This window comes from Podarcis muralis, chromosome 2 (assembly GCF_964188315.1).
Source record: "Podarcis muralis chromosome 2, rPodMur119.hap1.1, whole genome shotgun sequence".
Taxonomy (NCBI): domain Eukaryota; kingdom Metazoa; phylum Chordata; class Lepidosauria; order Squamata; family Lacertidae; genus Podarcis; species Podarcis muralis.
The window spans coordinates 111,255,896-111,325,991 of NC_135656.1; the positions used below are offsets into that span (position 1 = coordinate 111,255,896).

At 46.5% G+C, this 70,096-nt stretch overlaps 4 protein-coding genes across 7 annotated transcripts in view; all 4 read left to right on the forward strand.

Moving 5' to 3' along the window:
- Positions 1 to 4,277: 4,277 nt before the first annotated feature.
- On the forward strand, positions 4,278 to 16,312 carry LOC114592014 (zinc finger protein RFP-like). Its single transcript, XM_028719819.2, has 8 exons — positions 4,278 to 4,422; positions 6,324 to 6,749; positions 9,204 to 9,455; positions 9,635 to 9,657; positions 11,469 to 11,584; positions 13,483 to 13,509; positions 14,228 to 14,254; positions 14,595 to 16,312. The coding sequence occupies exons 2-8, from the start codon at positions 6,336 to 6,338 to the stop codon at positions 15,320 to 15,322; spliced, it is 1,587 nt and encodes a 528-aa protein (XP_028575652.2). The 5' UTR covers positions 4,278 to 4,422; positions 6,324 to 6,335; the 3' UTR covers positions 15,323 to 16,312.
- A 7,694-nt stretch (positions 16,313 to 24,006) lies between these two features.
- Positions 24,007 to 53,825, forward strand: LOC114590972 (E3 ubiquitin-protein ligase TRIM7-like). Its single transcript, XM_077923548.1, has 10 exons — positions 24,007 to 24,503; positions 27,123 to 27,218; positions 28,876 to 29,106; positions 41,958 to 42,410; positions 45,279 to 45,374; positions 47,723 to 47,953; positions 49,828 to 49,850; positions 49,977 to 50,095; positions 51,153 to 51,179; positions 52,242 to 53,825. Exons 1-10 carry the CDS (start codon positions 24,090 to 24,092, stop codon positions 52,787 to 52,789), a joined length of 2,238 nt encoding a protein of 745 aa, XP_077779674.1. The 5' UTR covers positions 24,007 to 24,089; the 3' UTR covers positions 52,790 to 53,825.
- LOC114592047 (butyrophilin subfamily 1 member A1-like) lies at positions 30,569 to 37,230 on the forward strand. Its single transcript, XM_077922811.1, has 3 exons — positions 30,569 to 30,684; positions 33,629 to 33,682; positions 35,218 to 37,230. Exons 1-3 carry the CDS (start codon positions 30,669 to 30,671, stop codon positions 35,769 to 35,771), a joined length of 624 nt encoding a protein of 207 aa, XP_077778937.1. The 5' UTR covers positions 30,569 to 30,668; the 3' UTR covers positions 35,772 to 37,230.
- A 10,116-nt stretch (positions 53,826 to 63,941) lies between the features above and the next one.
- Positions 63,942 to 70,096, forward strand: part of LOC114590973 (uncharacterized) — an 8,407-nt gene continuing 2,252 nt past the window's right edge. Inside the window, exons 1-4 of one of the 4 annotated variants that reach the window (XM_077922516.1) lie at positions 63,942 to 64,202; positions 66,418 to 66,910; positions 68,314 to 68,418; positions 68,682 to 68,756. In XM_077922516.1, coding sequence (XP_077778642.1) covers positions 66,418 to 66,910; positions 68,314 to 68,418; positions 68,682 to 68,756 — 673 coding nt within the window. In that variant the 5' untranslated portion in view covers positions 63,942 to 64,202. The other 3 variants (XM_077922525.1, XM_077922536.1, XM_077922520.1) reach the window with 3 other exon arrangements.

Consider the following 70,096-nt stretch of genomic DNA (forward strand, 5'->3'; position numbering starts at 1 on the left):
ATGCTTTTACAAGAGCAGCTGACGTACATTATTATTATTAATAATAAAATGTGTACACTGCCCTTCACCCAAAGATCTCAGGGCCGTAAATAGAAAAACACAAAATGGATAATAAAAACCAGAACGAGAGAAGCCAGTAACACCCCCCTCCCAACTGTTAACGGAGAAATCTGAGGGCTCCCTTGGACAAAAAAACCAAGGACACCAGCCAGGAATACCAGAACAAAACAGCAGCCAGTAGGCTTGGTCATTATTGAAGACTGTCGCGACAGGACTCCCACCTGCCACCAGGTGGAACAAGATGGAAGCCCTGAACAAAAGGAGACCCCAAATTTTATTAGCTACTAATCCCTCATGCTACACCCCTAAAACTACATCACAACTACATCATTGACACATCACAAAAAAGGAGGGGTTGAAAGAGGAGTTGTGGTGGTAACCTGAGTGTCTTGTCACCTAGCTGGTTCCTCCTTCCCCCCTCCCCATGAGTACTTTCCAGGTGACAAAGGGGAGTTTGCAGTTTCCTGCCCCCAGAGGGAAGAGCTGATCACTGTCCTTTGTTTCAGTCCCTGCTGAATCCACTCCCATATGCATAGGACCATCAAGGTTGTCATGTGTCATAAGAGAATCAGGGTCAGAGAGAGGAATAAAGGAAAAAATGATCCTAATGATAACATCCTACCCCAAAGTCCCACAACAATAATAAACTGTGCCTTAAAGAACGCATTGTTGGGAATATGCCATCTTACTGTGTCTTTTCACGTATCATTGAATGTAATATAATGTGTGCCTTTTAATGCATCATCTTAACGTAAAGTACCTGTTGCCATTCCTTTTTTTTTTTTTTTATAATAAATTTTTATTAGTTTTCCATAAATAAAGAAAAAACAAAGCAATAACATAAACATGATCAAACACAAAATCGACTTCCCCATACCACCCCTTTTCTGCATTCTTGTTTCTAGATTTTTCAGCAACCCTCTGATAATAAACTTGATTATATTTCATAAATTTAGGTTCTGTTAGTTGTTAATACAACTGTAGTTCTTTATCTCTTATAACTCTGAGCCCCTAATTTTCCAAATTACAACAGTTTTTAAGATAAGCTTTAAATTTGTTCCAATCTTCATCCACCGCCTCTTTCCCCCGGTCTCGAATTCTGCCAGTCATCTCTGCCAATCCCATATAATCGATCACCTTCGTCTGCCATTCTTCCAACGTGGGTAGATCTTGCGTCTTCCAATACTTTGCTAGAAGAATTCTTGCTGCTGTAGTGGCATACATAAAAAATGTCCTATCCTTCTTTGGCACCATTTGGCCCACCATGCCCAAGAGAAAGGCCTCTGGTTTTTTAACAAAGGTTCTCTTCAGAACTTTTTTTATTTCATTATAGATCATTTCCCAGAAAGCCTTAATCTTCGGGCAGGTCCACCAAAGGTGATAGAAAGTTCCCTCCGTTTCATTACACTTCCAACACTTGTTATTGGGCAAATGATAGATCTTTGCTAACTTAGCAGGAGTCATGTACCACCTGTAGATCATTTTCATAATGTTTTCTCTTAAGGCATTACATGCCGTAAATTTAACACCAGTGGTCCATAACTGCTCCCAGTCAGCAAGCTCAATGTCATGCCCAATATCCTGTGCCCATTTGATCATACTGGATTTCACCATTTCATCTTGAGTATTCCATTTCAACAGCAAGTTGTACATTCTTGACAAGTTTTTAGTATTGGGTTCTAACAGTTCTGTTTCTAGTTTTGACTTCTCCACTTGGAAGCCTTTCTTTCTGTCCTGTTTGAATACAGTACCTGTTGCCATTCCTGTGTACCTCTTTCTCCATGAAGCTATCCTTTAAAAATGTATTCGTGGATGTATGTACTTTTCTGAATGTATCCAAAATGTAGTTTTTAAAGAATGTAACAATCTAAAGATTTCAAAATGTATATACTTGACTCAATATTGTATCCAAAAGGCTGCCAAAACTCAATCCACCACACTGCCTCCTACTGGGTCTGCAAACCATACCATGAATACACACAGATATGAGCTCAAAATAAAGCAGTCCTATTTTCCAAAAAGTATGCAAACATCAGGCTATCACACCCGAATTGATAGCAATGCAGAATAGGATTTCACATTAACATTTCCTGAACAAACATCCAGCCTCACATCTGCATGCTGATTATCAGCAGTTGCGGAGGTTTTCCTGTAGATAAAGGAAAAGCCATTTTAAGCAGATCCAAAATTAAATAACACGAAGATCGACACATACCACCTGAGCCCTTCAGCAAATTGACACATCCAGAAAGTCTTTCAACATCCTGCTTACTTTATGTTAATCCACTCTTCACACCCCTCATATCGCTTCCCCCCCACCTCCTTGCTATTGATCTCAATGAAAATCAAAAGGTATAAGAATCAAGGCAGTCCTTTTGTTCAGGGTCTCTGACTCCGTGTCATTGCGTGAGCGGGGACCCTGTTGCAACAGTTTTTTGTGTTGTTGGTTTTTTTTCTGTTCTTTCAATAAAGATCAGGCTTTGCTTTTTCAAAATTTTGGTGTGGTCTCTGTCTTTTCCCGACCGGTACAGAGCCTTCATTTGCGCTCCTTCCAAGGTCCTGGTCCTCCTTCTGAGGCAGGGGCCCCTTGGGGAGGCAATTAAAATTTTTATTTCACATGCCAACTGGGTAGGGCTTGGCTGCCTTGTGTCAAGTCTCCCCCCTTTAATAGTCCTTCCTTCATGGTGTAAAATAAAAGTGGAAAGGTGCAGATCCAATGTATGGGTGATTTTCTATGAATTTATAACAGAAGCGTCGCGTATGTCGTGTGAGAGTGTCGTGTTTGTACGAACTGAATGATGTTTCTTGCAACACCCCCCCCCACAAACACATGCTCAGTTGGTTTGAGTGTGGTGCTGATAACACCAAAGTTGCAGGTTCGATTCCTGTATGAGACGGCTGCATATTCCTGCATTGCAGAGGGGGGGGGTTGACTAGATGATCCTTGGGGTCCCTTCCGACTCTGAAAAGAACATAAAATGTTACTCAGCTAAAGGCCTGGCAGAAAAGGAATGTACATGATATAGTGCAGTCAGTAGTGTATGACACTCAATCTTAGGGTTGTGGGTTCGAGTCCAACCTGAGCAAAAAAAAAATATCCTGCAGGGGGTTGGACTAGATGACCCTAGTGGACCCTTCCAGCTCTACAGTTAAATGACGGAAGGAAGATGGGATTTAAGGAAATAAATGATAGCCTGGGGGCTTGCTGGGCGCCCCTCCCCTCCCAAAAAACCCCCCAAACATCACGGAAAGTACCGCACGCAGAAGAGTTAACATTTGCTCTGCCCCGCCGTCCCTGATTGGGCGACGGAGTTCGAACTCCCCAGGCTGAGCCCTTTCCGACCAATGGGAAGAGGCAGGCAGCCTCGAATTTCTAGCGCGGCCGTTTGCTCGCCATCCGAACGAACATCGAGCGCAAAGGTTTGGCTTTGCTCTTCTGTATAAAAAAGCGGGGCGGGAAAAGTGTATCTTTTAAAAATCACCATTCTTCGTGCGCTCTTTTCTCATATGCAAAGAAGGCAGCGTGCGAGGTGCTGAAAAATCACTTATTATCAAAGGCACTCCCCCTTTATTTTTATTTATTAAATATTATTTATTAAATATTTATTTTTATTTTCTCCCTGACTCATTATGGGATGGAGAAGCAGTAAATTAGGCAAGGAGGTTTGGGTGCAAAGCTCCTCATCGTTTTAATTTCCCCACCCCCCACATTAGCAGCGAATGTGCTAATTAATCGAGTTAGCAGCGAAAAAGGGGGCAAAAAACACAGCCAGGCGGATCCGCCTTACAGCCAGGGGAGCGGCTCAGTTAAAAACGTGTTTGCTGCAACCCCCCCCCCCCAAACCCTGCTATTTTATTGAGGTTCCATGTGCCAGTAAGCCTCGCCCGACTCTCTCCAAATCTGCATTCGGTATTAGACTTGATCCCCCTATGTGGAACCCTAGGGGAAAGCACTAGCGCCCTTGAGCATGTGCAAAGCGCCCCCGCCCTCTGGGAATCGGCTTATCTCCTTAAGCGAAGTACAGTGCGCTGAATCGCTGCAGCTCGTAAAGCGGGGGCTTCCATTTCTCGTTCGTATACAGCCCTGCCCCACACCAGCCAGCCCCCTGGGTTACGAGCGCCGGGGGTAGACGCTGAAAGCTCTGCTGCTACTGCTGCTGCCGCCCACGTGCTTCCGCCTTGGACCACCCAGCGCGCTGCGCCTCCCACTCTCTCACCTGATTGGGCGAGGGGTCGCTTGGAACGTCGGGAGAGCTCGGCTGCCCTGGCCAATCGCAGGCGGAGGGAACGTCCGAACTTTCCGAGCGGATCCCGGATCCTTTGTGCGGTCCCACGAGACTCCAGCTGCAGCGCGCAGGACAGGTGAGAGGCGGCGTTGCGTGCTCACGGAAGAGATTTTTTATTAATACTTATTTCATTTATATCCTTCATTCCTGCCTGGGCGGTTTGCAACTTTAAAATACTGGAACAGAAAGGTTGTCTAAAATGCAAAGGGGGAGGTGGGTTTGTTCTTTGGCCTTGAGTTTTTTCTCCTCTCCCCCCCCCCCACGTCAGAAGATTTGTGGGATTGACTTTGTTTATATATATTTCTAATATTAAAAAAAACAAAGATATGAAGAATAAAGAAATACCGTTGCAGCAGGTAGAAAGCAGATCTGGAGTTCCAGTGCTGAATAGACCACACGGTCCTTCCATCTAAAGAAGATCTGTTCCTGATTATTCCAGCTCCTGGCAGCTCCCCCCCCCCCCCTGTTCATTAGTTTAATTTGGGGTGGGTCGTCATTAAACAGTTTGGATCTTGAAATATTTGCCCATCTACTTCAAATCAACTAGTAGGTCCTGCTCTGCGCATGTCCTAATTTGAGAAATGGCTTTTTCGCTCTTTAATTCAGAGACAGGCAAAGGCTAAGAGCATGGGTAGGCAAACTAAGGCCCGGGAGCCAGATCCGGCCTATCACCTTCTAAATCAGGCCTGCGGACAGTCTGGGAATCAGCGTGTTTTTACATGAGTAGAATGCGTCCTTTTATTTAAAATGCATCTCTGGGTTATTTGTGGGGCATAGGAATTGGTTCATTTCCCCCCCCCCCCAAAAAAAAATATAGTCCGGCCTCTCACAAGGCCTTATGGACAGTGGACTGGCTCCCTGCTGAAAAAGTTTGCTGACCCCTGGCTAAGAGGAACCTGCGAGTTAGGATCAGGGAAATCTCCAGGCGTCTCACAAAATGGGGCGGTGGGGTTGGAGGTGTCAGCTGCCCACATTATTTTGGAGGATCCTGGTTTAACTAGCAACAGGTTTCCTTGCCATTCCCAAATACTTTGGGACTGGAATGAGCTAACAAATAAATCCTGTGTTTTGCCAGCTGTTGTACTGAAACAGGCCCCACAGGCAGTTACTAATCCTATTCTTAAAAACAAACAAACCATGGATTGATTAAGGGGATCCTCTAGCCTAGCTCCATCCAGCTAACACAACTCCCCTGGCTGTTCTATATCTGCATTGGAGATCTCAAAAGAAACTGATAATTTTGTCCTTATGCTTTAGGGTGTAATAAACAAAAATCTGCCCTTATTCCCTTATGGGGGGACACAAGAGCCCTTATAGAGTCCTTTGTAGGTTCTCCATCGGTCGGAGAAAAGAACAGAGGCCAACCAGAGAATATTGAGAAGCAAAGCAGCTAGTAAGCCTGATCTTTATTTAACTTGCAAAAGGGTGCCCCCTTCACACGCAGGAGAAGGAGGACCCAGAACCAAGGTGTGCCTGCCCTTATATAGACATTTTAAATTGCCCACCCTGGAGTCCAAGACCACCCCCAGAAACATCATACCTACATCACAGAAAGGGGTGGTCTACAACAGAAATCTGAGTGGGTTGTTTACCAGAAATCTGTTGTTTACCTCCTGTCTGGCAGGTTGCCAGTTAATGCTTACTTGATTGGATACCCTGGGGAACCTGGCCAGTCTTTTGTAATAATAAATACTTAGTTCCTGAGCCAGGTCACAGGCTCACCCTAGTCATACACAGACATACTCTTAAGACAGGATTTGTGAAGGAAAAGACAATGGGGAGGCTTTTCTATTTTCCTTGACCTCGCAGAGAAATCATTTGGTCAGTTTGGGAGTCAAAATGGTTTCCAGGCTGTTTTCCTGTGCTGCTTCAGACATGTGGTTTATATATTTATGTACGTGTTTGCTTGGTACATTTATGAACATTTGTGTGTGTGTGTGTGTGTGTGTCTCACACCTTGATTTTTTTTATTTCAAGGAGGAAGTAGCCATGGAAGCCGAGGGTGCTATTGAGGGGCTCCTTGAGGAGGCGACATGTTCCATCTGCCTGGAGTACTTCATAGACCCAGTTACAATCGCTTGCGGGCACAACTTCTGCCAAGCCTGCTTTGACCAACTTTGGGAGGACCCAAACGTAGACTCCTGCTGCCCTCAGTGTCGAGAGAGGATCAAGCAAAGGAACTTCAGGCCAAACCGTCAGCTGGCAAATATGGTCGAGATCGTCAGGAACTTCCAGGAAAGGAAAGGATTGAAGAGAAAGTGGGAAGAGCCCCAGAGGCAGCAGGAGCCCCCGAAATTATTCTGGAGGGATGATCAGGCACCAGGGGGTGTGGTTTGGGACCGGTTGCACGCTGACCAGGGCCACGCCGCGTCTTCTATAAGCAAGATCTCCGTAAAATACAAGGTAAGAAATCGATATGGCAGGTGGGCCTAGGAAATGGCCCTGGCTCATTTTTTGGAGGGTTCTGTGTAGCCCTATGAGTTTTCCCTGGAGTAAAAGGTCATGCAAAGATTACGCAGGAGGTGGTTTGAGGGTTAAATTTGTAGATTAAAACACAAACCTCTTATCCCACACGTGTGGGAGAAATACAAAAAGTAAACACGCTGTGGTGATTTTTTTAGCATAGTAAAACACCTTTTTGCTGGTTATTTTTATTGACTTTCCATAATTTATAACAAATTGTCTCCAGATTTTTTTAAAAATTAAAAACTGACTCTCCCCGCCATGTCCCGTCTATTTTTCTCCCTTCTTTGCTGCTCCCAATACAATAACCTTTTCAACTATCATTTCAAAATACATTCATCACATTGCCCTACACATCACCTGCTCAATTACCTATTTTGCTATGGCTTTTATACCTTGGTATAACCTGTCCTCAAAATAATAATTGAGTAAGATCCTCTTTTATCTATCTATAATAATCATTAATCAATTTTGAAACACAGTGAGATTTACAGCACAGTGAGAGCTGCAAGACTTCTGTAGTCACCTTAACCCAGGCATAGGCAAACTCGGCCCTCCAGATGTTTTGGGGCTACAGTTCCCATCATCCCTGATCACTGGTCCTGTTAGCTAGGGATGATGGGAGTTGTAGTCCCAAAACATCTGGAGGGCCGAGTTTGCCTAGGCCTGCCTTAACCAAATGCTCAAGTCAATTGCTACAAGATGCCTAAAACCCATCAGGGTTGGCATCAGCTGGATCTGTGAAGTCATTCCAGATTTGGGGAGGTTCTGCATAGAACCCACTCACGTATTTTATCCTTTGCAAATGCCGCCACTGGTAAGACAGAGACTCCACTTGGTCTCAGACACTAGGGGGAGCAGACAGTCCAGCAAATAGTCAGGTCCTAAACTGTAGGATTTTATATGTCACTGCAACCATGATATGTAAGAAATTTCAGAGAACTAGAAAATGCACTAGCTTAAGTTTTAGGCAAGGAAATCTAAGAAAACATGACCTGCGCAGGTGGCATAATTTGGTGATTGAATGAAAAGTACAGTCGTACCTTGGGTTACAGATGCTTCAGGTTGCGTTTTTTTTGGGTTACGGACCAATGAAACCTGGAAGTACCAGAACGGCTTACTTCCGGGTTTCAGTGGTTGCGCATGCACAGAAGCGCTAAATCACGCTTTGCGCAGAAGCACTGAATTGCAACCCGCGCATGCGCAGACGCGCTGCTGCGGGTTGCGAACGTGCCTCCTGCATGGATCACGTTTGCAACTTGAGCGTCCACTGTAATGTGGAATAAGCCATGATTGCAGGAAAAGTTAAAAATGTGTTGTGTTGTGTTAAAACAATGTGACACAGCCATTGCATGCAAAGATTGCAGCGTTCAGGATTAAAATTCAGCTGCAATTTAAGTCTTGCCGCCTCTTCTTTCTGAGATGCCTTCAAAAGAACTGGCAACGGATGCTCAACCCCACCTGAACACAAGGCCAACTAATTATATGCAGCGTGTATCAAGTTTCCCAGCTGTAAGGCAGTTCAGATTAAAGTTAAGGCTGGGGAAAACCAACCCCAAAATCAAATCAGTCCAAGAGATAAAGTCCCAAGATGTAGGGTCCAGGTAAACAGTAAGAAAAAATAAGTTTTTAAGTAAAACTCTGAAGTCTGGAGCTCAACAGAGGCAAAGGAATTGGAAAAATAAAATGGGAAACTCCTATCTTGCCCAAGCAGGCTAGCTCAAGAACAACTATGAGCAGCATTAATCATGAAGAAGGGGGAAAATTCAGATACATATTTACTAAAGGTAAAGGGACCCCTGACCATTAGGTCCAGTCGTGGCCGACTCTGGGGTTGCGGCGCTCATCTCGTTTTATTGGCCGAGGGAGCCGGTGTTTGTCCGCAAACAGTTTCCAGGTCATGTGGCCAGCATGACTAAGCCGCTTCTGGCGAACCAGAGCAGCGCATGGAAATGCCGTTTACCTTCCCGCCGGAGCGGTACCTATTTATCTACTTGCACTTGACGTGCTTTTGAACTGCTGGGTGGGCAGGAGCAGGGACCGAGCAACGGGAGCTCACCCCGTCGTGAGGATTTGAACCGCTGACCTGATCAGCAAGTCCTAGGCTCTGTGGTTTAATCCAGAGCGCCACCCACGTCCCCACGTATTTACTAGTACACCAGTAAAATATGTATTGCTGTCCAGTCTGAGGCCAGAAACCAACCAGGACATTTTCCCATTAAGTGTCTAATATAACCCATATCAGCATTTTCAGAATACAGGGCCACAAAGGGAGCGTGGATGAGCCTCCAGTTGTTGATGAGATGCATAGTTAAAGTCACTGGTCTCAAAGTAACCCTCGGCTGACATCTCATTTTCCACCTTTGCACTTCCTTTGAAATCTTTCCTCCGCAGGCGCAGTTAGAAACAGAGAAGCAGAAAATCAGATCCGCCTTCCAGAGAATGCAGGTATTTCTCCGGACAAAACAGCGTCTCTGGCTAGGTGAGCTGGGAGATCTGGAAAAAAAGATTTGGAGGAGGGGTGAAGGAAACTTTGCCGAACTCTCTGGGGAGCTTTCCCGACTCAGAAACCTGATCGTGGCGACGGAGGCGAGAAACGTGCAGCCATCATACCACGTCTTCCAGCCCCCGAGGGAATCCCTCCAGGTGAGGCTTAATGCAAAGGCGACTTCCAGGTCTCTTGAACGAAAAAGAAAATGAACCTGGGTCCATCCATTTGTTTTCCACAGGTCGGTGGGGGTGGGGAATCCTCACTTGAGCGAAAAACAGCCCAGTGTTTTTTCCTGCCTGTGTGATTGACACCCGTTTATCTTTTTATTTTTCAGGACATCAGAAGAGCCTTAACGAGGTATGTGGCTCTTTTTTTCCTCACACACCCCTTTCATGGGGAAGAAATTTGCTCCCTTTGGTGTGTTTCTGGAAAGCAAACGATAATGTTTCCTTCCGTGTTGTGTGAGGTTCATTTCTTTGCTCTTTTAATTTGGTCTTTCTCCCCCCAATCCCCTTTCTATCTAGACTAGTTCACATTCCTCCTTTTTCACCCCCTGTGAAACAACCTTGGTTTCGTTTGGGGGGCAGGGAACAGATTTCTGTAAAACAGGCCCACATAAAGGCATTCTGGAGTACAGTCAGTCGTTAGAAACCATTTCCTTCCAATGGCAGTAGATGAAGGTTCTGGAGTTTTATGTTCTCTGAAAAGGGTGACTTCTCTACAACCTCACAATCAGATGCCCTTCAGATACCTAGGAGGGAATAGTGGCCTTTTTACCTTTAGACTTAAAGGTAAAGGGACCCCTGACCATTAGGTCCAGTCGTGACCGACTCTGGGGTTGCGGCACTCATCTCACTTTATTGGCCGAGGGAGCCGGCGTACAGTTTCCAGGTCATGTGGCCAGCATGACTAAGCCGCTTCTGGCGAACCAGAGCAGCGCACAGAAACACCGTTTACCTTCCCACCGGAGCGGTACCTATTTATCTACTTGCACTTTGAGGTGCTTTCAAACTGCTAGGTTGGCAGGAGCAGGGACCAAGCAACAGGAGCTTACCCCGTCACGGGGATTCGAACCACCAACCTTCTGATCGGCAAGTCCTAGGCTCTGTGGTTTAACCCACAGCGCCACCCACGTCCCTTCACCTTTAGACTTAGTCCGCTGCTATACAGTCATACCTTGGAAATCGAACAGAAACCAAAGTGCGGCTTCTGATTGGCTGCAGGAACAAAATCGTTCAAAAACCTGGAACGCTCACTTCTGGATTTCGATTGTTCGGGAGCCGAGGCATTTGAGATCCAAGGCACTTGGGATCCTTTTTATTGAAGCTGCCATGGAAAGAACATGCAGACATGTTCATGTGAAGTACCTGCCCTGCCGCTGGGCAATCAGCCCCTGCTTTCTTCTGCGCTGGTGCTTTCATTTTGGCCAGGCCAGGCCCACCTGCTCTTACACCTGTTGCCACCTGCGGAGTAAAGACTCAGGTCGGCAAAAAAGGGGCGCCTGCAATGTCCGGCGACTCAGCACTTTGAAGCCCTGCAAATGCACCAACGATCAGCCAATTGCCTTCTTTGGTGAACATCAGATTGCCTGAGGCAAGTGTGGGAGACTGGGTCTAGGCCAGTGGGCCAGGTCTTTACCTCTCCCCGGCCCCTGTGACCCCATTCTGGCAGGGGGTGGTCCTGGCCACCTGCCAGTCACCTGAGATCAATGATTTCATGGGACTCATTTTCACCTGCACAGTGTGAAATTAAACCACGTGTGTGCCATCAGCTGGTTATTGGGGCTTCAAAGTGCTTTGTGTGGCCTGCTTGCACTTGAGTATCTTAACTGCGCACAACCTCTGTTGATGTTTGCTTCATCTTTTGACACACGTACCAGCATTTTGTTCTCAGCGCTGGGCCTTTGCTTCTCCCTTCTCTGCAAGCTTCCTAGGCAATTTTTATAAGGTTCTCCAGCGTGGACGGGTGATAGGAAATATAGGAGGCTGTCCCTGTCCCTGTTCAGAATGAATTTGACCGGATTAGAAGCAGTTGGCTCAAATGATCTCAGGTAGCTTAGGGCACCTTCCCGATGAGTACATCTTGAGTAAGAGCTCAGCCCTCTCATTTAATGTTTTGAGAGCTGCAGTCTGCAGCTGTTATTTAAACTTGACTGTGTTCCCTTCCAGGTGTGAGAAGAAAGCATCTGAGCACGAATCGGACCTTTCTCACTGGTGGGACGAGACGCTCAAAATCGCTGTGGAGAAAAGTTCTGCGCTGGAAAAGGCTACGGAGAAATATAAAGGTACCACCAAAAGCATAGCAGGGTTTGCTTTACTTGGTAAACACAAAACACAGTTGCTTCAAGAAGGCCTCTCTCTGAGCCCAGAGAGGGCTTTCAGCTTTCATAGTCCTTGCTTAAAGTGCAAGTTCAAAGCCCTGCAAGTTTAGTCTTCTATTTCTTCTTCACATGTCTTTCCATTTCTGTCTTCCAACAATCCTCCACAATTCTGCGCCACACAGTACCACAGAATGCTGTAATTGGAGCTTATGGTATAGGCCAGAACTATGTACCTGACCACACAGGAACAGAGATAAGACAGCCATGAGTATTCTGCAACTGTATCCTGGAAAGAAAAGCATTTTGTACCAACTTACAGAAAATTAATTCACTCCTTAACCTGTCCTACCCTATGAGATTCCGCAGAATGTCTGAGGAGACATCTCAAAAATCTTTTCTCCCTTTGGTTCTGCATCAGCAGGGAAGCAAGGTTCTGCTTATAATATCATGGAAGCCATTTTGAGGAGGAAAAACTGGTGTATAAGTGACCTTACCTTTAAACCTCCCCCTCACCATTCCATTCCGAAAGCTGTCCATTTCTTGTTTAAGAAGAGAAACTTTCAGAGCCAGGCCCACCTTTTTCTGCAAGGCGGCATATCGGAACACCGGGACACGGGTGGCGCTGTGGGTTAAACCAGAGAGCCTAGGACTTGCTGATCAGGAGGTTGGCGGTTTGAATCCCCGCGACGGGGTGAGCTCCCGTTGCTCGGTCCCTGCTCCTGCCAACCTAGCAGTTCGAAAGCACGTCAAAGTGCAAGTAGATAAATAGGTACCGCTCTGGCGGGAAGGTAAACGGCGTTTCCATGCGCTGCTCTGGTTCACCAGAAGCGGCTTAGTCATGCTGGCACATGACCTGGAAGCTGTCTATGGACAAACGCCGGCTCGCTCGGCCTATAGAGCGAGATGAGCGCGAAACCCCAGAGTCGGTCACAACTGGACCTAATGTTCAAGGGTTCCTTTACCTTTTACTATATCAGAACACAGTGTTTCTCCTAGTCAACAAGAGATCAAAGCAACATCATTTGTTTTTGGGAACCTTAAGTGAAAATGCACCCGATTCGCATGGAAAGTGTGGCCTCTTGCTGCTTCCAAGTCCTCCTTGTGACTTGGCTTCCCTTTTATCTCCTTGCCATTAAGCTGGCCTTCAGATTTAAGCAGCAAAACATTATTGCAAGCAGCATAATCTTAATTTTAAATTGGGTGGGGCTGGCCAGGGGCCAAGGCCCTTTACGGCCATCTTTCCAGAGGCAAAAGCAGGCAGAGCAACGAACGTTAATTTTGTCGTTGGTACAGAAGGCTAGTTTCCACACACCTTCGTGAATCCTTTTCTAACCATCCTCCAGACAAGCAGGCAGGCATGGTCAGAGTTCAATGGCACGTTCCAGCCAGGCAAAAAAACTAGATGACTAGTAGAGGACGTGGCCCGCGGTAATAGAGGCCTGGAGGTGGCTGCTGTTTTTAACCTTTGGACACAATGAAAACGTTCCTGTGTTTCCAAGCTTACACAGGCAATTAAGAAAAGGTGTTTCTGAAATATTTTATCTCTGGTTTTAAGTACTAACCTGGTCTTCATTGTATGTGTGTGTTGTTTGTGGTTGGAAACTGCTTTGGCATTTACCGTATGGTATAGCAATCTACAAATATTTTTATAAGTAAACACAAAAAAGTGCTGATGTAATAGCACAGTCCTATATGTGTCTACTCAGAAGTAAACCCCACTGTATTTAATGGCATTTAATCTCGTTTAAGGGAGTGTGGGTCTACAACCTGAATGTGAAAGTGCTGAGATACTTTGTTTGCAAAACAACTTGTTGTATATATTACCTGATTTATTTATTCCCCTGTCTTTTCTTCTGCGTCAGCGTCTCTGGAGCAAGTTCAAGACACAGGTAATTCTCTCAGACATTTTTGATGGAAGATGGGTGTTTGGAGTAGCCACTCAGCTGCATCTAGGAAACCTTTTGTGTGGCCCATGGGGGGGGGGGGGGACTTCCCACAGCAATGAATCCCTTCAACAGAAAATCAATTAAAATGCTAAATTTAGTTGCACTTTAACGTGAAATGTTTTTATTGCACCAACACACGTTAGGATAGTCCAGCTTTATCAAAAGATCCTAGGGTGTTGTACTACATTAAAAACATTTTACGAAACCTGATACAAAGCATAATAATAATAATAATAATAATAATAATAATAATAATAATAATACAAAGCAGAAAAGTATAATAATAATAATATTAACAGGTCCCTGTCCCCCCTGAGCTTTAACAGATCATAGAGTATTTAATGGTCAAAAGCCTGGGTAAAGAGGAATGTTTTTGCCTGGTGCCTGTAATGATGGCACTAGGTGAGGCTCCCTTAGTGAAGGAAATTATCTTGGAACATGGAGATCACAAGGGAAAATAAAGTAATCCATTTCATATCTCAGAAGGTGGTGGGCTTTCCTTCCTTAGAGTTATTTAAGCAGAGGTTGGGTGGGCACCTGTCATGGATGCTTTAGTCGACATTCCTTGAGGGAGGGTCCCTTCCAACTTCTTTGAGAGGGTTTGTTTTTGTTTTAGTGCTAATCTGTCTCCAAACTTGTCACTCTTTCCTCCCTGCCACAGCTCCTCTGATGCAAGACCTGAACAAAGGTAACTCGGGGAATGATTTGGATAACGTGGGGGTGGGAGAGACTGGATGGTTCTTAGGACCAGAAGAGGGCTGAAATGGGTGGAGCCGCAGCAGGCTTCACGAAGGCTTAGTCTCAGATTGCTTGGGGGGGAAACGCTGGAGAGGGGAGAACGTGGAAGGCTGTGGGGAAGTGGGGCTTTTAGTATTGGCAACAGATCCATGGAGTGAGACCCTAGCAGGCATGAGCTTCTGTGTTCAGTAGGCCGGACGCCCTGCCAAGCCTGTGTAGGTAGTGTGATTTACTTCCGTCTCGCTCCTGACACCGCCATCCGGCATCCTCTCTCCTTTTTTTTCCTGCAGTGGATGTCACCCTCGATGCAAATACCGCACACCCTTGCCTTATCGTCTCTGAGGATTTGAAGAGTGTGTGGTGGGAGGTGGAGAAGAAGAAGAAGGGTGGGAAGAAGAAGAAGAGCAACAACAGAGGGGCGACGGGGAACCTCCCTGACAACCCAGAGAGATTTAACGGGGAGCTCTGTGTGCTGGGCCAGGAGGGGTTCACGGCAGGGAAACATTGGTGGGTGGTGGAGGTGGAAACCTGGGGGAGGGCAATGTGGGCCGTGGGGGTCGCCCGAGACACCATGAGGAGGAAAGGCGTTATCTGCACCCATACGAACGAAGGGGTGTGGGCGGTGGGGAGGTTTTCCCGCAGCCCATCTAGGCCTTGCCAGTTCTTTGCTTTCACCTTTCCCGCACCGACCCCTTTGGCCTTGGCGAAAGATCCCCAGAAGATCCGTGTGTCCCTGGATTACGAAAAGGGTCAGGTGCAGTTTTCTGACGCCGACACTGACGGTTTGATTTTCACCTACCACACGGGGTCGTTCTCTGAGGAGAAGCTCCGGCCCTTTTTCCAAGTGAGGAGCTGCGGGACGGCTTTGAAGTGCTGGCCTCGGAGCCCCGCTGCCGTGAACGGAAATGATAACGCCAGAAGAGCGACGGGGAACTTCTGGTTCTCGGATGAAGTTAGACTCCAACGCCCACCAGCCGCAGAAGCATTCCACATTGATGAGGGATGGTGGGAATTCTGATCCTGCAACATCAGAGAGGACCTTAGGTTTCCCCGTTCCATTAACAAGTTTATGGTTTCAGATAATTTTTCTTGTCAGTTTCTTAACCTTATTTAAGCCAAGGAGAGGGCCATAGTCTAAATGGCAGGATTTCCAGTTCCTCATCGCAGATCTTGGAATATTCCACCTGCAAATGTCTTCCTTGTGTGGCTGTACCTTTGAAATGACCATTTATTGAGCTAAAATAAAATAAAAAGAGGAACAGGCTCTTTGTGTTCCACAGAATGATTCAGTGGGTTGCTGTGTTGAGTCCCCACTCCAACCCCACTTTTGTGTGATTTATAGGCACAGAAACCCTGCCAGGGGAAAAATGAACCCAGCCAGGCAAAAATGTATAAAAAAGAGAATTCCTGTATGCCAAGAATCATGTTTGGGGCAAGGACTCTTGGTGTCAGAACCCCAGCAGAGATTTAAAGTAACAAATTGTGCAGCAAAGTGAAATGTGAAAATATATGTGGTTAGACCTTTAAAATAACACCATTCCAAAATTTCCCTCTTCCTCCAGCCTAAGAAAAGGCCAGACGTTTGGCAAGTTAAAGATTAGTTTACTTACAAACTCTTCAAAGGTCCAGTTCATGTGCTTTTCCAACACCAGACAGGAAAGTTGCACAGGCAGTAAAACAAGTTATAAAGTGGTGAGACTTCCTAGGTTATTGGTACAGGAGTGGCTGGTGAGAGCCATGTTGTGGAACAGCCAGCTCAACCCTCTTCACAGCTTCAGCGGAGGTAGGCTGGAACACAACAAAAAGCTTGATTACCTATTTCCTCCCAATATGAGGGGACATGACTGGCGATCACACAGGCTCCCCAGACGTTTGACGGTCTATTGATCCCTGTGCCACCACTGTGCCCGCTTTCCCGCTGCCACCAAACCACTACTTTTGGGTACACACTGAGTCCAGACAGTTGTTAACATTAAACCAAATAAACAAGTTTATTTTATAAGCATTAGCAAGTTTATGGTTTCAGATAATTTTTCTTGTCAGTTTCCTAACCTTAGTTTCTTTACCGGCCTATACCTTCCTAATACCGTCTGACTGATTATCCCAACTGTTTAACTGACTCCTCATAACAGATTCTCTCACTCTCACATCAAACTTGCCCAACCCACCGACTTCCTCCCTCTCCCTTCTCTAACTCCAGACTTCAGACTGACAGTTGTTAAGAAAACTCTAATTCCTTCCCTTGGGTTCCTATTGGTTATTCATTTTACAATTAGTTAACCCTTTCCTTATGACCCAGTATGATGTCACACACCTAGGAGGGCACATGCCACAGGGACATAGCTAAGTTTGGCAGATCAGGCTATGCTATGGTAGTTTTTGGTGGGTGTAAAACTGGGTGCCAGACTCCTACTTCCCAGCTTCAGGAAGTGTTCAAATCAAGCCAGACTATCCTGGTTAGGTGTAAGGAGGGCAGAGGAAGGGGCTCTGTGGCAGATGAATGGGGGGGGGCTCTACTAAAGGAGAAATAAAGCCAGTTTAGGGGAGATAGCTATGTGAACTAGCAGGCTGGAATGGTGGAGAGAATGCCAAGCCTGAATTCAGAGTCCAAGGCTGTGGCTATGGGAGAAGACCAACCCTTTAGGCGTGTTATTACTATGAACCTCTTCATCATAGGCTCAGGTTGTATATACAATGGTACCTTGGGTTGGGGACGCGGGTGGCGCTGTGGGTAAAAAGCCTCAGCGCCTAGGGCTTGCTGATCGAAAGGTCGTGGTTCGAATCCCCGCGGCGGGGTGCGCTCCCGCTGCTCGGTCCCAGCGCCTGCCAACCTAGCAGTTCGAAAGCACCCTCGGGTGCAAGTAGATAAATAGGGACCGCTTACCAGCGGGAAGGTAAACGGCGTTCCGTGTGCTGCGCTGGCTTGCCAGATGCAGCTTTGTCACGCTGGCCACGTGACCCGGAAGTGTCTCCGGACAGCGCTGGCCCCCGGCCTCTTGAGTGAGATGGGCGCACAACCCTAGAGTCTGTCAAGACTGGCCCGTACGGGCAGGGGTACCTTTACCTTTTACCTTGGGTTAAGTACTTAATTCGTTCTGGAGGTCCGTTCTTAACCTGAAACTGCTCTTAACCTGAAGCACCACTTCAGCTAATGGGGCAGCTGCACGATTTCTGTTCTCATCCTGAAGCAAAGTTGTTTTTTTCCTTTTCTTTTTTTTTGGAAACGTTTTTATTATTAAAATAATTCAGCATTAATACACACATATTGCAAATATACAAACATAACATTTCATACAATCCTTAAAAATGTTCAAACATACCTACACTCAAATCCCACAGATAATTCCTTCTGGAGGTCTGTTCTTAACCTGAAACTGCTCTTAACCTGAGGTACCACTTTAGCTAATGGGGCCTCCTGCTGCCGCCGCACAATTTCTGTTCTCATCCTGAAGCAAAGTTCTTAACCCGAGGTACTATTTCTGGGTTAGCGGAGTCTGTAACCTGAAGCTTATGTAACCTGAGGTACCACTGTATGTGTCAATAAACCATATATCCTGGAGACGCCACAGTCTCTGCTGTGCCTCAATTCCAAAAGGAAACACGAACCCCGCAGCCTGGAACCCCTGAAATGTCACCTTTCAGAGTTTGGGGTGGTGGTGAGCAACACTATTAAACCCTGCATGCGTTAATAAGACTAGCATCTTGGTCACGTGAGGCTGCTTATCCCACTAAAAAGCCCCCCTTTATGTTGCTTCCTTTCAACTTGTGTGCACAGAGAACTGGATTATCCAAAACATTGCAACGGAGAGAAGCTGCTAATCTTGTTTTGTGGTCTTGGCAGTGATCCCTCTTTTTAACGCCAAGGACACACAGCTGTTCCACCTTTCTTCATCTTTTCACGGTTAGCAAGACCTAGTAGCAAAGGTGTATTTGCATGCAACCCTATTTGAGTCCTCGGCCAATAAAGCAAGATGAGTGCCTCAGCCCATATTCCCCTCTTTTCCCCTTTCTCCTCCTGTGATGAGGCTGTATTTTAATGTTTTAATGTTGTATTTTAATCTTGTTTTTAAGTTGTATTCATTCAACTTGTTTTTATTATTGCTTGTTAGCTGCCCTGAGCCCAGCCTTGGCTGGGGAGGGCGGGGTATAAATAAAAATTATTATTATCATTATTATTATTATTATTAAAATCCAGAGTCATTCACGACTGGACTTAGCTGTCAGAGGTCCTTTACATTTATCTTTTTTATTGAGTTCTGTGAGGTTTCTTTCAAGGAAACACCAGATTGCAGCCATGTTACCTTCCCAAGGAATCTAGTTTTGGCTCAACCAGCCAGGCAGGACCTGGGGGGGGGCACCTCAGGTTTCCCACTCCCCACCCCCTGTTTTGCATATGGCAGGTGAGAGTTCGCACCAGAAGCTTCCATGGGCATAACGAGGATTAGGAGGGGCAGGCTTTGTGTTGGGGGGGGGGGGCAGAACTGAGTTATCTGTGACACAATTGGCCAGTTAAGTATTTTATTTATTTACTTACTTACTTACTTACTTGATGGGATGCGGGTGGCGCTGTGGGTTAAACCACAGAGCCTAGGACTTGCCGATCAGAAGGTTGGCGGTTCAAATCCCCGTGACAGGGTGAGTTCCCGTTGCTCAGTCCCTGCTCCTGCCAACCTAGCAGTTTGAAAGCACGTCAAAAGTGCAAGTAGATAAATAGGTACCCCTCCGGCGGGAAGGTAAACAGCATTTCCGTGCGCTGCTCTGGTTCACCAGAAGTGGCTTAGTCATGCTGGCCACATGACCCAGAAGCTGTACGCCGGCTCCCTTGGCCAATAAAGCAACATGAGCGCCACAACCCCAGAGTCGACCACGACTGGACCTAATGGTCAGGGGTCCCTTTACTTACTTGATGGGGGGCAGCTGTCTCCCCCCCCCCCAGGCTATGCCCATGGCAGTTCTCCTGCTTCACCCTCAGACCCTAGAGAGTGAAATATTTTGATTTCCTTTTGAACAACACATAAAACACTACGGTCATACCTCATGTTACGTCCCCTTCATGTTACGTTCTTTTAGGTTACATCCTGCAGGGACCCGGAAGTACTGGAAAGGGTTACTTCCGGGTTTCGCCGCATGCGCAAAATGATGTCACGCGCGTGCGCAGAAGTAGCGAATCGCAACCCACACGTGCGCAGACGCGTTGCTGCGGGTTGTGTTTTTTTCATGTTGCAAACGGGCCTCCAGAATGGATCCCATTCGCAACCAGAGGTACCCACTGTATATGCATATATGGTGTACATTTTTAAAGCAATAATCTTAATTGCATTATCCTTTTTTTGTAAACCGCTTTTGGAGGTTTTTCCCTATGACTGAGCCATATATAAAATTTTATGAAATAAAAAATTTATAAATACAGGAAGATTTCCTTCTCTCTCCCCCCCCCCCCCCAATAAAAGCTCATAAAGATCCCATACAAAAATAAATTTTTTAAATCTTATTTCATATCCTGGTGGGCTCTCCTTCCTTGGAGGTTTTTAAGCAGAGGTGGGATGGCCATCTGTGACGGATGCTTTAGCTGAGATTCCTGCATTGCAGGGGGTTGGACTAGATGACCCCTGGGGTTCCCTCCCAACTCTAAAATTCTAACAATTCCTTACACGGAGGTTTCAGAGATGGGACTCATCCTGCCACTTTGCACAGGGAGGGTCCCAGGTTCAAATCCCCGTGGGAGGCAGCTAACTCTTCTTCCCAATTCCCACCCCAGACAGCATCGCAGGAAGGGCTGGCAAGAAACGAGATTTCGGGGCGGGGTGCGTTTGTGCGTTTGTGCGTTGTAAATGCCCTTGGTCCGCCCCTCCCCTCTCCCCGATTGGACAGAGGAGCGCAGCCTGAGCCGTCCTGACCAATCCCAGACGAGGCGCTTTCGAATTTTCACAGGGACTAGCGCCTTTTATTCCCCTGTTTTGATTTGTCTCCCATTCGCAGCCTGGGAAAGCGGCGCTCGATCTGCAAGCGGATAAGTTAAGGTGATGGTTTTGTGCAGAAGGGCTGTGAGAAGCGAGAGAGCCTGCGGGGGGGCGGGGGGGGGGTTGCAAGGTTTGTGTAGTCCCTTGTCCTGAGCAAACAAAACAAGCCACCGTGCAAGAAATTCAATCCTCCTCCTCCTCTTTCGTAGAAATATTGGAAAGGATGTATTGTATTTGGTTGCGTTTTCTATCCCGTTTTCCATCCAAGGAGCGCAAGGTGGCGCACGTGCTTCTCTTCCCGTTTATGTGCAATTTGTTAGTTTGCTTCTGAATTATTATTATTTTAACTCTGTGTTTTAAATGGCTGTGACTTACCCTGAGGCCTGGGTAGGCAGTAAATCAAATACAGTCAGTAAAAAAAATAGTATATCTGGGTTGCTGTTCTTTTAATTTTAATTTACCTTAATTGCCTTCTGGATTTCAGCTGCTTCTCATCTACCGTTTTACTAGAGCCTGCTTTGATTAAGCGGTTTATAAATGCTAGTAGAATGAAAAGTGACACACATAGGTTTAGCAAAGGGGTGTGTAAGAGAAAGTGAGAGTGAGGGCTAAGCGTTTCAAAGTGCCATTTTTTTTTAAATGAGTTTGCAACAGGGTGTGGTTAGCAGCCAAGAAAGCTTCAGCTTTCAGCTTGGAGGCAAAACGAGGTAAGTCAGGAAGGCAGGGCCTTGCTGTTTCAATGTGTTAGCCCCACTCCGATTCAATATTTAATAATAATAATAATTTTTATTTATACCCCGCCCTCCCCAGCCAAGGCTGGACTCAGGGCGGCTAACAAGCAATAATAAAAACAAGTTGAATGATTACAACTTAAAAACAAAATTAAAATACAACAATTCAAATATTGAAACATTAAAGTATTAAAATGTAGCCTCATCGCAGGAGGAGAAAGGAAAAGAAAAGAAAAGAAAAAAGAAAGAGAGGGAGGGAGGGAATCAGATTGGCTCCAAGCCAAAGGCCAGGAGGAACAACTCTGTCTTACACGCCCTGCGGAATGAAATCAGATCCTGAATATTAAACATTTCAGCTATCAGCTCCCCTTTCCCATCTATGGTCCATTTGTGCCACAGCCCCATGTAAAGTTTTATTCTACAGTGGTACCTCGGGTTAAGGACTTAATTCGTTCCGGAGGTCCATTCTTAACCTGAAACTGTTCTTAACCTGAAGCACCACTTTAGCTAATGGGGCCTCCTGCTGCCGCCGCGCGATTTCTGTTCTCATCCTGAAGCAAAGTTCTCAACCCGAGGTACTATTTCTGGGTTAGTGGAGGCTGTAACCTGAAGCGTTTGTAACCCGAGGTACCACTGTACTTGAACTGTGCCCAGTAGTATGTGAAATGGTATTCATACGTCTTGTGAAGGCGTTATCTTCTTCCTCAGGAGTCCTTTATTTTATTATTGTATTGTGTTTATATCACATTTTCTTGGAAGAGCTCAAGGTGGCGTTCAGCGTTTTCACCCACCCTGCTTTTTTCAGGGTTTTTTCAACAACCTTGTTAAACTGAGATTTGGAGACTGGCCCAAGGTCACCCAGCCAGCTTCTGGTTGTTGGGGATTTTAACACTGGTCTCCTGAATTTCTGTTTTTATAATGTGTGCATTTTGTGTGTGTGAGAGAGAGGGGGGGGTGTAGTTTTTTAGTCTTTATTTGTTATTTTGTTACATCCCCTGGGAATTTTAAAGTGGATTAGGCATGGATTTTGAATGAGATAAAATCTCAAAAGAATATAGTTCTTGAGCAAGTTCAGAGTAATAATGACTCTGAGGCTCCTCTTCCAGAATTGCAAGTGCTGTTCTTCTTCCTCATAGGAAGAAAAGCACATTAAAAAGAAAAGGTGGAAACAGGAGTCCTTTTTTGCCTTCAGCTTTGTCTAGCACAGGGGTCTGCAACCTTTAAGACAAAAAGAGCCACTTGGACCCGTTTCCGAAGGGAAAAAAACTGGGAGCCGCAAAACCGGGAAGGTGACATCGGGACGGTGCGTGACTAACGCACGCACCGCCCCCATGTGACGTCACAGCCAGTACAGCGCCCGCCACAGTGGGGAGTGTCAGGGCGCACAATGTGCCTCCTCCCCTCGGTAGTATCCGCCCCAGAGCCGCAGCAAAGGTGTAAAAGAGCCACATGCGGCTCCGGAGCCGCGAGTTGCAGACCCCTGCTCTAGCACAACAAAAGGACAAAAAGCTGAATGTGGGAGTGTAAACATTTTTAAAGAAACAGTTTGATTGGTAGAATTAAGTAGCAATGGAAAATTTAGTTTTTTCTCAGTGTACAAAAGCCGAGCTCTACAGATTCCTCTTTCCAGTCCATCTTAAGGAGCAAGAGTTGTGTCTGTACTTCCATAGGTGGTGGTTTGGCTGATGGTAAAGGAAGGGACGGATTATCCCATATAAAAGAATCAGAGCAGCAGAGGAGTGAATGGAAAAGAACTGGAAAAATACATTAAAAAGAGGTGTGCGAAAGCAGTCATATGGACCCAGGGGATCTCAGTGAGTCTCCCTGCCCCCATCTCCCACAGTTCTAGGCAGGGAAAGGCAGTGCGGTGTAGTGGTTAAGGCTAGGACCTGGGAGACCTGGCTTCAAATCCCTCCTCAGCCATTTTGTTCACAGGGTGACTGTGAGCCAGTCCTGCTCTCTGGTGGCCTTCCTCACAGGGTTGTTGTGAGGAAAGACCATGCATGCTGCCTTCAGCTCTGTGGGGGAAAGGTGCGATAAAGACAGGGCTTGTTTTTAGCCGGAACTGAGTTTCCGGCACCTCTCAGGTGGGCGCCATTGCCATCCTAAGAGAACAAGGAGGTGTTCGTGGTGAGTTCTGGCACCTCTTTTTTTCCTAGAAAAACAGCACCGGATAAAGATGTACAGTGGTACCTTGGGTTACATACGCTTCAGGTTATTCAAGTTACAGACTCCGCTAACCCAGAAATAGTGCTTCAGGTTAAGAACTTTGCGTCAGGATGAGATCAGAAATCGTGCACCGGCGGCGCAGCGGGAGGCCCCATTCGCTAAAGTGGTGCTTCAGGTTAAGAACGGACCTCTGGAACAAATTAAGTACTTAATCCGAGGTACCACTGTACAGTGGAACCTCGTGTTATGGACAAAATCCGTTCTGGAGGCCCGTCCGTAACACAGAACTGACACAAGCCGAAGTGCCACATTTCTGCATGCATGCAGCACAATTTAGCGCTTCTGCGCATACGTGAGTGGCGAAACCCAGAAGTAACCCGTTCTGGTACTTCCAGGTTGCGCAGGACACAACACGAAAACACGTAACCCAAAGCGGACGCAACATGAGGTGTGACTGTACAGTGGTACCTTGGGTAAAGAACTTAATTTGTTCTGGAGGTCTGTTCTTAACCTGAAACTGTTCTTAACCTGAGGTACCACTTTAGCTAATGGGGCCTTCCACTGCCATTGCGCAATTTCTATTCTCATCCTGAAGCAAAGTTCTCAACCCGAGGTACTATTTCTGGGTTAGCAGAGTCTGTAACCTGAAGCGTCTGTAACCTGAGGTACCACTGTAGTGATAAATAAACGAAGCACAGCCTCATTGGGTTGGACAAATTCATGGCGGACCGAACTATCAATGATGACCATATCGGGAAATGCTCTGCTGAATAACAGGGGGAGAGGGATGTTGTCCTCACGTCCTGCTCTCAGGCTTTTGGTTGGCCACTGTGAGAAAATATTGCAGGCCTTCGATGGGCCTTTGGCCTGATCCACACAGCTCTCGCTAACCAAGCCTGTCCTTTTGCTTCAGAGGGAGGCAGCCATGGCAACCAGGAGTCCCACCAGCACGTCATTCTACCATGAAGTAACCTGTCCCATCTGCCTGGACTACTTCGAAGACCCAGTGACTGTAGACTGCGGGCACAACTTCTGCCAAGCCTGCATCACCCAATATTTGGGGGATTCCGACGCAGACCCTTCCTGCCCGCTGTGCAGAGAACGGCTTGAGGCAAATAACTTCAACCCAAACTGGCAACTGGCAAGCCTTGTGCTTATCAAGAAAATTCAAGAGGAAGGACAAGTCGAGGGAAAGGATGGGGTATGCAAGACGCACGGGGAACCCCTGAAACTCTTCTGCATGGATGACGAAGTCCCCATCTGCGAGGTGTGCAACGGGTCGAACTTGCACAGAGGCCACAGCGTGTTTCCCACTGAAGAGGCTTCTCACCAGTATAAGGTAGGAAATTGCCGTAGCAGGTGGGTGAGGAGCAATGTTCGAAATTAGCCAGGCGCCAGGCGCATTTTGCACCTGGCTCCCTGCCACTTGCTGGGACGCGGGTGGCGCTGTGGGTTAAAACCACAGAGCCAAGGACTTGCCGATCAGAAGGTCAGCGGTTCGAATCCCTGTGACGGGGTGACCGCTGCTCTGGTTCGCCAGAAGTGGCTTAGTCATGCTGGCCACATGACCTGGAAGCTGTACACCGGCTTCCTTGGCCATTAAAGCGAGATGAGCACCGCAACCCCAGAGTCGGCCACGACTCGACCTAACGGTCAGGGGTCCCTTTAACTTTACCTTACCAGCCAGTTGCAACCCATTGAAGATGGCTGGGTGTCAGGATGGTGCCTGACATCTCCACCATCTAGCGATCTTTGGATCTGGACTGTTTTCTTTTTTCTTTTTTCTTTTTTTTTATTAATTTTCACATTAATCACATTGAAAAGAAACAAGGGGAAAGAAAGAAACATTAAAATACACAAAAATAAAGAAAAACACATAAAAAAGAATTTTAACTTCCAAATCCTAATTTCATTACATTGATAACTGACTTTCTTGAATCTCCTCTAACTGAATTTCATTATACGCCAATCCTTAATATTTATTAACAACATAATCTTATTCTAACCCTAGGCCTTATTTTTACTTTCAAGAGGTTTCTCTTTATCTTATATTACAGTATTTAGCCAAATATTCTTTAAAATTCTTCCAGTCTTTTTGTGTCTCTTCTTTTTTCTGGTCGCGGATTCTTCCAGTCAGGTCTGCCAGCTCCAAAAAATCCAACATCTTCACCTGCCATTCTTCTACTGTTGGTATCTCTTGTGATTTCCAGTTTTTGGCTAATAAAATTCTTGTCGCTGTAGTGGCATACAAAAACAATCTAACATCTTTTTGGGGCAATTCCAATCCTATTATTCCGAGTAGAAACGCTATAGGATCTGGACTGTTTTCACATACTAATACCCCCATCCTGTAGAATTCTATCCATTATATTTTATCTGCACAATCGGAATGAATATATTGGAACCCAAATGCTTCTGTGCAGCCTGAGCAACAGCAGTCACCATTAAGGAACAGAGGCAGATGTAGGCTGATATATATGTGGACTGTCCCTGGATCAAGTGACTTTTAAAATGGATGCTGATGGCACTGTGGTCTAAACCACTGAGCCTCTTGGGCTTGCCGATCTGAAGGTCGGTGGTTCGAATTTCTGCATCGGGTTGAGCTCCTGTTGCTCTGTCCCAGCGCCTGCCAGCCTAGCAGTTTGAAAGCACACCAGTGCAAGTAGATAATTAGGTACGCATGGTGGGAAGGCAAATGGTGTTTCCGTGTGCTCTGGTTTCCGTCACGGTGTTCCGTTGCACCAGAAGTGGTTCAGTCCTGCTGGAAAGCTGTCTGTCGACAAACGCCAGCTCCCTTGGCCTGAAAGCGAGATGCGCTTTCTCCGGCAAGTCTTGCGCAAAAAGTTTTTGCAAAACTAGGAGCCGACACTGATTGAGTGCCGGAAAGCCCTATGCGAATGTCCAGTACTGTTATGGTTATCTCCATTTAGGCATAGTATTTAGTAATAATAAGTACTACTTTTGTTTCAAACCTTCTGGGTTTCCTGTTTTCAGTTGCTGTTTACTGTTCTGTTTTGCATTGGCTGGAGACGTTGGTATGTTGTTGTTTAGTCGTTTAGTCATGTCCGACTCTTCGTGACCCCATGGACCAGAGCACGCCAGGCACTCCTGTCTTCCACTGCCTCCCGCAGTTTGGTCAAACTCATGCTGGTAGCTTCGAGAACACTATCCAACCATCTCGTCCTCTGTCGTTCCCTTCTCCTTGTGCCCTCCATCTTTCCCAACATCAGGGTCTTTTCCAGGGAGTCTTCTCTTCTCATGAGGTGGCCAAAGTATTGGTATAAAGGACCATTAGCTCCAGTCGTGACCGACTCTGGGGTTGCGGCGCTCATCTCACTTTACTGGCTGAGGGAGCTGGCGTACAGCTTTCGGGTCATGTGGCCAGCATGACTAAGCCGCTTCTGGCGAACCAGAGCAGCGCATGGAAACGCCGTTTACCTTCCCTCTGGAGCGGTACCTTGTACTTGACGTGCTTTCGAACTGCTAGGTTGGCAGGAGCAGAGACCGAGCAACGGGAGCTCACCCCGTCGCGGGGATTCGAACCGCTGACCTTCTGATCGGCAAGTTCTAGGCTCTGTGGTTTAACCCACAGCGCCACCCGCGTCCCATAAGTATTGGTATAGAAGGCGATAAAAGTAATAACGAAGCATGTGACCCCAAAGTTTCAACCTCTTATTGAAGTTCTTCCCATCTCTTCCCAAAATATCGCCACTTTGAGCAGGCTAGTCAGAGATGGGGACAAGAAGAAGAAGAAGAAGAAGAAGAAGAAGAAGAAGAAGAAGAAGAAGAAGATAAAAGCAGTGATACTTGATTGTCCTGGAATAAAGGGGGGGGGGGCAGGCAGAGCAGGGAAGAATCTGTTGCCTTGAATCGGGCTTTATTTTCTAAGGAAATGACTGCTTAACGTCAGGTGGGTTGAACTCCTGACAGAGCTAAATGACTTTTCTCTTCTCTTCAGGAGAGAATTGGTGTCCTTGTGAAGTCTTTGAAGCAAGAGAGGAAAAGGCTTGTGGACCGGAAATTAGCTAAAGATCAGAAAAAGCAGAAATGTCTGGTAGGTTTATGTCATTACGGTGGGGAATCTGTGGGCCAGTATTGACAGATGGGCAGGGGCCACCTACCTATCAATCAAATGACATCATGGCCACGTGACTGATAAAATCACCTGTCAAGGTCAACCTTCAGGGCTGAGATGGGGACGGGTTTGCCTCTCCAGCACATTTCATGCAGACAATCTCTTGTCAGAGAGATTGTGGGTACGATATTGAGGCAAGCTGCCTCCTTTTCTGTACCCGCAAGTTCTGAACAACCACCTGTGTCGGATTTTGTAATTTAGACCTGCCTGGCTTGGTGCCCTCAAGATTGTTTTAAAAATAAATAAATTATTAAGACTTTTCATAATGTGTTACACTAAAAAAACTTAATCTAAACAAAAATAAAAACAGAAAAAGAAGAATACAAATCCTCTCTCCATGGGCATAGCCAAGGGGGAGCGGGGGCCAGTTGCACCCCCCACAGTAAAAATAAATACAAATCTGAAGTTCTGTCCCCCTAGCAAAAGCCTGCCCCCTCCCAAAAAGCCTGGCTACTTCCATGCCTCTCTCACAGGTAGATCTTAAATCTTATCCCACTACGAAAGAGGTAAACTCTCCCAGCTGTCCCTTGGGAGCTTCTCTTCCCATCAGTCCCAACAAGGACAACCAATGACCAGGATGGTGGGATTTGTTGTTCAGAAATATCTGAAGGGCCCAAGGTTCCCCAACCTGATCCAACTCTTCCAGTGCTAGATTTACGTATACGCTAAACAAGCTGTAGCTTAGGGCCCCACCCTCTTGGGGGCCCCCCCAAAAAAAAATAAAGGGGAAAAAACTGGATGTATATTTCCAAAATTATATTTCAGTTCAACAATTACTTTGATAAAATACATATTTAGTTATGTGCAAATGGCTTTAGATACCTATGGAGAGCCAGTGTGGTGTAGTGGTTAAGAGTGGTAGTCTTGTAATCTGGGGAACTGGGTTCGCATCTCCGCTCCTCCACCTGCAGCTGCTGGGTGACCTTGGGCCAGTCACACTTCTCTGAAGTCCCTCAGTCCCACTCACCTCACAGAGTGTTTGTTGTGGGGGAGGAAGGGAAAGGAGAATGTTAGCCGCTTTGAGACTCCTTCGGGTAGTGATAAAGCGGGATATCAAATCCAAACTCCTCTTCTTCTATGAGGTACATAAATTACCATATAGCATATATTCAACACAAAACACAGCGACAGTTTGTTGTTGACAAAGAACAGCTGGACATATAAAGGGCCCCATTACCTTCAGTAGCTTGTTGTTGTTTAGTCATTTAGTCGTGTCCGACTCTTCGGGACCCCATGGACCAGAGCACGCCAGGCACTCCTGTCTTCCACTGCCTCCCGCAGTTTGGTCAGACTCATGCTGGTAGCTTCAAGAACACCATCCAACCATCTCATCCTCTGTCGTCCCCTTCTCCTTGTGCCTTCCATCTTTCCCAACATCAGGGTCTTTTCCAGGGAGTCTTCTCTTCTCATTGGAGCCTCAGCTTCAGGATCTGTCCTTCCAGTGAGCACTCAGGGCTGATTTCCTTCAGAATGGAGAGGTTTGATCTTCTTGCAGTGGCTTAGGGACTCATCAAACCTAAATCTGGCCCTGTTCTTCTCCCTTATTTCTTCTTAATGTGTTCTCTCCCACTCCCAGAAACAGTTAGAAACGGAGAAGCAGAAGATCGTGTCCGCCTTTGAAAATATGCACGAGTACCTCGTTCAGAAACAGCACCTCTGGCTGGACCAGCTGGAAGACCTGACCAAAGAGCTGGAGAGGAAGCAGGACGAGAACCTCACCAGAGTCTCTGAGGAGATTTCCCGGCTCAATGGGCTGATTGCAGAGATGGGAGGAAAGTGCCGGCAGCCCCCGAGCGAATTCTTGCAGGTGAGACTTAGAATCACACACACACACACACACACACACACACACACACACACAAAATGCATGTTTCAGGACCCTAGGAATGAAAGAGGCACGATCCTAGGAATGGCCATTTGCTTTACACAGTCAAAGAAATCGGCACTAGGACAAGAGGAAGCCCTGTGTGTGTTTTGTCTGGGTAAAGGTAAAGGGACCCCTGACCATTAGGTCCAGTTGTGGCCGACTCTGGGGTTCCAGCGTTCATCTCGCTTTATTGGCCGAGGGAGCTGGCGTACAGCTTCCAGGTCATGTGGCCAGCATGACTAACCAGAGCAGCTCACGGAAACGCTGTTTACCTTCCCGCCAGAATGGTACCTATTTATCTACTTGCACTTTGACGTGCTTTCTGCTAGGTTGGCAGGAGCAGGGACCGAGCAACAGGAGCTCACCCTGTTGCAGGGATTCGAACCGCCGACCTTCTGATCGGCAAGTCCTAGGCTCTGTGCTTTAACCCACAGCGCCACCCGCGTCCCTTTTGTCTGTGTAGCTGAGATCTATTTCTCTCTTTCTTTCAGGACGTTAGCAATGTTATCAGTAGGTATGTAGCTCCTCTTTTTGTGTCCTTTGCTCTTTGCATGGACGAGTTTCGATCACACTGGGGGTGTTCCTGCAAACAAATGGCGCGGTTTTCCTTCACTGTGTGTGGTTCACACTGTTGTCTGTCTGTCTCTTTTAATTTTGAGTTGGTGCTGCCCTGCTATTTTTCCCGGGGGGGGGGTGTCCCACCCCCTCACACATTTGTTTTCATTTTAAAAAAACAAGCATAAATGGATCTCTGCAAAATATGGTTCTAACATTCCTTAGATACACTCAGCTGCTGCAAGCAGTTTTCTTCGTAGGGGTAATATGGAAGATTGTGACTTTCTTATTTCCTCTGCAATGTGAGAGCTGTCTACCTCCTTTTGGGGTTTCATGGAGGATAAGTTTGTCAACGACAAAAGGATACTGGGCCAGATACAATCTGTGCCTGATCCAGCAGGTCTCTTTCTTACTTTAGGAGAGAAGCTCTTTTTTTATTACTATTTCACATTGTTTTATGTGACCCACTTGGAGGTGTGTTTTTTCTTTTATGATTAAGTGGTCTATAATTTTTATTTTTACTAGAGGTCTCAAGCTTTAGAACACCAGGCCCTTGTGGTCTATTCCAACTCTATGATTCTAGGCCCAGGCACTTGTTCAAGAGATAGATAGATAGATAATACTTTATTCGGCTATAAGCCCACAAGGTAAAACAAATCAATAGATAAAATAGGATTTTACAATCTAAAATATCAACTAAAACATTTCAACGCATAATCTCCTTCACATTACTTACAATCTCTAACTTGTTCAAGAGTGGTTCTTGAGTTAAAAGCCCGTCTTGTCCTTTAATGATACAAGTTCACGGGAGAATGGCATTATTTTACTATTTTGTATTTCCTTCCAGGTGTGAGGAGAATTTAGTAGAACCTGTGGTGGTCCTTCATTCCTGCTTGGAAGCCCATTTCAGAATCGCCATTCAGAAAACCACCGCTTTAGAGGAGGCCATGGAGAATTACAAAGGTACAGTTTGCTGTTGTGTGTGCAGCATTTACACTTGGGTTTTCTTCTTCTAATAGACTTGCAGCGGAGTTTCCTTTTAACTGAGTATCTTTATTATTTACAAACATGTACACTGCCTGAATACAAATAAAATAGCACAGTCCTTTCCTCTTCCACCCATCTGGCCAGAAACTCATGCTCATTTACACACCGACCCTTGTTGATCACATGCCGTTAATAAAGGCAGCTGTTGCTGGGTAGATTTTTTTGTTGCCTGGCAACCTGTTCAAGACCAATTCTCAAGTTCTTTCTAGAATATTCCAACACAGTTGACGTTTGAAGGAAGGGAAATGGCTACAGGTGTTCTCAGAAAGTTCCAATTTCAGGCTCCTCTGCATAGCTGTCAACTTTTCCCTTTTCTTGCGAGGAATCCTATTCAGAATGAGGGAATTTTCCTTTAAAAAAGGGAAACATTGACAGCTATACTCCTCTGCAACAAATGTCATTAAAAGGGGGGGGGGTCAATTCCCCTATAAGGTCCCTCAGTAGGTCTTCAAAAAAGAGGCATCGCCTGCTTCTATTTCTCCTCCACACAATCTATATTCCAATCTATACGGAATTTGCCACCACAACATGTAAGGGTGCTGTCTTAGATGAGTTTACAAAAGGCTCTTGGTAGCTACAAATCATGATAGCTGCAAGTCCTGTGATGGTCCTAAAGTGTAGGTGAGTTTCCACAAGGCAAGACACAGCAATAACAGCAAGAACCTTTATTGCAGTGTTTCCCAACCGGTGTTCCGCGGCACACTAGTGTGCCGCGAGACGTTCCCTGGTGTGCCGTGGGAGGGAGGCGGGCGAGGCGGGCGGCGAGAGGCGGGGCGGCGGCGGCGAGGATCCGCGTCGAGCCGGGGGCAGCTCCGCGGTGGTGGTGCCGAGGTTTCTCTCTCCATTCTCCCCTCTCACACACACACACAGGAAATAACACAGGATCAGCTGACAGGACCCGGCCAATGGGGCGGCGGCAGGGCAGCGCGCGCAAAAGGGAGGAGCGCGAGACAGCGGGCGAGGAGGAGGAGGAGGCCGGCATGTCCGGGCAGCAGCAGCAACAACAGCAGCAGCAACTCCCGGCGACGGCTCCTCAAGCCCCAGGCAACCCTACTCCCTCACCGGCCTCGGCCGCCCTCCTGCTCCACCCGCCGCCGCCGGCCACCTCGGCCCCGCCGCCGCCCCCTCCTCCGCCCGCTATCGCCGCCACCACCACAACAGCTGCCGCCGCCTCAGCTGGGCCCATGCCTGCCGGGAGCGGCGGCGGCAGCAGCAGCCGCGCCCCGGCGCCCTTCCCTCCCGGCGTGACGCTGCGCGCTGACGTCACGGGGCTGTAATGGTGGTGTGCCTCAAGATTTTTGTCATCAAACAAGTGTGCCTTTGCCCAAAAAAGGTTGGGAAACACTGCTTTATTGAACTAACAGAACTCGACAACTGGGGCAAAGCAGCTGCTTATATACATTTCTGAAGGCCTGGGCCACTCCCACTCCCAACGTGATTGGCTGTCTGAACTTCCAAGCTGCCAATCATGACTCAGCGTTTCAGGGCCAATGGCAGAGGCCCAAATCCTGAAATGTCCTGGGATTGGCTGTCATGTATCGAATCAGAACACAGGGGCTCAGAATCCATAGTCCAGACTCAAGCTCAGGCAAACACAGCCCACTGAATAAATAACAGGTCCCATCTGCAGAATATTGGAAGGTGGGTGCTTTTGACGGGGTGACACTTTGTGGCTTGCTCAGTAGGGCAGGTGGGCATGGTTGACCGAAAAGGCTTCACAGGTATAAATGGGCAGATACAGCACCACCATTGCTCTGTCTCTGCCCCAGTTAGCAAAAAGTCTCTCAGAGCACCGGCACAAATGGAAAGAGCCTCCTCTTCCTGCTTTGGGAATCCTCCCCTCACTTTCACCTCCGTATGTCGTTGGACTCGATTACAGGCTTTAAGAATACAGTGTAATTCCAAACAGCATGATCTCAATTTAAATGCTGACTCCCTAGGGTTTTCTGCACCTTGAGAGAGCTGGTTTTTGTTGTGGCTGTTCATGAAATCACCATCAAAATAAAATTTATATGCCGGCCTATACCTGCAGGGCGGTTCACAAGATAAAATTACAATAGAAAAACACAAAATGCATAAAATATAAACAAAAGTGGCTGGATAACACCCCCCCCCAAAAAAAAACACACACACACACACAGAGTGTTAAAACAATTTTTTAAAACGCAATTACAAAGCAGTTTAAAAGAACGTAAGCAGTACTCTACTGGGTGGTAAGCAGTCCTTTTGGAGGCTAGATTCAGGTAGGTAACCGTGTTGGTCTGATGCAGTAGAAATAATAATAATAATAATAATACAGTGGTACCTCAGGTTACATATGCTTCAGGTTACATACGCTTCAGGTTACAGACTCCGCTAACCCAGAAATAGTGCTTCAGGTTAAGAACTTTGCTTCAGGATGAGAACAGAAATCGGGCGGCGCAGCAGCAGCAGAAGGCCCCATTAGCTAAAGTGGTGCTTCAGGTTAAGAACAGTTTCAGGTTAAGAACGGACCTCTGGAACGAATCAAGCACTTAACCTGAGGTACCACTGTAATAATGAATTGTCCAGTAGCACCTTAGAGACCAACTAAGTTTGTTCTTGGTATGAGCTTTCGTGTGCATGCAAAATACCAAAAGCAGATACCAAAAGCAGATACGAAAGCTCATACCAAGAACAAACTTAGTTGGTCTCTAAGGTGCTACTGGACAATTTATTTTATTTTTAATATATATTTTTTTTGTAGTCTGTCAGGCCCCACTCTAGGCCTGGGGAAGAGAAGCAGGAACAGGACCCTCAAACTCTCTGCAGATGTTTCTTCCTAGCCCATGGCCATTTTCTTTATGTTTGAGGGTCTGAGCAATTTCCCTCTCCTTCACAGATTCTCTGGAGCGAGCTCTGGACGCAAACAACTTGGAGGAAGCTGTCAACACAGGTAACTTCCCAGCGGAGACACAGAGAGGGGACATTTTAACAGAAGGTGGTACTTAGGCGTTGGGGTCTAAGAGAGCCCCCTCTGCATAACCCAGGGGGCTACTTTTGCAATGAGATGTACAGGAGATGGAATAGCATAGGATGAGGTGAACTGCCCTGAGTGTGAGATCAAATGGCACTCGGGCCACAAACTCACAAAATTGGTTGGGAACCCTGTGACTGTTTGCTGTGCCTCCTTGCCTACATTCAGCTGAAGTTTTGGGGAAGAGTCTGGGGGTGATTCTGCAGCAGATGAAGATTATCCTTTGCATGGGAAGCTGTGTTGTACTGACTCCAACTACGGTGGTACCTTGGTTCTCAAACGGAGTCCGTTCCGTTCAACTTCTGAAAATGTTCAGAAACCAAGGTGCAGCTTCCGATTGGCTGCAGGAGCTTCTTGCACTCTGTCGGAAGCCATGTTGGACATTTGGCTTCCAAAAAACGTTTGCAAACTGGAACACTCACTTCCAGGTTTGTGGCGTTCAGGAGCCAAAACGTCCGAGTCACAAGGCGTTCGAGAACCAAGGTACCACTGTATTGGCCGATCCAGTTCAGTATGGTCTACAACCAGGGTTTCCCGAACTTAGGTCTCCAGCTGTTTTTGGACTACAACTCCCATCATCCCTAGCTAGCAGGACCAGTGGTCAGGGATGATGGGAATTGTAGCTGGAGACCCATATTTAGAAAACCCCGGCCTCTCCCGGTATGCCCCACGGAGAGCCTCAAGGTCCATAAATAGCAACACCCTAGTGGTCCCGGGCCCTAAGGAAGTTAGATTAGCTTCAACCAGAGCCAGGGCCTTCTCAACACTGGCTCTGGCCTGGTGGAACTCTCTGTCTCATGAGACCAGGGCCCTGCGGGATCTGATCTCTTTCCGCAGGGCCTGTAAGACAGAGTTGTTCCGCCTGGCCTTTGGCTTGGAGCCAATTTGATTCCCTCCCCCTCTTTCTTTTTTTCCTTTCCTTTCTCCTCCTGTGATGATGCTACATTTCAATATTTTAATATTTAATATTTTAATGTTTCAATATTTTAAGGTTGTATTTTAATTTTGTTTTTAAGTTGCATTCATTCAACTTGTTTTTATTATTGCTTGTTAGCCGCCCTGAGCCCGGCCTTGGCTGGGGAGGGCGGGGTATAAATAAAAATTATTATTATTATTACTCTGACTGGTAGGGACCTTCAGGCTTCTCAGGCACGGGTCTCTCCCAGCCTTACCTGGAGTTGCCCGGGATGTAACCTAGGGCCTTCGACATTACCTGTTAAGGGAAGCTTTTAATGTTTGATGTATTACAGTATTTTAATATTTTTTTGGAGGCCGCCCAGAGTGGCTGGGGAAGCCCAGCCAGATGGGCGGGGTATAAATAAATTATTATTATTATTATTATTATTATTATTATTATTATTTATTTATTTATTTATTATGCAAGGCATGCACCTCTACTGCTAAGCCACAGGCCTTCTTCCCTGAAGCCACTCAATCTTCCCTCTTTCCTGCAGTGAATGTCGTTCTGGATCCCAACTCAGCACACCCCTATCTCGTTCTCACTCCGGACCGGAAGAGCGTGCAATGGGAACCGTCGTGGAAGGAGAGGGAGTGGCGGAAGAAGAACGTTTCCCAGCATTTGGACAGATTTGACTGGGAGGTCTGTGTGCTCGGCCGCGAGAGATTCATTTCGGGGACGCAATGGTGGACAGTGGAGGTCTTGGGAGAAGGAAGCTGGACCCTGGGGGTGGCGAAAGACTCGCTCGCGAGGAAAGGACCCTTCAACGTCAGGCCTGACGAGGGCATCTGGGCTTTGAGGAAGCCGTTTTGCGACACGTACATGCCTCACGAAGTCTTGGCCTTAACTTTCCCCGAAACCACTCTGTTGATATTGACAAAGGAGCCCAAGAAGATTCTGGTGGCCCTGGACTACCCGTTAGGCTGGGTGGGCTTCTTCGATGCCGATACCGACGAATTCATCTTTGCTTTCCACTCGGCGTCATTCGCTGGGGAGAGGATCAGGCCCTTTTTCCAGCTGCGGGAGAGGGGATTCGCTCTGAAGTGCTGACTCTTGAGGGGGGGCCTCCTGTCACCCTGAAAAATCCCACCCAGAAAGATGGTGACACGCTAGAGCTTTATCTGTGACTATATAAGGGCGGCCATTTTAACTGGTTTTCGCGCAGGACTTCGTTTCCTGACCACAGCTTTTAGATTGCTTCCCCATCTGCTTTATTTGCATGTTTCCAAGAAGGCTTAGGGGCCCTCCTTGTCATTACTGTGTTTTGAAATAATGATTCCTTCTAACTTTTTTTTATATATATCTAAAAAAGCTGCAGACAATTGAAAAATTTAGGGGTATTGATCCAGTACCTTTGAGAGGGGGGAAATGAACGGATTTGAGAATTGCCCTCACTGTGCAAGTGTCGGGGGCAAACAAAAAAATGTGAACTCTACCAGAAAGCCTTATTATTATAAAATTATTTTGTGGTAGAAAGGAGGTTTATTTCAGGATATTGCAGTTGGAAGAAGCGTCTAACTGTGCTCACTTTGAGCTTTTGCCTTTATTTCCTTGTGCTTTATTTCCACCATTCTTTCCCTCCATATGAAGGAATATATATATCTGTCCCTCAACAACTGCAAAGGGGCAAGTTTCCCCCTCGTAGCCATTCCACGCAATTGGGTCCCCTCCATTGTGATCGCAAAGAGTGGCCTGTACTTAAACAGCTGCTCATGCCTTACTCTCTCTTTCGGAACTGTCAGGGGGCGGGTTTGGGGTGCAATTTTGGGGTGGGGTTCACGGTGCACGCCTCTGTTTCCCTTCTACACAAAGAGGCTTGTAGCTGCAATGGGGAGGTCTCACTGGTGAGGAATACATTTATTTTGGTGGGTGAAGGGCTTAGGTAGTCACATGACATTCTAGGTCAGGTGACTGAATCTGAGAGCCGAGGCAGGAGTTTCCTGCAGGAGGGGAACCACTATAAAGAGTGGATAAATGTGGTAGTGGAATGAGGTCCGAATAAGACAAGCTTAATTCCCATCTTTGCAATAAGTTTGAAGCTATATCATGATGCTTTGAATAGTCATGGCTTCTCCGAAAGAGTCCTGGGAAATGTATAGTTTATTAAGGGTGCTGAGAGTTGTAAAGAGCCCTCTGTTTCCCTTGCAGAGCTAGACTTTCCCTGGGAATGGCGAATGATTAGAAACCACTCTGGAAATTGAGGCGCGTAGTGGTTTCCTAACAACTCTCAGCACCCTTAACAAACTACAGTTCCCAGCATTCATTGGGACTGTTCAAAGTGGCACGCTACAGCTTTAAATATTTAGTGCAGGTGGGTCCTAAGAGATTGGGACATACCCCTCAAGTGGTTTGATTGCTAATAGGGAGAAACTCCAACTTTTAAAATTCTTTTATTACCTTTGACACGATACTGATTTGGGAACATGCAGCTCACACTTTCCTCGTAAAAGTGCTGTTCCTTCTGTTTTTAGGGGTTTTTTAGCCACCATTTGTGTGTTTTTAAAAGGATTATGTAACAGAGAATAAAGTTACTTTTTTTGAAATTTTCATTGCTTCAGCTGGCTATGTGTGTCCCCCCCCCCCAAAAAAAAAAATCCTGCAGGTGTTCATAAGATTTTAAAATACTTGCAATTTGAATCCTGGCAGCTTGAATTAAATATTTCTGTCCTGTCATTCTGCACTCTTACGATATTGCATCCCTGATTTTAAGCGCGCGTGCACACACACACACACACACACACACGCGAGCAGCTAAAACACACCAGTTCCACTTTAAAAACTGAAGCAAAATATTCCCGATAGGCATGTTTTAGAAAACAACCAACACAAAACAGCTGTTCTCAACTTTTGGGCCTTAAAGCACTCTCTAAAGAAGAGGTGGAGAACCCGGTGACCCTCAGGATAATAGAGTTTTATAAGCAGAGGTTGGATGGCCACCTGCCATGGATGCTTTAGCTGAGATCTCTGCACTTCAGGGGGTTGGACTAGATGACCCTCAGGGTCCCTTCCAAATGTATGATTCTATGATCCTTGCAGATCCTGCCATCTTCCATTCTGTCGACGTGGAATAGCATAGACGTTGCTGAGACAGGTGTGTGAACACCTGACCATGAACCTGTTTACTAGCAAGCAGGGCATCACTCGCAAACAGAAACTCTTCTGAGAAACGAAGCTGGTGGAGGCGAGAGGACAGAGAACATCCTGGACAAGATTCGGAGATATCGTTAATCCTCTCCAAGGTTGCAGAAAAGGCCTTGTTTCCTTCTCAGTTCTCCTGCCAGGCCAAATCAAGCACTCAGTTGCCCGCCAAAGCCTTGTGCTCCGTTGACTTGCATGCAGACTGGTTACGCTTTTAGATACCATAGTAGCAAGGCACCCAGTGGTCATCTAGTCCAACCCCCCACAATGCAGGAATCTCAACTAAAGCATCCATGACAGAGGCCCCATGGTTTCCCCATATTATGTCATACAGTCGTACCTCGGAAGTCGAACAGAATCAGTTCGGGGGGGGCGGAAGGAAGGCAATGGGAGGCAGGTCACACAGTGCAATTTGCCCCAGGACCCTGCACCCCTCTAGGAATAGTCCTGCATTCGCTCTGCTTTGCTTGCAGAGAGGTTAGACAATGATTCATTCCCCACTTCCTAGTGCATTTCCCCATCACTTTCCATATTGCTAATAATAATAATTATTACCGTATTTTCTGCTCGATAAGACTCACTTTTTCCCTCCTAAAAAGTAAAGGGAAATGTGTGTGCGTCTTATGGAGCGAATGCAGGCTGCGCGGCTATCCCAGAAGCCAGAACAGCAAGAGGGATTGCTGCTTTCACTGCGCAGCGATCCCTCTTGCTGTTCTGGCTTCTGAGATTCAGAATATTTTTTTCTTGTTTTCCTCCTCCAAAAAACAAGGTGCGTCTTGTGGTCTGGTGCGTCTTATAGGGCGAAAAATACGGTATTTATATCCCACCCTCCCTGGCTGTTGCCTGGCTCAGGGCGGCTAACACCAGTAAAATTACAATAAAAACATAATGGGGGAGGGGACCAATTTAAAATACAGTGGTGCCTCGCAAGATGAAATTAATCCGTTCCACGAGTCTCTTCGTCTTGCGGTTTTTTCGTCTTGCGAAGCACGGCTATTAGCGGCTTAGCGGCTATTAGTGGCTTAGCGGCTATTAACGGCTTAGCGGCTTTAAGAAAAAGGAAACAAACTCGCATCTTGCGAAGCAAGCCCATAGGGAAATTCGTCTTGCGGAACGACTCAAAAAACAGAAAACCCTTTCGTCAAGCGGGGCACCACTGTACGGGTTAAAATACAATTTAAAACACAGCCTCATTTTAATAGTAGCCCATAGATCAAAACCATAAGGGGAGGGAAACATAAGGGTCAGACTGAGTCCAAATCAAAGGCCAGGCAGAACAGCTCTGTCTTGCAGGCCCTGCGGAAAGATGTCAAGTCCCACAGGGCCCTAGTCTCTTGTGACAGAGCGTTCCACCAAGTCGGGGCCAGTACTGAAAAGGCCCTGGCCCTAGTTGAGACCAATCTAACCACCTTGCGATCTGGGACCTCCAAAGTGTTGTCATTTGTGGACCTTAAGGTCCTCCGCGGGGCATACCAGGATGATGATGGTGGTGGTATTTATACCCCGCCCCTCTGGCTTGGTTGCCCCAGCCACTCTGGGCGGCTTCCGACATATACAAAAAACATAATAGAAACAGAAAGCTTCAAAGAAAAGCAGGTGGTCTCCTCAGGGAAATACTGGAAGGGGAACTCACTCGCCCCAAAAGCTGTGGGTTCGGCCTGGGCAGCCAAAAGAACCCAGACCCCAATTTGTCTGTCAAACCGGGCGTCTTTATTAAAAACATTGCAATGGTTGTCACTTCACCCCCACAGATGCCCTTTAGGCAAAGTGGAAAGTGCCACTGCCTCGGGGTAAAAGACACAATATTGATGCCACAAGCATTCATAAACAGCAGATGTTCCGTCTCGCTCCGGCAAAGTTGCATAGCAACGGCCTTCGGCCTTCACTCCTTATCTCCTCTTCCCTCCAACCTCCTCCTGCTTACGTGCTACTTTGACCTTCTCTTTTGAAAACGCAAGCTTCCCATGATGAACCCTTCCCACACATATTTCAGTTTTCATTCTATAGTTTCTATAATCACTCCAAAAGTCTGAGTGGACTTATTCAGGCACACCCCAAGCAATTTTGTGGGGTGAGAATGAGTTAATCAGCTTTTATCCACTGCTCATATTAAAACGTCCCATCTAAAGTTTTTTGGACATTGGCCGAAAACATTTCTCCCAGGCGTTGACAAATGAGAATCAGACAATTGTAGAATTGGAAGGGACCCCCAAGAGGCAACTAGCTGAACCCATTTGGCCGTGCAGGAATCTCAGCTAAATTAGCCTGCTTTAATTTCTGCATTTTTTCCATTCATGTCGGTTTGGACACCTTAATATTGTTTCTTTGCAATCTGTATAATGCTTTATTTCATACAATGTGTACAGTGGTACCTTGGTTCTCAAACTTAATCCGTTCCGGAAGTCCGTTCCAAAACCAAAGCGTTCCAAAACCAAGGCACGCTTTCCCATAGAAAGTAATGCAAAATGAATTAACCCGTTCCAGACTTTTAAAGACAACCCCTAAACACTCAGAACGGAGCACATTTGGCTTCCGAAAATAGTTCGCAAACCGGAACACTTACTTCCGGGTTTGCAGTGTTTGGGTTCCAAGTTGTTTGAGTACGAAGGCATTTTGAGAACCAAGGTACCACTGTATACCTCTTGATGGTAAAAAAAAGAAAAAGTGGTTTTGTAAAAACGATAAAATGATGAGTAAAAACAGCTATTTAAAGCATTCAAAAAGTAATCAGAATCAACAATAAGCTAATAACGGACACAAACACATGTCAACTCTTGTACAGTGGTACCTCGGGTTACATACGCTTCAGGTTACAGACGCTTCAGTTTACAGACTCTGCTAACCCAGAAATAGTACCTCGGGTTAAGAACTTTGCCTCAGGATGAGAACGGAAATCGCGCGGCGGCAGCGGGAGGCCCCATTAGCTAAAGTGGTTCTTGAGGTTAAGAACAGTTTCAGGTTAAGAACGGACCTCTGGAACGAATTGCCGTATTTTTCGCTCTATAGGACGCACTTTTCCCCCTCCAAAAATTAAGGGGAAATGTGTGTGCATCCTATGGAGCGAATGCAGGCTCCCTGGCTTCAGCGATAGCAACGCGAAGCCTCCGAAGCCTGCGCTCCGGAGGCTTCCCGTTGCTTTTGCAGAAGCCAGGAGAGTCTGGTCTTTGAGGCTGGCGGTGAGGAAAAGCAGCGCTTCCCCCCACCGCCAGCCCCACAAGCTCGGTCCAAAAGCCCGCAGGAGCCGTGCGCTCTTTAAAGGGCGCGCGGCTCCTGTGGGCTTTTGCGGGAGATAGGGGAATTCCCCCACCTCCTGCAAAAGCACGCAAAATCCCCCCGCTCTTTAAAGGCTGTGCAGCTTCTGCGGGCTTTTCTACGAGGTGGGGGAATTTCCCCACCTCCTAGAAAAGCCCGCAGGAGCCACACAGCCTTTAAAGAGCGTGCCACTCTTGGGGGCTTTTCCCCAAGGAGGGAGAAGGGACTGACTGGCCGAGTCAGTCCCTTCTCCCTCCTGTGGGCTTTTGCGGGAGATGGGGGAATTCCCCCACCTCCCGCAATAGCAGGGAGAAGGTCTGGGAGAAGTGCACAGGCTGCACAGCCTGTCCGCTGCTCCCAGAGCTGGGGGGGGGGGTTCATATTTTTTCCCTTGATTTCCCCCTCTGAAAACTAGGTGCGCCCTATGGTCAGGTGCGCCCTATAGGGCGAAAAATACGGTAAGTTCTTAACCCGAGGTACCACTGTATTTTGTAAGTCTTATTGCCAGGTGGATGGTTTGATTGGAGACGGTAAGCTGTTCTATGGTGGCATACATTTTTGCAGGGCTTTTTTTCTATTTTAAAAAAACGTTTAAATGTACTCTCATTTTCCTACTCATTTTGAAATACTGCCCCTCAATGAGGCCAGACGTAGATTCACAAAATGTTTAGGGGTATGCATACTCCTGCGTACCCCCAGAAAAAAAGCACTGCATTTTTGAACGAATCTTTGGCAACTGTCAACGCCCACCTTTTAATACGAAGGGATGTGGCTTAGAACACTTAATCTGGGATGACTCGTGCTGGAGAGCCTGGCAGTTCCAGGAAACAGTCGGTGCCTTGAAACCAAAAGCAAAACATCCTCCCTTTCGCCCTTCTGCTTCAGAGCGGAGCAGACATGGCAAGCGTGCTCCTCACCCGGCAGTTCCTGGACGAAACCTCCTGCCCCATCTGCCTGGACTATTTCACAGACCCGGTGATTCTGGACTGCGGGCACAGTTTCTGCAAAGCCTGCCTCGCCATGTGCTGGAAAGAAACCCAAAGACCGGCATTTTGCCCCCATTGCAGGCAAGAGGCCCAGAGAACCAGCTTCAGGCCCAACCGGCAGCTGGCCAACGTCGTCGAAATAGCCAAGCAGTTCACCTCCCAGGCGGAGAGAACCAATTGCGAGAGACATGGGGAGCCCTTGGAGTTTTTCTGCAGGGTTTGTGAAGCCCACGTCTGCAACGTCTGCAAGAGGTCGCAAGAGCACAGCGAACACGCCATGTTTAATCTGGACCAGATTTCACAGAAGATGAAGGTAGGAAATCTCCTTCAGGCATCAGTTTTCAGAACTGTGTCTTAGGTTGCATGAGCACTCTACCTGGAAAGCCCATTTTCCCCTTCAAAGAATTCTGGGCGTTGTAGTTGGTTCCTGAGAGTTGTAACCCTGCGTGGTGTAAACTATAGCGGCCGGTATTTGAGGAGGGAGATGTGCTTCAGAGGTCTAGCTTTAATCTCCACCGTGCTATGATGTATAGATGGTACCTAACGCCAAGCAAATTAGCCAAAATACACCGTATTTTTCGCTCTATAAGACGCACCAGACCACAAGACGCACCTAGTTTTTGGAGGAGGAAAACAAGAAAAAAAATATTCTGAATCTCAGAAGCCAGAACAGCAAGAGGGATCGCTGCGCAGTGAAAGCAGCAATCCCTCTTGCTGTTCTGGCTTCTGGGATAGCTGCGCAGCCTGCATTTGCTCCATAAGACGCACACACCTTTCCCCTTACTTTTTAGGAGGGAAAAAGTGAGTCTTATAGAGCAAAAAATACGGTATATAAATCAACGTCAGATCTTTGTTGGAAGTGTAAAGAAGTAGAAGTATTGTATAAATAAACGTTTGCAGGGAGGTAAAAGGAAATTATATAAGAAATATGTAACTGGGCGGTATAAAGTAATGGATAGATAAAGTACAGTGAGATTAATTGGAAGTCAGTTTTAAATTTATTCTCTATAAGTTTTATAATTGTGTTCAATACCAGGAGTATATATGATGAGAATTATATTAATCTTCTTATATCTTATAGTGTGGTGGTTTGTTTGATCTTTCTGTTATTTGTTTGATTGACTGTATGCTTGTTTACCTGTATATACGTCTGTTTTTTCATAAATGTGTTTATTTTAAATTAATAAGGATACATTTTTTTAAAAAAAGAAGAAGTAGAAGGCTCCTTTTACCACATGTGGTGGACGTGCAAAGTAGCTAAGGACTTTTGGGAGATTGTTTTATAATGAGTTGGAAAAGATATTTAAGGTAGCTTTCCCAACAAGACCGGAAGTGTTGTTGTTTATTTGCTAAGGTTAACTGGAGCAGCATTTTCCATTTGCAGCTTCTGCTTAAAAGGGGGTAGCCTGAGTCACCTCCAAAGTGCATATCTGTCCTTTCGCATGAGAAAAGTTGAGCTCCGGCAGACTTCACCCCCGACAATAAGGCCGGGGCAAAAGGTTTAGCGCAGTGATGGCCAGACTTGGCCCTCCAGCTGTTTTGGGACTACAACTCCCAACATCCCTAGCTAACAGGACCAGTGGTCAGGGATGATGGGAATTGTAGTCCCAAAACAGCTGGAGGGCTGAGTTTGGCCATCACTGGTTAGCGGTTTCCAAAGATGGATTTGTTATCAGCAGGAAGTGGTATAGTTGATTTTGTGGCTTAATTCTATGTTTTTATATTGTGGCTTAATTCTATGTTTTTATATTGTAAAGTGCCCTGTGATCTTTAAAACTTCAGGCGGAGTGTAGCTTTTAAATTTAATAGCTGTAAGAATTAATTGCCAGCGGATTATGTAGATCTTTGGTGATGGAAAGAATCGGGAGGAAGGATTCCACTTATAAATGGAATTAATAAATAAGATATTGGCAAGGATTTCTGACTCTTAATTGTTTCACAGTGGCGCCACCTGCACGTTTGGAGCACTATGTGTTTAATACAGTGGTGCCTCGCAAGACGAAATTAATTCGTTCCGCGAGTTTTGTCGCCTTGCGATTTTTTTCGTCTTGCGAAGCACGGTGTCGGGAAAGTTTTGGGAAAGCTTCAAAAATCACCAAAGTCTTTAAAAACCTCAAAAAAGGCTACCACACTGCGTTCTATGAGTTGCTCCCCGAAGTCAAGTCGCAACTGTATTAACGGTGTTAAGAAAAAGGAAACAAACTTGCAAGGCGTTTCCGTCTTGCGAAGCAAGCCCATAGGGAAAATCGTCTTGCGAAGCAGCTCAAAAAACAAAAAACCCTTTCGTCTAGTGAGTTTTTTGTCTTGCGAGGCATTCGTCTTGCGAGGTACCACTGTACCATTTCAACAGTCATGGCGTCCCCCCAATAATTCTGGGAGATGTAAAAAGTGCTGAGACTCGCTCTTCTCCTCACAGCTACAGTTCTCAAAATTCCCAGGGAAGAGGGATTGGTTGTTAAACTAGGGTTCTCATATTTCAAATAAGTGAAAATCTGGACACAAAGGTATTGAGGTGTGGGTTTTTTTGGCAAAATCTCCAAAAATAATTTAAAGGAATTTTCCCCTCAGGCATTTTAGACGTCTGGAATTGTACCTCTGAGAAGCGAATGAGGGGGCCTCCAAACAGCTCTCAGCACCCTAAGCAAACTACAACTCCAATAATTTTGGGGGGAGGAGGCGGGAAGCCACGACTGTTTAAAGTGGTATGGCAGTACTTTAAATGGGGATAATGACAACAGCAAAAAGACCCTTTCTTTCTCTCTCTCCACACACCCATCAAACTTCTGAAATGAGGAAGCTTGTGGGGCAAAACTGGGTTCTTGAAAAGTGTGGTAAAAAAAAAAAAAGACTAATAGCATGTACACATACCCCACAAATGAATAAAAATGAATGCTCAATAAAGACTGGACATAAGGCACTTCCAAATGACTTGTTTATTGAGCATTAATTCTGATTTGTTTGCAGGGAGGTTAGACAGCGGAGGCTATTTGATTAGCGTTAATTCCGGTTTATTTCTGGGGAAATTTGATGACTTTTATCCCATGCTTTCCAGTGCATTTCCTTGCCACTCTCCTTATTGGAAAAATAAAAATAAATCCAATATTGTGTGGGGGCAATTGTGTCTGGGCATCAAACTGGCTGATTTCTCACAGGTCAAAAAGCCTCATTTTGTTTTCCACAGCAAGGAATCCAGGCTGAGGTGCAGCTTCTGGTGCAAGAGAGACAAGTGGTTAGGGAATGGAAACTGGCTGAAGAAGAGAGGATCAAGGCATTTCCGGTAGGTCTTTGCTGTTATAGTTCCCACATTGTGGATGAGTCCTGGCTGGCCAAGAGTTCTGTCATCCTGGATATGTATGCCGGCAGATGTATCAGGCTGTGTTCACGTTTGTTTGTTTTTAATGATTTTTATTAAATTTCTAGGGACGCGGGTGGCACTGTGGGTTAAACCATAGAGCCTAGGACTTGCCGATCACAAGGTCGGCGGTTCGAATCCCCGCGACGGGGTGAGCTCCCGTTGCCCGGTCCCTGCTCCTGCCAACCTAGCAGTTTGAAAGCACATCAAAGTGCAAGTAGATAAATAGGTACCACTCCGGTGGGAAGGTAAACGGCGTTTCCGTGCGCTGCTCTGGTTCGCCAGAAGTGGCTTAGTCATGCTGGCCACATGACCTGGAAGCTGCACGCCGGCTCCCTCGGCCAATAAAGCGAGATGAGTGCCGCAACCCCAGAGTCAGCCACGACTGGACCTAATGGTCAGGGGTCCCTTTACTATTAAGTTTCTAGCAAATATAACACCTATTACAAGAGAAACTGAAGAGACAAAATTAATAATATAAACAAAAAAGATAATATGAAAAATAAAAACACATATTAAAAACACACCCATACCACACAAATTAATTGACCGTTTAAACTTCTAGCGTCATTAACATCATTTTGACTCCCTCTGAGCCCTCCCTTCTGAATTTCCTTGTATTTAAATGTAACAGTTTTCCAATATCATTATTAAAACACAATATTCCAATTAAATTCTAATTTGTTAACTTTTCTTAAAGTTCAGATCTCTGTTATTTTACAACTCTTACTCTCTAATTTCTTAGTTTCTAATTTTTCTTTCTTAGTTTCTAATTTTTAATATTACAATATTTGTTCAAATAGTCTCTAAATTTCTTCCACTCTTCTTGATGTTCCTCTCCTTTCTGGTCGCGGATTCTTCCAGTAAGGTCCATATATTCCATCATTTTCATCTGCCATTCTTCCACAGTTGGTAATTCTTGTGTTTTCCATTTCTGAGCTATAAGAATTCAAGCAGCGGTTGTGGCATACAAAAATAACTTTACATCTTTATTGGGCATTTCAGAACCTATTATCCCAAGGAGAAAGGCCTCTGGTTGTGTTCACGTTTCTGCCTTAGAGCTCAGTAAAGTTGCTGTGCATCCCCCGTCAGGGAAAAAACAACACATCTGTGCTGGGTGCCCATTTGCAACTGGCTCAGTGTGCTCCTGTGTTAATACAAAGAGCCCTGAACATCTTGCGTCCAGGATACCTTAAAGCAGGGCCGGCCTAGGACATTTTGCCAGCCCTGCCACCAAGACCACCCGAGCCCTTCTAATCAAAGACGGGGATAACATGAGGGAGCAATGTTATGGCAGGCAGCCTTTGCAGGGCTGGATTAAGACCTTTGGAGTCGCTTAAAAAAATTTGGTGCTCCCATATATATCTAATTCAAAATATAAACACGTAAACCTTGGTGAACCGAATGGCCATTTTTACCAGTTACCTGATTCTAATGTTGTTGCATTCCCAAGATTAACGTATATCATTAATCTCTAATATTGCTATTTATCTATTTATTTAGTGTGTTGTGTGTACAGTGGTACCTCGGAAGTTGAACAGAATCCGTTCTGGAAGTCCGTTCGACTTCCAAAACATTCGGGAACCAAGGCGTGGCTTCCGATTGGCTGCAGCGGAAGCTGCGTCAGACGTTCGGGTTCCAAAGAACATTCGCAAACCAGAACAGTCACTTCCGGTTTTGCGGCGTTCGGCAGCCAAAGCGTTCGACTCGCAATGCGTTCGGTAGCCGAGGTACGACTGTATGTAAAAAATTTTCATTTATTGTGAGAGCCTTTCCCTCCAGCTTGTACCATAAGCTCCATGGTAAATCTGGCAACGGAAAAAATTCTGCGGTGTCCCCCTTCCAAAGTCAGTACAGTGGTACCTCGAGTTAAATACGCTTCAGGTTACAGACGCTTCAGGTTACAGACTCTGCTAACCCAGAAATAGTACCTCGGGTTAAGAACTTTGCTTCAGGATGAGAACAGAAATCGTGCTCCGGCAGCAGTGGGAGGCCCCATTAGTTAAAGTGGTGCTTCAGGTTAAGAACAGTTTCAGGTTAAGAACGGACCTCCAGAACGAATTAAGTACTTAACCCGAGGTACCACTGTACCACAAACAAAAAAAAGGTTCATTCTTAAGAATCCTGTGGAAATTTACTGCACTGCGGTACGTTAAAGAAGCATTATGTGTAGAATTCTTTTGCAGTATCCGTCGCAGGCCTGTAGCTATGCTCCCTTGAACGGCACTCAGCTTCCACCTCTACTCCCTCCCCAATTTCTATTTCCCCTTCAGGCGGAGCTAGAGGAGGAGAAGAACAAGATCACGGGCGCTTTTGAGCAAATGCACAACTTCCTGCACGAGCTGCAGCGCTTTTGGCTGAATGAGCTGGAGGATCTGGAGAAAGAGATGAAGGAAAAAAAGGAAAGTAATATCGTCAAGCTCTCACAGGATATCGCCTTTCTCAGTAGCCACATCACAGACATGGAAAAGAAGCGCCAACTGCCACCTGTTGGGTTCCTGCAGGTGAGACAGTGAAACACAAAGGCAGCTCCCTGATCCCGGGAGTACGGGTCCCTGGTGAAATATACTCAAAGTCGAGAGTGGATTTCATGCTCTTTATTCAGCTCATAGTGGTGAGGAGGAATGAAAGTTTCCCCAAAGTATCTGCTTTATATACATTATTTACACAATGGGCTGCACGTGATTGGCTAATTCCGGGATTCTCCTGTAGGCCAATCAGGTTGTGAATTCACTTCCATCTGGAGCTGGATTGGGTGGCTAATGCAGACCAATCATACTGCTGCATTGTTCTAGGACCAATCAGACTGCTGCATTCTGAATCCTATTGTTCTAGGACCAATCAGACTGCTGCATTTTGGATCCTATTGTTCTAGGACCAATCAGACTGCTGCATTTGGATCCTATTCAACTCAGTACATAACACCTGGGGAGGACACTTGGGCTCTGTACAAACTTATTATCCATTTGTTGCACAAAGGAGTAGCTTTTTCTTAGCGTGGAACCATGCATGCTCATCTTCAACATGCTGGTTTCAGTCCTGGTTGCTTCTAGAACCTTCCATCCCCCAAAGTGGGTGTGGTTACTTGATACACATTTGAAGATGCTCTTCTGGATGAGATTTCTCCTGACTTTTCCTTCCTGCCTCATATCCCAGGTGAACAAAGAAGGAATTAGGGGTTGAAATCTTGGCGTACACCCAGCCACAGTGACATTGGGCAGGTCCCAGCCCCCATTGCTGGGGCTGCCTCCGTCCATTTTCAAATGGAGGGGGGCGGGTAATGCAGAATTGATCTGCGTTAAGCTTTTGTTTTGAGAACGAAACTGATGTGTGAAAAAGCGCTTTCCCCAGGGCACCAAATGTGTAATAGGTCCAGGTTATGTATGGACTACTTGATAGAAGAAAATACAGTCTCTGTGTCCATTGAATGTATAATGTTTCCATGCGATCTGGCTTCCGTCACGGTGTCCCGTTGCACCAGAAGTGGTTTAGTCATGCTGGCCACATGACCCAGAAAGCTGTCTGAGGACAAACGCCGGCTCCTTCAGCCTCAAAGCGAGATGAGCACCGCAACCCCATAGTCGCCTTTGACTGGACTTAACCGTCCTGGGGTCCTTTGTGGTTGTTTAGTTGTTTAGTCGTGTACGACTCTTCGTGACCCCATGGACCAAAGCACGCCAGGCACTCCTGTCTTCCATTGCCTCCTGCAGTTTGGTCAAACTCATGCAGGTAGCTTCAAGAACACCATCCAACCATCTCGTCCTCTGTCGTCCCCTTCTCCTTGTGCCCTCCATCTTTCCCAACATCAGGGTCTTTTCCAGGGAGTCTTCTCTTCTCATGAGGTGGCCAAAGTATTGGAGCCTCAGCTTCAGGATCTGTCCTTCCAGTGAGCACTCAGGGCTGATTTCCTTCAGAATGGAGAGGTTTGATCTTCTTGCAGTCCATGGGACTCTCAAGGGTCTCCTCCAGCACCATAATTCTAAAGCATCAAGGTAAAGGGTAAAGGTAAAGGTAAAGGGGTCCTTTACCTTTTTATAATATTGTGTGCATGGAGCCTTCCAAGAAAAGTAATATCCAATACAGTCATACCTCGAGTTGAATGAGCTTTGGGTCGAGCGCGTTCGAGTTGCACTCCGCGGCAACCCGGAAGTAACGGAGCGCGTTACTTCCGGGTTTCGCCACTCGTGCATGCGCAGACGCTCAAAATGACGCCATGCGCATGCACAGACGCCCCGTTGCATCTTACGTTCCGTTTGGGATGCGAATGGGGCTCCGGAACGGATCCCGTTCGCATCCTGAGGTACCACTGTAGAGCAAAATGCCCTGTTTGTGTTCTGCCTGTGCAGCTGAGACCCATTTCTCTCATTCTCTCTTTCAGGGCCTTGGGACTTGGGTGATCAGGTACGTGGCTCTTTCTCAATCTCCTTCCTATCCTTTTCCAGTGGCCGGTCGCCCACATTGGGTGCTGTTGTTGTTGCTGCTGCTGCTGTTTAAACCATCTCTTAGGCTGACCCACCTTCCTTACAGGTTTGTGCAGTGGAAAAGAAGGCGGACAGTGCTGGGAATCTCTACAGGCATAGAAGAGAGACTCATAAGTTACACTCAGAAAAATTCGTTTCTGAAGGATACCCTGGAGAAATGCAAAGGTATTCTTTGGGGTCGGGGGGTCAGTTCATGGAATGAGGAAGGACGCTCTTTGTCAGGCAGTTCCGCATCTCTGTTGGTTGCTGCGAAAGTCTGAATTTTGCTAAAGAGGAGCTGACTCTTACCTGGAATGATCCAGCGGGTCTCGAATCACATTTCCCTCATTCCATCCACTTCCTAGAATTCCTTTGATGCAACTGTCCTCCTTGCCTGTGCACACACTTAGCCATTTGTAGCACAAAAATGCAATTAATCTCAGTCTGGAATTTTTCCCTGCTCGTCCTCAACATGCTGTTTTCAACCTAGGTGGATTCTAGATCCTGCCATCCCTAATGGGGCGTGTGGTTACCCTATAGGTGTTTGAAAACCCTTCCCTTCAATAGGTTATCCATGCCTTTCCCTCCCTGAACATGCCCCAGGTGAGCGAAGAAGCAAGGAAGGGGTGTTTGTGATCTTGGTATATACGTGGCAAGGTCACGCAGAATCCATCTGCGATTATATTTTTCCTCCACATACCAGGGATACTCTGAAAAGGAGAGGGGATGAGAAAACCTGGGATTGAGGAAGGCGAAAGTGTGGGGAGGTGCTGATTTAGAGGGGACCCATCATATGGGTAGCAGAGAATTGACGGAACCTTACGGCCCACATTAAACAACAGTATGGAGGAGCCCTTAGCCGAGAAGAAGATGGAGAGAAAACTAGAAATAGTTTTCTTTGCTTGTCATTGACTCTGGCGCCAGCTAAAGTTTGCCTTTATGCCTGCCTACCCCCCATTCCCAATGGCAGCCATCCACTGCTGATCTATGAGCAGAACGTGTGCCAATTTTATTCACAGTTGTTGTTTTTCTTTTTAGGCGATGCATATCCTTGTTTTCCGTCCGTGAGTAATTGGCCACCTGACCCACCTTCCGTCCCCCCAATTATATCCACAATAGGCCTCATTAACCAAGAATTTAGTATGAGGGTGGGGCTTGGGGGGCAGGGACGGTTAACAAATGATATACTTGATGGACTTTTGACCACGTTTTTTAATTAGTCCCTCTTTCTTCTGTGTAACAGGGCTGCTGATGCAGGCACCGAACAAAGGTAAACTATCTGTAAGGAGTGGAAGAAAAGAAAATGTTCACCAGTGACAAACCCTCGTTCAAGTATTTCAACTGGTTGCCTTCATTTTTCTTTTATTTAGTTTGTTAAATTTATATACCCAATCTTCACCAGAAGATCTCAGGGCCTTAGGCGGGTGGCTTGTTGCAACACTCTTCTGGAAAAGTCAATTTATTTCCTTTCATATGAACAGAAATTGGGCACATCAATAAGAGGACAACTAAGATGGTCGATGGCAGGGATTCCACATGTGGTATAGTCAGTGCCTGCTTAATCCAGAATGGGGCAGCTAGACTGGTGACTAGGAGCAGCTGCCGAGACCATATAACACCAGTCCTGAAAGACCTACATTGGCTCCCAGTACATTTCTGAGCACAATTCAAAGTGTTGGCTTTTAAAGCCCTAAACGGCCTTGGCCCAGTATACCTGAAGGAGCATCTCCACCCCCATCGTCCAGCCCAGACACTGAGGTCCAGCTCTGAGGGGCTTCTGGCAGTTCCTTAACTGAGAGAAGTGAGGTTACAGGTGACCAGGCAGAGGGCCTTCTCGGTGGTGGCACCCGCCCTGTGGAACGCCCTCCCCTCAGATGTCAAGGAAATAAACAACTACCAGACTTTTAGAAGACATCTGAAGGCAGCCCTGTTTAGGGAAGTTTTTAATGTTTGATGTTTTGTTGTGCTTTTAGCATTCTGTTGGGAGCTGCCCAGAGTGGCTGGGGAAGCCCAGCTGGATGGGCAGGGTATTAATAATAATAATAATAATAATAATAATAATAATAATAATAATAATAAATAAATAAATAATTTAGGAATGTGGGACTTCCAAAATATCCATATGTGAGTGGGGGTCCACAGTGCCTCTCTGTCCTCAACCTGCCTGTAATTGAAGGAGTGGTCCTTTCCACTCTTTGCTGGGCCCCAGAAACAGGCCTGGAGTGTTTTCGAGTCCCTCTCCAGTAGTGAGACTGAGCCTTCACCTGGCATCATCAACCACCCAACCTCCTTTGTCATATCCTCCTCCTCTTCTTCTTCTTCTTCTTCACAGTGAGCATCACTCTGGATCCAGGAACCGTCCACCCCTTTCTTGTTGTAACCGAGGACCTGAAGAGTTTGAGAAGAAGAAGGGAAATGCAGGACGTTCAGGACAACCCTGGGAGATTCGACAGCATGCTCTACGCGCTGGCCCATGCAAAATTCACCTCAGGAAGATATTGGTGGGAGGTGGTGGTGGAAGAGGAGAAGGAGGAAAGGGAACGGGCCAACTGGGCTGTAGGGGTTGCAAAAGAGTCTGTCAGGCGCAAAGGCTTTGTCCGCATGAGTCCTTCTGAGGGGATCTGGGCCATTGGGAAGGGAAAGGATGAGTCAGCCTCATCTGACCCCTTCTGGGCTTCAACCCTCCCTGAGCGGACCCCTTTGAGCTTGAGCTATGAGCCCAGGAAGATCCGGGTGTCCCTAGACTATGATCAGGGCTGTGTGGAATTCTATAATGCCCATACCGACGACTTGATTTTCAAATTCCAACAAGCCTCATTCTCTGAGGAGAAGGTCCAGCCCTTTTTCCATGTTTGGTGGGGAGCTGGTCTGAAGTGTTGAGTCCTGAGGACGATCCTCACCGCTCCCAGCTCTGCCACCCCCACCCTGAGAGGAGGTGACAGCCTAGCATTTTCTCTGCAGTGTTATGAGTTTGTGGGTGCCAGACACTCTAAATTTCTGGATCCAGTAAATGTTAGAATTTAATCTGTGTGTGGTGTGTTAGAACTGGGTGCCAGACAGTAGGTTTAGCAAGCATTAAAATATAAGCCAGGCCAGCTCCCCCATGTCAGGAAGTACCTGGGAGACGAGCCATGATACCCACACCAGCTCTAGCCCCCCACCCTGAGAGGAGGTGACAGCCTAGCATTTTCTCTGCAGTGTTAAGAGTTTGTGGGTGCCAGACACCCTAAATTTCTGGATCCAGTAAATGTTAGAATTTAATCTGTGTGTGGTGTGTTAGAACTGGGTGCCAGACAGTAGGTTTAGCAAGCATTAAAATATAAGCCAGGCCAGCTCCCCCATGTCAGGAAGTACCTGGGAGACGAGCCATGATACCCACACCAGCTCTACCCCCCCACCCTGAGAGGAGGTGACAGCCTAGCATTTTCTCTGCAGTGTTAAGAGTTTGTGGGTGCCAGACACCCTACATTTCTGGATCCAGTAAATGTTAGAATTTAATCTGTGTGTGGTGTGTTAGAACTGGGTGCCAGACAGTAGGTTTAGCAAGCATTAAAATATAAGCCAGGCCATCTTCCCCGTGTCAGGAAGTGCCTGGGAGACGAGCCATGGCTCCCACAACATTATTTTTCCACTTTATTTTGTACAACTGAAAAACTTTAAAATGTTAATAATAATAAAAATGGGCCATTAAGAAAAGTCAAGGAGAATGGGATTCTGGACCAGATAGCTGTTGGGTGGGGCCCCTCCTGCAGTTCTGAGTTGGTTCAGAAAACAAAGCAGAGTTTGAAAGGAGAGTCTTTAGAATTGGTGACCTAGGGGGAAGAGGTTGCAGTCTGGTAAAGGCGGCAAGCTGGGGAGAGGGTCAGAGCACAACGGTTGATGTAATTTTCAATGGAAGAGTTTGTTTTTTGATAAATAAAAAAATGAAAAAAACCTACAAACTTTTGCAATCCTATTTCATGTTCTTCACACACACATTCCTATGAGGTCAATAAAGGTAAAGGGACCCCTGACCATTAGGTCCAGTTGTGGCCGACTCTGGGATTGCGGCTTCTGGCGAATCAGAGCAGCGCACGGAAACACCATTTACCTTCCCGCTGGAGCGGTACCTAGTTATCTACTTGCACTTTGAAGTGCTTTCAAACTGCTAGGTTGGCAGGAGCAGGGACTGAGCAACAGGCGCTCACCCCGTCGCGGGGATTCAAACCGCCAACCTTCTGATCAGCAAGTCCTAGGCTCTGTGGTTTAACCCACAGCGTTGCTTTCGCTGAAGCCCCTGGAGCACAGGGAACTCCTGCTGCGCTCCGGGGGCTTCAGGCAGCTATCCGCAAGCCTTCAGAGCGCAGCAGGCGTTCCCGCCGTGCTCCGAAGGCTTGCGGATGGCCGCCTGAAGCCTGGAGAGCGAGAGGGGTCAGTGCACACTGATCACTCTTGCTGTCCAGGCTTCGCTTCATTGGAGAGGCGCTGCACAGTTTTCCCTCTCTGCGCAGCGCCCCTTCAGCGAAGCGGGAGGAGAAATTGAAGGGGCTCCGTTTCTCCTGCCGTTTCGCTGAAGGGGCGCTGCGCAGAGAGGGGGAGAACCCCCCCCCCTGTTCTCCCCCTCCTATGGTCCGGTGCGTCCTATAGAGCAAAAAATATGGTATATCCTGCCTTTCCTGCAAAAGGAGCCCTGGCCAACTTAGGCAGAACTCAGCATTCTTTGGAGAGGCCTGGGACCCCATCCTGACCTCTTTCACTAGAACTTTCTTAGGTCCAAGCTTGAGAGTCTCCATGGCCCCACCAAGAATCCTGGGAACTATAGTTTTCCCCCTGGAAAAGGACGCCATTTATAGGATCCTCAACAAACTACAGTTCCCAGTATTCTTTTTGGGGGGAGAAAGATGTGCATTGAATATGCTATATTTGTATAGCACGGATCCACCCTAAAAGCTTTTATTCATGCTAATCAATAAAATTGGAAATAGAACTAGCGTGGCTTTCTGACCAGAGATGTTATATTGTAGGAACCATTAATGCCTCCATGTTCTGGTTGCCACAAGATCCCTTTGCAGCCATCGCTCATCCACAAGCCTAGGGGCCAAGGTCCTTTCACACACACCCCAATAAAATATTTGAGGTGGCTGCCCCCCCAGTTGATGGCCGTTGCTATTCAAATGATGTTCGTGCACCCCGTCATGTGATCAGTTATGCGAGGTGACACTTACCTGGGCTCCCCATATTTTATTCAACTTGGCACCCCTGTCGCCAAGGGCATAATGGGGGGCAACTCCCATCTCTTGTGGGGGCCCAATTAGTGCCAGCACCATCCGTAAGAGTTTGGGTGTAATCTTTGACACCTCCCTTTCCATGGAGGCGCAGATTGCAGCTATAACAAAGGCGGCATTTTTTCATCTCATAGAATCATAGAATCATAGAGTTGGAAGAGACCACAAGGGCCATCGAGTCCAACCCCCTGCCAAGCAGGAAACACCATCAGAGCACTCCTGACATATGGTTGTCAAGCCTCTGCTTAAAGACCTCCAAAGAAGGAGACTCCACCACACTCCTTGGCAGCAAATTCCACTGTCGAACAGCTCTTACTGTCAGGAAGTTCTTCCTAATGTTTAGGTGGAATCTTCTTTCTTGTAGTTTGGATCCATTGCTCCGTGTCCGCTTCTCTGGAGCAGCAGAAAACAACCTTTCTCCCTCCTCTATGTGACATCCTTTTATATATTTGAACATGGCTATCATATCACCCCTTAACCTCCTCTTCTCCAGGCTAAACATGCCCAGCTCCCTTAGCCGTTCCTCATAAGGCATCATTTCCAGGCCTTTGACCATTTTGGTTGCTCTCCTCTGGACACGTTCCAGTTTGTCAGTGTCCTTCTTGAACTGTGGTGCCCAGAACTGGACACAGTACTCCAGGTGAGGTCTGACCAGAGCAGAATACAGTGGCACTATTACTTCCCTTGATCTAGATGCTATACTCCTATTGATGAGGCCCAGAATTGCATTGGCTTTTTTAGCTGCCGCGTCACACTGTTGGCTCATGTCAAGTTTGTGGTCAACCAAGACTCCTAGATCCTTTTCACATGTACTGCTCTCAAGCCAGGTGTCACCCATCTTGTATTTGTGCCTCTCATTTTTTTTGCCCAAGTGCAATACTTTACATTTCTCCCTGTTAAAGTTCATCTTGTTTGTTTTGGCCCAGTTCTCTAATCTGTCAAGGTCGTTTTGAAGTGTGATCCTGTCCTCTGGGGTGTTAGCCACCCCTCCCAGTTTGGTGTCATCTGCAAATTTGATCAGGATGCCCTTGAGTCCATCATCCAAGTCGTTGATAAAGATGTTGAATAAGACCGGGCCCAAGACAGAACCCTGTGGCACCCCACTAGTCACTCTTCTCCAGGATGAAGAGGAACCATTGATGAGCACCCTTTGGGTTCGGTCAGTCAGCCAGTTACAAATCCACTGAGTGGTAGCATAGTCAAGACCGCATTTTACCAGCTTCTTTACAAGAATATCATGGGGCACCTTGTCAAATGCCTTGCTGAAATCAAGGTAGACTACATCCACTGCGTTCCCTTCATCTACCAGGGTTGTAATTCTGTCAAAAAACGAGATCAGGTTAGTCTGACATGACTTATTTTTCAGAAATCCATGCTGACTATTGGTGATCACAGCATTCCTTTCTAGGTGCTCACAGACTGTTTGCTTAATGATCTGCTCCAGAATCTTCCCTGGTATTGATGTCAGACTGACTGGGCGGTAATTATTTGGGTCCTCTCTTTTCCCCTTTTTGAAAATAGGGACAACATTTGCCCTCCTCCAGTCTGCCGGGACTTCGCCTGTTCTCCAGGAATTCTCAAAGATGACTGCCAGTGGTTCTGAAATCACATCTGCCAGTTCTTTTAATACTCTTGGATGCAGTTCATCTGGCCCTGGAGACTTGAATACATCTAGACTAGCCAAGTATTCTTGTACTATCTCCTTAGTTATTCTGGGCTGTGTTTCCTCTGCTGAATCATTTGCTCCAAATTCTTCAGGTCGGGCATTGTTTTCTTTATCGGAGAAGACTGAGGCAAAGAAGGCATTGAGGAGTTCAGCCCTTTCTGTGTCCCCTGTTTGCATTTCACCATCTTCTCCTCTGAGTGACCCCACGGTTTCTTTGTTCTTCCTTTTGCTACGAACATACCCATAAAAGCCTTTTTTGTTGCTTTTAACCTCTCTAGCAAGCCTGAGTTCATTTTGTGCTTTAGCTTTTCTGACTTTGTGTCTACACGTGCTGGCTATTTGTTTGAATTCCTCTTTGGTGGTTTCCCCCCTTTTCCATTTTTTGTACACATCCTTTTTTAATCTTAACTCAGTTAAAAGTTATTTAGATAGCCACCCTGGCTTCTTTAGGCACCTTCCATGTTTCCGTCTCATTGGTATTGCCTGAAGTTGTGCTTTTACTATCTCCCTCTTAACAAACTCCCAGCCATCTTGAACTCCCTTTCCTTTTAGTATTACTGTCCATGGGATCTCACCTAGCACTTCCCTAAGCTTTATGAAGTCGGCTTTCTTAAAGTCGAGAAATTGAGTCCTAGTATGCTTGGCTGCTCCTTTCCGCTGTATAGTAAACTTCAGAAGAGCATGATCACTCGCACCTAATGATCCTTCCACTTCTACCCCACTAACCAGGTCATCAACATTGGTTAGGACCAGATCTAAAATGGCTGTTCCTCTTGTTGCTTCTCCCACTTTCTGGACAATGAAGTTGTCTGCAAGGGCAGTGAGGAATCTGTTTGACCTTATGCTCTTGGCTGAGTTTGACATCCAACAAATATCCGGGTAATTGAAGTCCCCCATTACTACTATCTCCCTTCCTTTTGCATGCTTGGCCATCTGTTCCAGGAAGGCATCATCTATGTCCTCCGTTTGGCTTGGGGATCTATAGTAAACTCCCACAATTAGGTCACTGTTATTCTTCTCTCCCTTAATTTTGACCCAAATGCTCTCACTTTGGCTTTGAGGTTCTAAATCTTGGATCTCTTCACAGGTATACACATCCCTGACATATAACGCCACTCCTCCTCCTTTCTTGTCTGGTCTGTTTCTTTGAAATAGATTGTATCCCTCCATTATTACATTCCAATCGTGGGATTTATCCCACCAGGTTTCAGTGATTCCTATTATGTCATATTTAGTTTGCTGTACCAGGAGCTCAAGCTCATCTTGTTTATTTCCCATGCTTTGCGCATTAGTGTACAGACATTGAAGTCCATTAATCATTCCCCCGTGTCTCTTATTTAAGGATTTTCTCTGCCAAGCTAAGCAGTTGGCTACTTATCTCTCTCACCCTGACCTAGCCACTGTGATCCACACGACGGTCACCTCCAGACTGGATTATTGTAACTCGCTCTAGGTGGGGCTGCCCTTGAGACTGACCCAGAAACTCCAGCGGGTACAGAATGCCGCGGCGAGACTCCTTGCGCGGTCCTCGCTGCGAGATCACATTCACCCGGTGCTATACCAGCTGCACTGTCTCCCGGTGGAGTACAGGATCAGGTTTAAGGTGCTGGTTTTAACCTTTAAAGCCCTATATGGCCTAGGACCCTCGTACCTACGGGACCGCCTCTCCTGGTATGTCCAACAGAGGAACTTACGGTCTTCAAACAAAAACATCCTGAAGGTCCCAGGCCACAGAGAGGTTAGGCTGGCCTCAACTAGAGCCAGGGCTTTTTCGGCTGTGGCTCCGATCTGGTGGAAAGCTCTGTCACAAGAGACTAGGGCCCTGCGGGACTTGACATCTTTCCGCAGGGTCTGCAAGACAGAGCTGTTCCACCAGGCCTTTGGCCAGGGCATAGCCTGACTCCCTCCTTTGGCAATCCTCACAGAACCCTAGCCCAATTGGTTGCCATTAATCTGATTTGAATTAATTTTATAATGAAATGATATTAGAATGTGTATCATTTTATTGTTGTAAGCCGCTCTGAGCCCGGCTTCAGCTGGGGAGGGCGGGATATAAATAAAATTTTATTATTATTATTTATTATTAAACGTGCTTCCTCACACCACTGAGGCTGGGTTAGGTGAAAGGTGTGCATCTGTTCTGTTGACCTGTATCCGAGATAGATAAGGGACCTCCAGAATTTGATTCAGTCATGTACTGTTACAGGAAAAATCCGAGGGCTCTCTTGGACAAAAACAAAGACACCAACCAGGATAACTTGGAGCAAAACAGCAGCCTGTAGGCTTGGCCTTTATTGAACTGATGCATCAGGGTGTTCCCCTCACTTGCAGGAGAGAGGAAAGACCCAGAAAAATAGTGTGCAAGGTCTTATAAAAACTTTTCAAATTCCCCTCCTCTAGGTCAAGCCCACCCCCAGAAACATCATGCATACATTACAGAAAGGAGGGGTTGAGGGAGGAGTTGGTGGTAACCTGAGTGTCTTGTCACCTGGCTGGTTCCTCCTTTCCCCCCTCCCCATGAGTCACTTCCAGGAGACAAAGGGGAGTTTGCAGTTTCCTGCCCCCTGAGGGAAGATCTGATCATTGTCCTTTGTTTCAGTCCGTGTTGAATCCACTCCCATATGCAAGTTCTTTGTGGCCTTGATTGTCTTCTGTCTGGGATCATTTGGGCAGGGCTCCTGCAGATGTGCTGGGATGGTGGAGGGATTATGGCTGACCAGGAATAAGTCACCCCCCTTTGTTAGTTCTTGTCATATGGAGTAAAATAAAAATGGAACAGTGCAAATCCGATGTATGGTTGATTTTCTATGAATTTATAACAGAAATGTGGCGTATGTAGTGTGTGAGTGTGTGTGTGTGTGTGAAGTTTGTACAAGCAGAATGATTGGGGTGGGGGGGTTCCTGCTACAGTACTATCAAATTCAGATTGCACCATTGAAGTTGTTTTGGCGCTGTTGTGGATTAAACCCGCTTCCCCTCCAAAATCAGTCTGATGAGGGCTTGGGGAAAAGCACTGGGAGGTGTCAGATAACACTTGCTTTGACACAACATCATTTAACTTCCCTGAAATCAAATCAGGATGTTCCATAAACAGCCGGCGTCCCTGTAAGCGTTCTCAAAACAAATCAGACATGTTCTCCGGAAGCTGATAGCTGAATAGATATCACTGGGCAAATTTCATCAAGGCTGTCCAACTCTGGAATTAATTTCTGACCAACCGGAGGCAACAGGGACAATTCCGCTCAGGGTCAGCCCCAGACATTTTGCTACCCAACAGAGAAGAGCAAATCACACACGCACACCAGTCAAAGCGCACCCCAAGTTATTTTGGAAAGGACCTCTTCCTTTCCCCAGCTGAAAAAAAACACAGCTGTAATAAATAAAACAATTTGAGGCCCTTTTATGATGCCAAAATTCATGTCACCTGAGGCAGCCCTATAGGTGGGGCTGTCTCATTGTAGGGCTCTGTCTCTGCATTTTGATGGGGGGTGGGGGGTGGGATACAGATATTTCTCAAACAGGGGAGCTTGTACAGTGGTACCTCGGGTTACATACGCTTCAGGTTACATACGCTTCCGGTTACAGACTCCGCTAACCCAGAAATAGTACCTCAGGTTAAGAACTTTTCCTCAGGATGAGAACAGAAATCGTGCTCCGGAGGCACGGCGGCAGGGGGCAGGGGAGGCCCCATTAGCTAAAGTGGTGCTTCAGGTTAAGAACAGTTTCAGGTTAGGAACGGACCTCTGGAACGAATTAAGTACTTAACCCGAGGTACCACTGTATTAGGGACGCGGGTGGCGCTGTGGGTAAAAGCCTCAGCGCCTAGGGCTTGCCGATCGAAAGGTCGGCGGTTCGAATCCCCGCGGCGGGGTGCGCTCCCATTGCTCGGTCCCAGCGCCTGCCAACCTAGCAGTTCGAAAGCACCTCCGGGTGCAAGTAGATAAATAGGGACCGCGTACTAGCGGGAAGGTAAACGGCGTTTCCGTGTGTGGCTCTGGCTCGCCAGATGCAGCTTTGTCACGCTGGCCACGTGACCCGGAAGTGTCTCCGGACAGCGCTGGCCCCCGGCCTCTTGAGTGAGATGGGCGCACAGCCCCAGAGTGTGGCAAGACTGGCCCGTACGGGCAGGGGTACCTTTACCTTTACCTTACCACTGTATTGCTGGTGCTAGTCTGAGCAAGCAAGCTCTCCTAGTGACCAGTTTGTTGCATTTGATTTTTGTGACTGCCAGCTGAGTGTAAGCGTGGTTTTTCCTACCTTTAGCCCAGTCAAGGTAAAAGTGAGAACGGAATCCCCAAACCTTTTAACAAGCTTGGTAAGTTGACTGTTTTTGTGCTGCCTTTTCATACATATTTTTCCCGCTTGGCCACAGGGAGGTGTGGGGTGGGGACTCCCAGCCATAGCAATAGTTTGGAATTGGGATTGACTGAGCTGATTTGACAGAAAATCGCCTCCAGGAGTTCAGATGGGCAGGTGAGGAGGTATGGTTTTGAGAGAGGAAACCTTTAACTTTTAGCTTTCCATTCTCTTTGCCAGATAGCGGGTGCGTTAATGATGTACAGTTATATCCCTAAGATGCTGAAGAAACCCTGAGGAGAATCTTTGTGGCCTTTTGGGTTGAGGCATCAGCTTTCATGGAATAGAGTCTACTTCATAAGGTGCATGAAGCGGTGTGTGTGTTGTGCTAAGTGCTTACTTTGGTGCTACTTTTGGATGTGAAATTATTGGTGAGCTTTAAATGTTGATATATGTCAAACGACTTGCTTTCTGTAGGGCTGTGGCAATATACAGTGGTACCTCTGGTTACGAACTTAATATGTTCTGGAGGTCCGTTCTTAACCTGAAATCGTTCTTAACCTGAGGTACCACTTTAGCTAATGGGACCTCCCGCTGCCACCACACGATTTCTGTTCTCATCCTGAGGTAAAGTTCTTAACCCGAGGTACTATTTCTGGGTTAGTGGAGTCTGTAACCCAAAGTGTTTGTAACCCGTGGTGTTTGTAACCCGAGGTACCACTATACAGTGGTACCTCGGGTTACATACACTTCAGGTTACATACGCTTCAGGTTACAGACTTCACTAACCCAGAAATAATACCTCAGGTTAAGAACTTTGCTTCAGGATGAGAACAGAAATCGTGCTCTGGCGGCGCAGCATCAGCAGGAGGCCCCATTAACTAAAGTGGTGCTTCAGGTTAAGAACAGTTTCAGGTTAAGAACGGACCTCCGGAAGAAATTAAGTACTTAACCCGAGGTACCACTGTATCTTTCATTGCTATTGTATTACTGTATTTGGGTTGCACTTGGCCAATTTTTACTCGGAGTAAGACCCATTACAATTAATCGCCATGGCTTGGTTCCCTTCGTTTCCATGAGTGTATTCTGAGAAAAAGTTGGTGGACTACAGCCCGTTGTTTTAATGTGAACTGCTTTAGACCGCTCCTCTTCATGTGAACCGGGTATTATCTGTTGGAAATAAAATACATTAGGGACCGAACCTCTGTTTGCTCTGTTCACCAACCCCTTGGCAATCCACCTGCTGCATCAAACAGCACCGCAGCCATGATGGGGCTGAAATGGACAACAGTCATGGGAAAACTCAACTGTCTGCTGCTTTTGTGCACTTTTGCTGACTCTCAGGAACAAGGTGGATGATCGTTAAGATTAAAGACAACAACATACCCTCAGCATAAACATGTTCTTTGCCTCTTGATAAAACATGAAGAAAATAATAACACAACAAAGCGTATGGAATTGCCGCGCCACCAGAGCACGATTTCCATTCTCATCCTGAAGCAAATTTCTTAACCTGAGGTACTATTTCTGGGTTAGTGAAGGCTGTAACCTGAAGCGTCTGTAAGCTGAAGCATATTTAACCCAAGGTACCACTGTACACAACCTTTAGAAGACATTTGAAGGTGGCCCTGTATGCGGAAGTTTTTAATGTTTGATGTTCTATTATGTTTTTATATGTGTTTGAAGCCGCCACTGTCTCTTACCCTAACCTACATCACAGGCAAAACAAAAAAAATTCCTTGCAGTAGCACCTTAAAGACCAACTAAGTTAGTTCTTGGTATGAGCTTTCGTGTGCATGCACACTTCTTCAGATACACACACGAAAGCTCATACCAAGAACTAACTTAGTTGGTCTTTAAGGTGCTACTGCAAGGAATTTTTTTTGTTTTGACTATGGCAGACCAACACGGCTACCCATCTGTAACTACATCACAGGGTGAGGATGAAATGGGGAGAAGGAAAACCCTGTACGCCAACTTGAGGTTTTTAAAGGGAAATTCCCTTATTCTGAATAGGATTCCTCTCAAGAAAAGGGAAAAGTTGACAGCTACACTTGAGCTCCTTGGAAGATGTAAAGTCGTAAAGGTAAAAGGACCCCTGACCGTTAGGTTCAGGCGGACGACTCTGGGGTTGTGGCGCTCATCTCGCTTTATTGGCCGAGGGAGCTGGCGTACAGCTTCCGGGTCATGTGGCCAGCATGACTAAGCCACTTCTGGCGAACCAGAGCAGCGCACGGAAACGCCATTTACCTTCCTGCCAGAGTGGTACCTATTTATCTACTTGCACTTTGATGTGCTTTTGAACTGCTATGTTGGCAGGAGCAGGGATCAAGCAACGGGAGCTCACCCCGTCGCGGAGATTCGAACCGCCGACCTTCTGATCGGCAAGTCCTAGGCTCTGTGGTTCAACCCACAGCGCCACCCGCGTCCCGTAAAATGGTATATAAATATAATAAAGAAGTAAAATAAGGAATTTAAGTCATATGCCAAAGTTAGATTGTTCCACAAAATGGGCCACCCATGAAATAAAAAAAAGAAACTTGCGCTTCTTTTGACATGCACTGGCCAAGATCGGCTATACTACGAAGGGCTGCCTGCGGCCAAAGAGGAAGGCAACCACAGAATCGGGACCCCCAGAGTCATCTAGTCCAACCCCCCTGCTATGCAGGCCTCCAACCTAAAAAGGAGGCGCGTGGCTGTAGGAGCTCTGCTGCCCCCCAGCGCCCAAACCCGGAGTAGCACGCTTTCAGTAACGATACGCGCACACAGCCCAGTGCACCTCCCAGGAAGGAGCAATCCGAAAGCAAAGCTCCACGGATCCACCCACTTCCGCTGACTTTCCGCGCGGGGCGGGCGGAGAAAGCCGTGGGAATCCGCGGTGTCCCCCCCCCCGCCCCCGCGCCTCGCTCCAGGATTGGACGAGGGGGCTTCCTGGAACGTTCCTGAGCCGCGCCAGGTCCAATCAGAGGAGCCGCTCCGCGCCGCCACCCCCTGCGACTCGAGCCGCCTTTTGTTTTGGGCTCCGCTTTGCAGGCGCGGCTCTTCCTCGTTGCTTCTTCTCTGCAAGGTGTTTGGTGAAAAATCCGTCGGTGTTTTTCTTGGGGGGGGTGCAATGGTTTCCGCGTGGACTCCCACCTCGTAAGCTGTTGCTGCCAAGCGGGGAGGCAGGCGGCGGGTGCCCCTCTGCACTGAATCGGGAGGCATTTTAGGGTGGGGTGGGGCAAATGCAGGGCCGGATTGAGCTCTGATGAGGCCCTAAGCAGCCTTTCTCAACCTGTGGGCTCCCAGATGTTGTTGGACTACAACTCCCATCGCCCCTAGCTAGCAAGGCTCAGGGATGATGGGAGTTGTAGTCCAACAACATCTGGGGACCCACAGGTTGAGAACCGCTGCAAAGTAATGGGCCCTTTATATGTCCAGCTGTCCTTTGTCAGCAACAAATTGGCGCTGTTTTGATGTGTTGAATATATGCTATATGGTAATTTATGGACCTAATAGGTATCTAAAGCTATTTGCACATAACAAAATACAGTCGTAAAGGTAAAGAGGGACCCCTGACCATTAGGTCCAGTCGTGGCCGACTCTGGGGTTGTGGTGCTCATCTCGCTTTACTGGCCGGAAGTACAGTTTCCGGGTCATGTGGCCAGCATGACTAAGCCGCTTCTGGCGAACCAGATCAGCGCAAGGAAATGTCATTTACCTTCCCACTGGAGCGGTACCTATTTATCTACTTGCACTTTGACGTGCTTTCGAACTGCTAGGTGGGCAGGAGCTGGGACCGAGCAACGGGAGCTCACCCCGTCACGGGGATTTGAACCGCTGACCTTCTAAAGCTTAAGTAGGTAAAGAAATATGGGGAAAGCAAAGTGTCACTTAGGGGAGGACCTTGAAGCTTGAATTTGTTTTATCCTGCATGGTTTTATCTGATGCTTTTATACGTTGCAAACTGCTTGGAGGTTTTCCCCCCCTTTAAAATATAATGTGGCATAGGAACAAGATGAATAATGAAAAATAAATTCCATTTTTAAAAAGGTGCTTAGACATTAGGTTCTGGTGACCGCAACCTAGGCTTAATTTGGCAATTAGCTTATAGGTTAGGGTTTCTAACGCTTGTCCCGAGGGTTTCAGACAGGAGAACTCTCCCAGCCCTGCCAGGACATGCCAGAGACTGAACCTGGAACCTACCTGAGAGTTATTGTAATAATAATAATAATAATAATAATAATAATAATAATAAAAAAAAAAAAATTACTAATACCCCGCCCATCTGGCCAGGCCTCCCCAGCCACTCTGGGCGGCTCCCAACAGAATATAAAAAACACTATAAAATATCAAACATTTCAAACTTCCCTAAGTAGGGCAGCCTTCAGATGTCTTCTAAAAGTCAGATAGTTGTTTATTTCCTTGACATCTGATGTTACAGCCCTTTTCCATTCCTTTACATGACAGCGATACTGTAGTACAGTGGTACCTCGGGTTAAGTACTTAATTCGTTCTGGAGGTCCATTCATAACCTGAAACTGTTCTTAACCTGAAGCACCACTTTAGCTAATGGGGCCTCCTGCTGCCACCGTGCCGCCGGAGCACAATTTCTGTTCTCATCCTGAAGCAAAGTTCTTAACCAACCTGAAGCACTATTTCTGGGTTAGCGCAGTCTGTAACCTGAAGCGTATGTAACCTGAGGTACCACTGTAGTGGTTTTCCTGTATTGATAGGTGATAGAGCTAGATTAGCTTTTTTGAGGTCTCTTTAGTTTGGTTAGCTTTTAAGGTTCTGTCGGTTGTAGCTTATGCATTCTCTGCGTGCGTTTCGAAACTCTCTTTATTTTCCTCCCCGTCGATGTTGGAATGAAGTGATATGGCTTTAGTAGAAATGTTATAAGGAATTAAGTATAAATAGATTAATAGAGTATTAAAGGAAAAATAAGGTTAAAATGTGTTAAGATAATCATAGGATAGAAAACAGGGGAAGATGGAAAGGAATTGCTGAAATAATTAATAGAAGTGGAATACAAAAAGGGAGGTGTGAGGAGGTCGTGGAAATATGTGAAAGAAAGATAAGATATTGAAATTTTTTTTATTTCCCCCCCTCTTTTTTTGATGTGTTTTTAATTTGTTTTTGTCTTGTCTTGTTAGTTTAATGTTTTAGTGTTATGTAGTGTTTTTGTATTGTAATGTACTGTTTTTTCTTTGTTGTTTTTTTTGTAGTGTTGAAATTGTTGCAAAAGTAATAAATATTATTAAATATATATATATATATTTTCCTCCCCGTCGTTTCGATAGATGACTGGCAACAGCAGCGCGGGAACCAGCAACGGCCGCAAGGGCCGTGGCGTTTCGTGGCGGCTCCAGGAAACCTTGAATCTCCTGGACATCTGGGGAGAGCAGAAAATCCAAGACCAGCTCCGCAACAGCCACCAGAACATAGACTTTTTCGAATACATCGCCCAGAAGATGGCCACGCGGGGCCATCGCCGGACCGCCCTGGAGTGCCGCTCGAAGACCAAAGTGATGAGGCTGGAATACAAGCGTGTGATCGATCACAACTCCAAGGCGGGGAGCAGCAAGGTGACTTGCCCTTTCTACGAACAGCTGCACCGCATCCTCCAGGGCAACGCGAGCATGAAACCCAGCCGTGTTGGGCGAACCCTGAGCTTCCACCTGGTGCCGCAGCCGGAAGCAGCGCAGGAACAGCCGCAGCCGGCAGCGGAAGAAATCATCCCACCGGACGTTCATGTGGTTAACGTCGGAGAATACCTCAAGCAAGAGGACTCTGGTAGGTTTCCACAGCCACAGCAGCCCAGAGTCCTGCTTATGCTATTCGGTCATTTTAATATTTCTCCACACCGATATTTAGCAATGCCTGCTCAACAGGATCATTTCTAGAGAGGGAGTTAGATTGGCAGTATGCGTTGCGGCATCCTGTTTCCTTTCTCAAGAGAAAATTGCCACAGTTATAGTTTTGCTCTGTAGCGTACAGTGGTACCTTGGTTCTCAGACTTGGTTGGTTGGTTCCAAAACCAAAGCGTTCCAAAACCAAGGTGCGCTTTCCCAGAGAAAGTCATGCAAAATGGATTAAACCGTTCCAGACTTTTCAAAACAATCCCCCTAAAACAGCAATTTAACATGAATTTTACTATCTAACGAGGCAACTGGTCCATAAAATGAAAGCAGTAAACAATGTGCTGCAGCCACACAATCAATCAGTAGCAGAACTGGGTTCCACACAGTCACAGAAACAAAACCAAAAGAGCCACAAAAACAAAAGCGCAAAATTTGCTAAGACAGACAGACCTCAGCGCGTGACGCTCAAAACGGAAATGTGCCACTCAAATTGGAAGTGTAACACTAAAAACAGAGCACGTTCAGCTTCTGAAAAAAGTCCGCAAACCGGAACACTTACTTCCGGGTTTGCAATGTTTGGGTTCCAAGTTGTTTGAGTATCAAGACGCTTGAGTACCAAGGTACCACTGTACATGAATAAACGCTATTCTCTGTTATCTTTTTCAGTCCTTGGTGGGACTGAAATGAAATTTGGGGGGGGGGGTACCTATTTCACTAGGCCAGCCTTCCCCAATCTAGTTTCCCCCAGATGTTTGGGGCTACAGCCAGTAGTCTAAACATCAGGGGGGCACCAGTTTGGGGAAGGCTGACCTGGGCTATTGGTCATTTTTACCTGGTGATATCCTATTATTTTAGCACCTGCCATGAATTATTGTTGAGGGTTGAGTGTTCAGGGGTTGGCAAAGGCTGGCCTTTGGCTTAGAATCAGTTTGATTCCCTCCCCCCTTTTTCTTTCTCCTTTCTCCTCCTATGAAGAGATTGCATCCTAATGTTTTAATGTTGTATCTTAATCTTTTAAATTGTATTTTAATCAACTTGTTTTTATTATTGGTTGTTAGCTGCCCTGAGCCCGGTCTTGGCTGGGGAGGGCGGGGTATAAATAAATTATTATTATTATTATTATGAAAGAGAAAAATTTGAGCCACATTTTTTTAAAAAGCATTTCTTTATTATTTTCTTAAGTTGCGTTTCAAACATAACCAATTGTCTGAAATATTTGTATAAGAAGTAAAGCACCACCTGTGTCTTGGGAACATGTCTCTGTGTCTATTTCCTTTAGCTGTTTTAACTTTGACTACTGGTGGGTATTTTTCCCCTGCCTGCTTTGTTCTCCAGATGACACAGGAATGGTGACTGGGAATGGTACTGAGGAAGACATGGCAGAGGCTGTGGAGAACGACATGGCAGCGATGAAGGAGGAAGACAGCAATGAAGGCAGTGGTAAGAGTTGGCCCCTTGAACTGTGCGTTTGGTGGGTGTGTTGCTTTGCCTTGTGGGTGCTGGAGAAATTGCGGTGAAAATGTTCTGCAGGGTAACTCTGCTATGAATCTTTTTGCTGTTTCATTTGCAACACCCTTAATCTTTTTGTGCAACAATTTTTAAAATAAAAAAACCTGTGCCTTTCTGTTGTGCAAACCCAGCTCTGCTAACCATCTTTGGTCTCAGATAATTCTGCTTTGTTTTTCTCCCTGCGTTTGCCACAGGAAGGGACCTTGATTATCAGAGACCCCAAGTTAACCAAATAAGCCCCTCGCATCAGGATGCCCACATCAACACAGGTACGCGTTGCCTAAATACAACTCTTGGTTTGGTTTTGTCTGCAACATAAATTTACATTCAAGAATAGCCAGGGCTGCTGTTTTTACTGTTCCTGCAATTGGTGTACAGTCGTACCTTGCTTTTTGAACAGCTTATTCTCAAACGCCGCAAACCTGGAAGTGACTGTTCCAGTTTGCGAACTATTTTTGAAAGCCAAATGTCCGACGGGGCTTCCGTGGCTTCTGATTGGCTGTAGGAGCTTCCTGCAGCCAATCAGAAGCCGCGCTTTGGTTTCTGAACATTTTGGAAGTCAAACGGACTTCCGGAATGGATTCTGTTCAACTGCCAAGGTATGACTGTAGCCATTGCTTTGTTTTGTTACCATAGTAACGATTACTAAGTTTTTTTGACCTCTGTAGTTTTAGTCTGTTAGTTGCCTGGAGACTATTTTCACACTAGATGACTAATAAATAGATGATAATAATATCGGTTCAGCCATTTGAGATGGATGGAAGAATTCATTGTAATCTGTCCTCACTCAGTTGAAGAAGTTCCAGCAGATCTGGATTCTTGAGTACAGTGGTACCTCTGGTTACAGATGCTTCAGGTTACAGACTCTGCTAACCCAGAAATAGTACCTCGGGTTAAGAACTTTGCTTCAGGATGAGAACAGAAATCGCTCGGCGGCAGCGGGAGGCCCCATTAGCTAAAGTGGTACCTCAGGTTAAGAACAGTTTTAGGTTAAGAACGGACCTCCAGAACGAATTAAGTTCTTAACCAGAGGAACCACTGTAATGTGGGAGTGGTGAGAGTGGTGTTGACCCATGAGAAAAGCCAGCAGAGATTGAGCCCAAAGTGTCCACAGCTCCCCTTCTTCTTTCCATCAAGTATTTTTCACACACACACACACACACACACACACACACACTTGCCAGGACATGGCTATAAGGGACAAGGCCTTTTCCTTGACCTCATGCTACCTCTTAGAAATGTAGTGCAATGGAAGCGCCTCTGCAATCCGCCTCTGGCTCAGAGCCAAGAGGGCCACGCTGGCTTTCTCTGTGGGTGGCTGGTGCAAACTGTTCCAACGGCGGGAAGGTGTGGGTTCTCCGTTGCTGACAGGTTTCTGAGCCGAGGCTGGACCTCTGCTGCAGTACTGCCATGGTTCACGTTTACTAAAGACAGGAAACCTCTCGTAGACCTTTTGCACGAAAAAGAAAAAGAAATAATGACATTTGGATTTGAGAATAGAAGATAATGGTTTGTAGAAAGTGGCTTTATTAGGTGTTATACTGGAATAGATGAAGTGAACAATGTTTATATATAGTGGACAGAGGAAAAATCGGAAGTTATTTAGCTT

Coding starts and splice junctions, on each gene's coding strand:
- LOC114590972 (XM_077923548.1), top strand. CDS start 24,090: ATGGCAACCAGGAGTCCCACCAGCACGTCATTCTACCATGAAGTAACC. Junction 24,504..27,122: donor AGGCTTCTCACCAGTATAAG/GTAGGAAATTGC, acceptor TCTTCTCTTCAG/GAGAGAATTGGTGTCCTTGT. Junction 50,096..51,152: donor TACCCTGGAGAAATGCAAAG/GTATTCTTTGGG, acceptor TCTGTGTAACAG/GGCTGCTGATGCAGGCACCG.
- LOC114592014 (XM_028719819.2), top strand. CDS start 6,336: ATGGAAGCCGAGGGTGCTATTGAGGGGCTCCTTGAGGAGGCGACATGT. Junction 9,658..11,468: donor ATCAGAAGAGCCTTAACGAG/GTATGTGGCTCT, acceptor GTTCCCTTCCAG/GTGTGAGAAGAAAGCATCTG. Junction 11,585..13,482: donor GGCTACGGAGAAATATAAAG/GTACCACCAAAA, acceptor CTTCTGCGTCAG/CGTCTCTGGAGCAAGTTCAA.
- LOC114592047 (XM_077922811.1), top strand. Junction 33,683..35,217: donor GGAGGAAGCTGTCAACACAG/GTAACTTCCCAG, acceptor TCTTTCCTGCAG/TGAATGTCGTTCTGGATCCC.